Raw genomic sequence first — 71,564 nt, forward strand, 5'->3', positions numbered from 1 at the left:
CATGTGTAAACTAATATTCCGATGCTCTGTTTTAACATTGAGAAACGTCAATAATCATCGCTTTCACAACCGTATGCTAATATGCCCCTTAACTTTCACGTCAGCGAGAACTAATCTTTCAAATAAAGATACACTTACTGTAGCAGTTTAACACAGATCCATACACTGTGTGCCTCCAGTTGACAAACTACACTTCCTCCCCAGTTAGCTTACACACAGGTGTTGGGAGCACGCTAGATAACTAATTAGCACAGGGCCTATGGCTTCCGTCTGTCTTCCGTAAACAAGTGCTGTAACATGGAGATAGGACCATGTGGGAACACTAACCCTAGGAAGGTGTGTAGTAATTTAACCTTTTTGTTTTTTGAAAATTATATTTAGCTGATATGAAAGATAAATATAATAAGAGGGGGGGAAAGGAGAAGATTCCTTATGTTTCCAAAAACGTACCGCAAGCGATGCGTGTTAATGTTGAGGCTCTTAACAAAACTCCCCCAGTCAGAAGATACTATCGTCAAGAGGCACTAAAGCAGTTAGCGTCTATGAATGGGGGAGCAGTGCAGGTGCATGAGAGAGAGACAATTTCACGGTTGCACTACTGTTTTGAAGTTGAATGTAATGATTATCAGTTTTCTACATGTGTACTAATATTCAGAGGCATTCAGTTGTTTCTATCTTTATCTATAGTCGTTACTATGGTGTGAATGGAAAATACAATTGGCAGTGGTGTAAAGTAACTAAGTAGTCCTGTGTGGCTCAGTTAGTAGAGCGTGGTGCTTGCAACGCCAGGGTTGTGTGTTCGATTCCCACTGGGGACCAGTATGAAAAATGTGTGCACTCACTACTGTAAGTCGCTCTGGATAAGAGCTTCTGCTAAATGACTGAAATGTAAAAGTAAAAAGGCTTTGAAGTACTACTGAAGTCGTTTTGGGGGGATTTGTACTTTTATATTTTCTGTCAACTTTTACTCCACTACATTCCTAAAGAAAAGTTGTACTTTTTACTCCCATACATTTTCCCTGACACCCAAAAGTACTCGTTACATTTCGAATGCTGAGGCAGGACAGCAATATGGTCCAATTCACTCACCTATCAATATCACGCATTGTCACCCCTACTGCCCCTGATCTGGCGGACTCACTAAACACAAATACTGCGTTTGTAAATGACGTTTGAGTGTTGGAGTGTGTCCCTGGCCGTCCGTGAATATTATTATTTTTGAGTGAAAAAATACAGTGAAGATAAGGTTATTAAGGAAAATAGCTCATAGTGCTGCCTAAAACAAAACTGAAACATTGTACTAAATGTTTTTTGAGTCATTTATTCATTTCTGTGAATTTAGGAAATCTACTATAGGTTAAATGCACTTGTCTAATGTGAATTAATGTTTTGTTGTCAATGTTTAGCTACCTGATCTGTTGAAATTAGGTAATTGAACAAGAATAAATATAATATCTTTTTTGAGGATAAAGAAAGTTCCAGAAATGTCAAGACTGTTGTCTGTTTCTCTTTATGGTCCTCTGTAGCTCAGCTGGTAGAGCACGGCGCTTGTAACACCAAGGTAGTGGGTTCGATCCCCGGGACCACCCATACACAAAAATGTATGCACGCATGACTGTAAGTCGCTTTGGATAAAAGCGTCTGCTAAATGGCATATTATTTATTTATTATTTTTATTACTACAGGCCGACTAGGATTAAGTCTGAGGCCTGTAACATCAACAGTGAGGACAAACCCAGCCTGCCTCTCTCCTTCCACACTGAGTCCAAACCTACTGTCACTGGGTCCTGATTGACAGTCGAGTCCAGTTTGCACCGCAGGTACCAGAGATGGCATCAGTGAAGCTGGAAGACTGCAGTCAAACACTGGAGCTGAATGTCAACATTAAAGATGAAGAAGAGGAGGAGAAGATTGGGAAATCTGTTTCTCAGGGTAAGAGCAGGTTCGTTCCAACTTCCCACTGTGCATGAAAAGTTGCAGTACAACTGTTTCATGATTAACTGTTTCAATGAGAAGGTAGATGTTATTTCATGCTACTGAGACTTGCATGGATGACACCAGTATAGTCTGTTTTGGAATGGGTGGCCAGTAATAAACTGGCCCTGAACATCTAAAACTAAGAGCACTGTATTTGGTACAAATAATTTCCTAAGTTCTAGACCTCAGCTGAATCTGGTAATGAATGGTGTGGTTGTTGAACAAGTTGAGGAGACTAAATTACTTGGCATTACCTTAGATTGTAAACTGTCATGGTCAAAACATATAGATTCAATGGTTGTAAAGATGGGGAGAGTTCTGTCCGTAACAGATGCTCTTCTTTTTTGACACCACACTCTAAAAAGCAAGTTCTGCAGGGTCTAGATTTGTCTTATCTTGATTATTGTCCAGTCGTGTGGTCGACTGCTGTAGACAATTACATTGATGGAAGTTCAAATCTATCTGCACTATTAAAGCTGATATACCCAATTTGTATGTCGCTCTGGATAAGAGCGTCTGCTAAATGACGTAAATGTAAATGTAAATGAAGGAAGAGGAGAAGAAGATTAGGAAATCTGTTTCTCACGGTAAGAGCAGGTTCTATCTAACTAAGTTTGTTGGACATGATTTGGAAAGGCACACACCTGTCTATATACAGTGCATTCGGAAAGTATTCAGACCCCTTGACTTTTTTGACCTTTTGTTACATTACAACCTTATTGTAAAATTGATTAAATAGTTTTTTCCCCTCATCAATCTACACACAATACCCCATAATGACAAAGCAAAAAACACAACAACTGAACAATCATATTTACATAAGTATTCAGACCCTTTACTCAGTACTTTGTTTAAGCACCTTTGGCAGTGATTGCAGCCAAAGTCTTAATGTGTATGATGCTACAAGCTTGGCACACCTGTATTTTCATATCGAAAATAGCATCAGATATTTCAACACCATCCAATTCCTTTTCCAGATCCAATTTAGTGTCTTCTGAAGTAGAGGGAAAATCAAGACCTGACTAGTTCAGTTCTCAGGAGATTCAGAGTTGTAAAGTGTGTTGTAGTAGGAAGCAAATGTTTGGTTTATTTCTACAGGATCCATTGATAATTGTCCTTGTAAATTATGAATTGCATTAAAGGCTGAATTTTACTTCTTACTGTGCCAGGCCAGCAATTTACCAGGTTTTTCACCTTGACCATAGGACTGTTTCAGCCTAGTTAAGCTGTTTGCAGCCTTTGAGGTGGAAGTTCATCATACTGAGCTTTAAGACCAAATCATTCCTTGTTTACTTCTACTGAGTTATCCAAAAAGCTTCTCTCTCCAATTCTCTGATTTAGCTGTCCATCGCTCTCATTTTCTGATTTATTAGATTTGAAACTGGTAAAACGTATAATTTTCCCTCAAATATGTGCTTTGAAAGCCTCCCATCTGGTACTCGCTGGCGTTTGGTCAGTGTTCAATGTCAAATAAACATCTATATGCACTCCAACGTAATGTAAGAAGTCTGGGTCCTGTAACCATCTGAGATGCAAACGCCATCTAGAGGATCCTTTTACTAGTTTTGTATCCCTATAGAATAATCACACAAGGGAATGGTCATTCAAAACAATAGTATCATATCCATTTCCTGCTACATTGGGAAGCAATGAGCAAGACACTAAAAAGTAGTCTACATGAGAATATGATTTAAATGTTTACGAGTAACATGAAATATATTCTCAAAGAATTTGGGATTATCATCATTAGGACAATAAACATTAACCAGATTAATATGCTCATTCAAAAGAGTTTCCTGTATCAAAATGTATCTACCAGCTGTATCAGTTATCATAGTATCCACTTGAAACAGAACAGATTTGTGAATTAAAACCATAACACCATGAGAATGAGAGGAGAAACAGGATGCTATTACTGGCCCTTGCCATCTCCTGCATACTTTAAGTAGCTCATCCTTCAACAAGTGAGTTTCTTGTAGGAACACAATAGATGAATGAAGTTGTTTTAAGCCTAGTAATAACCTGTTTTAAGCTTGGATAGTTTACAAACTCCACGGACATTCCACTAAGTAAATTTAAGTTTAGCATTTGAAGTCATTTAACCAAAGATGTAAACATGGAATAAGCTATAGCATAAAGGCATATCTAAAATATGTTTAGTAACCTCAAGGACCGCAGGAATATTTTGTAGTGAGGAAAATATGTAAAGATCTGTTGGAAGAAACAAACATAAATCTATCCTAACAACACAGGGTATTTTGCTAGTAGCCTATATAGTAGCCTAAATATCCCAACAAAAGGCCTCTCTAGCAAGATGATATGTGAAATATCACGTAGTATTTGTTTGAAAAGTAGCAAAGAATAGCTCCACCTAAAACAGTAACGCTAGTTAGTGAAGCCTGAGACTAACGTTAACGTTACAGTATGGACCGTCCAAAATAGTGGTAGATGATCCACAACACAGGGTCTGCTGCTAGTAGCTACCAAGTAACAATATGGCCCATACGTATAGCATTAATGTAGTATACCATGATACGTTTATAAACCAAAAAAAGTATCAAAGATCAGAAATGAACAGCCTACGTGAGAAAAAGAGAGATCATTGAATGTGTGCAATTTTACCCAAAGGCCCTTTGCACGTGATGTTAGGCTTGCACCTGAGTGTCAAACATTTTAGTCCAAGGATATGATCGAAAGGCCTCCATCATTCTTAAATGGAAAAAGTGTGGAACCACCAATAATTTTTCTAGAGCTGGCAGCCCAGACAAACTAAGCAATCGGGGGAGAAGGGCCTTGGTCAGGGAGGTCACCAAGAAGCCAGTGGTCACTCTGACAGAGCTCCAGAGTTCTGTGGCGATAGGAGAATCTTCCAGAAGGACAACCATCTCTGCAGCACCACCAATCAGGCCTTTAAGGTAGAGTGGCTAGACAGAAGCCACTCCTCATGAAAAGGCACATGACTGCCCGCTGGGAGTTTGCCAAAAGACACCTAAAGGACTCTCAGACCATGAGAAACAAGATTCTCTGGTGTGATGAAGCCAAGATTGAACTCTTTGGCCTGAATGCCAAGCGTCACTTCTGGAGGAATCCTGGCACCATCCCTACGGTGAATTATGGTGGTGGCAGCATCATGCTGTGGGGATGTTTTTCAGTGGCAGGGACTGGAAGACTAGTCAGGAACGGGGGAAAGATGAACGGAGCAAAGTACAGAGAGACCTGAAAATAGCTGTGTGGCGACACTCCCCATCTAACCTGACAAGCTTGAGAGGATCTGCAGAGAAAGTCCCAAAATACAGGTATGCCAAGCTTGTAGCGTCCTACCCAAGAACACTCAAGGCTGTAATCACTGCCATCGGTGCTTCAGCAAAATACTGAGTAAAGTCTGAGTACAGTTTTTAAATTATGATTATTTTTGCAAAAATTGTCATAAAACGTAGCGGTCAATCAGGGAAATGGTTCCAATCATTTTTCCTTTTTATTCATTTTAGAAACACTTAAAATAAGGGCTGTGTTTCGTGTAGGCTTCACTTGGCGTGACTTTTAGCAATATATTCGGCTCTATTTCCTCTCAGATTATAAAACTCTAATTATCATCAAAGTAGACATCATGCAAAACAACAAATCACTGCAATCTCCTGCACGTCATCTCTAGCTGACACCTTTGCTAACAGGTATTGTGTCAATTTGAAACTTGCACAAGACAGTTCACAGAACTGACCATTTAAATAAATGTAGCCTATTTATTCATTACTAAATTTAGCTAACATTAGATGGTTAACCCAGAGATCCTTACCTTTGACTCGATTCAGCAATTTTGTCCAGATCATCATGGCATTTGTAGTTCTTTATGATAGCCACATTAGCAGCTAATTAAATGTAATTTTTGTAGGGGTAAATACAGGCGAATATATTGATAAATCACCTTGTCCTAGAGAGATTTACATGGTTATCAAAACGCCACGCCAGGGTAAGCCTACACGAAACACAGCCCTTATTATAAGTGTTTCTAAAATCCCCTATGGGAAAAATGAATGGTGGAAAAATGATTGGAACCATTTCCCTGTTTGACTGCAAGGTTTTATGGGTATTATCATTTATACTGTGGTACTCCATTGGTGAGCAGCTACCCGAAGCTAGTGGGGTGTGGATGAGCTGAGACACGTGGTAAGATGGCAGACAAGAAAAAAAGTGGAATGGGGGATTGCAGTGGTGGATGCACAAACCTTCTGGAAGATCTGATGAAGGAGAAGATGATGGACAAAGGAGAAAAGTGGAATATGTTTTGAGTGAATATGGAATGGAAGATCACACAGAACTTTTAGAAGAGCTACAGGAGGAAAGTGAACGTGCCGAGAGTGAGGATGAATTAACTGTGGTGGCAGGTGCAGTGATGACCGCTGAGAAGGAGCTGAGTGTAGAGGGAAGCAGTGTGGTGAGGGAGGTTATCGTCGAGTATATAAAGAGGGATACGTCCTCCAGTAGCTCAGAGATGGAACCTGGTGAGAGTGAGGATGAATTAACTGTGGTGAGGAACTCCGAGTTCGGGCTTTTTCCGAGGATGATAAGGATGATTCTGGCCCAGTGGGAGTGAGATTTGTAGAGAGAATGGATCCATATGTGGTGTCAGGTTAGGTGGAGAAGAGGTTGGGGACTGTTGAGTTGGTGAAGGTAACTGAGTGGACTCGTGATGATTTATTGTTTCTCCTCTGTCCAGAGGGAGCGGGCGCTGCGGATTACGTGATTAGAGACAGGAATTGTGACTTGAATTGCTCTCCGGAACAGTGTGGCATTGAAAGGAGTGATAACGGGGTAGGTTTAAGTGTTGAGGATGTGCAGTTGAAATGGAAGATTCCAGGTGTCTGTGACACCCTCCGTTTGGTGAGACGTAGATCCGGTGTAGAGCGTGGGGAAACAGAGAATACATTATCTGTCATGCTGGGTTTTGATGCATAGTCTCTGCCAGATAAGGTCAAGGTAGGAAGTGTCAGTTATCCCGTGAGCGATTCTGTTCCATAAATACTACAGTGTTTTAGGGGTGAAGTTTATGGGCCTGTTGCAGCAGTGTGTAGGCGTGAGATGCCTAGATGTGACAGTGTGCAGGAGGGCATGAGATGAAGAAATGTGTGGTATCGGTGGAGAAAGTTCTGTGTGTTAGTTGTGGGGGGTGCTAACGGGCTGGAGATCTGAGGTGTCAGGTGAGAGAAAGGCAGATTGTGGTCCTCTATAGCTCAACTGTAGCTCAATTGGTAGAGCATGGCACTTGTAACGGGTAGTGGGTTCGATCCCCGGGACCACCCATACGTAAAAATGTATGCGCACAGACTGTCGCTTTGGATAAAAGCGTCTGCTAAATGGCATACTATTATTATTATATGAGGTTGCCAGGGTTACAGTAGTACAGAAAGTGTTGTAGCAGAAGCAGTGAAGAGAGTGGTAGAGGAAGATGGGTACAGGGTGAGGGATCTTGAGAGGATTCCTGTGAGTAGGCAGAGACCAAGAGAGAGTGATGGGAATAATATGTGCTTCAGTAAGGTGGGCATTTTAGCATTTATAGCAATGGTTTTCAATTGTACTGCAGAAATGGATCAAAAAGTCCCAGAAAATAGAGTCTGTGGTGGCAGCGGCAGAGAAGTACTTGGGATTGCGAGGATTTACTGCAGAACAGCTGCAGGGGGTGTTGAGTGGTAGTGGTCTGGCGTAGGACTAGATGGTGTTAAATAGTGGAATGGGGTGGTGGGTTTTTGTCGTGGAAAATCGCCACGAAGGGACTCAAAGTCAAATGAGTCCCTTGTTGGAGAGGTTCCAACAAACGTAAAAGCACCATAGTACACGTCGGTCGGAAGCTCTGCCGGGGCAGTCCCGTTAGTTGTCCTATATACTGCTTACACAGACAAGTTATATTTGCATAATTTTAGCTTTATTAATAATAAATTAATCGTTAACATTTGGTTCCTGCATGTGACTGACCAATACCTCACAAGGCTTCTTCTCCCCAAGCTGAGACCTTGAAACTGAGATATCCATTTTGGATCCCAGAACAATGTTCTGGGCGTACTGCCAATTGGTCTGAGGAGGTCAGTCATCTGCACGAACCAAGAACATTTACCCTCACATTTTTCAGAGCAGGCTAATACTGCAATTTTGTATTAATTACCGTATCAATTTAATGTATATAGGCTCTGAATGGCCTCACACACCAGTACAGTAGGTGGCGGTGTATGCACCTAAAAGTTGAATGCGCTCCGCCAACCAAATCCCGAAGAAGAAGGATGGAGAATGTGAAAAAGGAGCAGCGTTCATCTTTATTATTGATGTTTGATGAAGAATATCTACCACCCTATGTAAAGCTGGGATATATAATATACCACATAAGAGAGTTTGTGTAAAACCTGATGCAATGCAAGAAATGTAAAAAGTTTGGCCACATGTCAAGTGTTTGCAGACGGAAGGAATATGTTATTGAAGAGCATGTGAATGTAAAATGTTGTAACTGTGGTGGGGGTCATATTCCTGAATTCCCAGAGTGCCCTGTTAGGGTGAAAGAGGTTGAGGTGTCAAGGATCAGGGCTGTACAGCAAATCTCCTATGTGGAGGCGGTGAAGAGAGTTATAGTAGCAAGAGGCCACAGTTCTGAAGAAGATATGGCGGTGGATGCACTGCAACCAGTTGCAAAGGTTGTACGTCAATCAAGTGATCTGGATACACTTATTTTGAAGGTGGATTTTTTAGTATTTATAGCCACAGTTATTAATTTTACTGCACAATAAGTCCAAGAAGCTGGACATCATTATATCTGTAGCTGAGAAGTTTTTGAGCCTCCAAGACTTCACGGCAGAAGCCCTGCAAGGTCTACTGTAGCCAGAAAATGTTCCGCCCTCACAGGATCCTTCTGAGCCTGTGTAGGGACCTGATTAGAACAGAAAAGCAGGCTGATTTAGTTCAATTTTAATATAGTTATTGATAGTTTGTATGATTTTTTAGAAATACTGTATACACTGAACAAACATATAAACGCAACATGTAAAGTGTTGGTCCCATGTTTCATGAGGTGAAATAAAAGATCCCAGAAATGTTCCAGACACAAACTTATTTCTAAAATGTTGTGCACACATTTGTTTACATCCCAGTAGATATACCCACAGGTGTGGTATATTAAGAAGCTGATTAAATAGCATGATCATCATTACACAGGTGCACCTTGTGCTGGGGACAAGAGTAGCTGAGGAGGTGCTTGGCAGCATCTAATGGGGATCCCTAACAAATACAAAAATGCCACTCTAAAATGTGCAGTTTTTTCACACAACACAATGCCACAGATGTCTCAAGTTTTGAGGGAGCATGCAATTGGCATGCTGACTGCAGGAATATCCACCAGAACTGTTGCCAGAGAATGTTAGGTTAATTTCTCTACCATTAGCTGCCTCCAATGTTGTTTTAGAGAATTTTGCCCAACCAGCCTCACAACTGCTGACCACCGTGTAATGGCGTTGTGTGGGCGTGCGGTTTGCTGATGTCAGTGTTGTGAACAGGGTACCCCATGGTGGTATCGGGGCTTTGGTACAGTGGGGGAAAAAAGTATTTAGTCAGCCACCAATTGTGCAAGTTCTCCCACTTAAAAAGATGAGAGGCCTCTAATTTTCATCATAGGTACACGTCAACTATGACAGACAAAAGTAGATTTTTTTTCTCCAGAAAATCATATTGTAGGATTTTTTATGAATTTATTTGCAAATTATGGTGGAAAATAAGTATTTGGTCAATAACAAAAGTTTCTCAATACTTTGTTATATACCCTTTGTTGGCAATGACACAGGTCAAACATTTTCTGTAATTCTTCACAAGGTTTTCACACACTGTTGCTGGTATTTTGGCCCATTCCTCCATGCATATCTCCTCTAGAGCAGTGACGTTTTGGGGCTGTCGCTGGGCAACACGGACTTTCAACTCCCTCCAAAGATTTTCTATGGGGTTGAGATCTGGAGACTGGCTAGGCCACTCCAGGACCTTGATATGTTTCTTACGAAGCCACTCCTTCGTTGCCCGGGCAGTGTGTTTGGGATCATTGTCATGCTGAAAGACCCAGCCACGTTTAATCTTCAATGCCCTTGCTGATGGAAGGAGATTTTCACTCAAAATCTCACGATACATGGCCCCATTCATTCTTTCCTTTACACGGATCAGTCGTCCTGGTCCCTTTGCAGAAAAACAGCCCCAAAGCATGATGTTTCCACCCCCATGCTTCACAGTAGGTATGGTGTTCTTTGGATGCAACTCAACATTCTTTGTCCTCCAAACACGACGAGTTTAGTTTTTACCAAAAAGTTATACTTTGGTTTCATCTGACCATATGACATTCTCCCAATCCTCTTCTGGATCATCCAAATGCACTCTAGCAAACTTCAGACGTGCCTGAACATGTACTGGCTTAAGCAGGGGGACACGTCTGGCACTGCAGGATTTGAGTCCCTGGCGACGTAGTGTGTTACTGATGGTAGGCTTTGTTACTTTGGTCCCAGCTCTCTGCAGGTCATTCACTAGGTCCCCCCGTTTGGTTCTGGGATTTTTGCTCACCGTTCTTGTGATCATTTTGACCCCACGGGGTGAGATCTTGCGTGGAGCCCCAGATCGAGGGAGATTATAAGTGGTCTTGTATGTCTTCCATTTCCTAATAATTGCTCCAACAGTTGATTTCTTCAAACCAAGCTGCTTACCTATTGCAGATTCAGTCTTCCCAGCCTGGTGCAGGTCTACAATTTTGTTTCTAGCGTCCTTTGACAGCTCTTTTGTCTTGGCCATAGTGGAGTTTGGACTGTGACTGTTTGAGGTTGTGGACAGGTGTATTTTATACTGATAACAAGTTCAAACAGGTGTCATTAATACAGGTAACGAGTAGAGGACAGAGGAGCCTCTTAAAGAAGAAGTTACAGGTCTGTGAGAGCCAGAAATCTTGCTTGTTTGTAGGTGACCAAATACTTATTTTCCACCATAATTTGCAAATAAATTCATAAAAATCCTAAAATGTGATTTTCTTGGGAATAAATCTCAATTTGTCTGTCATAATTGACGTGTACCTATGATGAAAATCACAGGCCTCTCATCTTTTTAAGTGGGAGAACTTGCACAATTGGTGGCTGACTAAATACTTTTTCCCCCCGCTGTATGGCATGGCGTAAGCTACAGACAACTAATACAATTGCATTTTATCAATGGCAGTTTGAATGCACAGAGATGCCATGACAAGATCCTGAGGCCCATTAAATATTTATTTCCCTCATTAAAATGCTAATACATTTATAACATTTTTGACATGCGTTTTTCTGGATTTCTTTGTTGTTATTCTGTCTCTCACTGTTCAAATAAACCTACCATTAAAATTATAGACTGATCATGTCTTTGTCAGTGGGCAAACGTACAAAATCAGCAGGGAATCAAATACTTTTTTCCCTCATTGTACATGGTTTGACACCAGTATTGCCAGCATTTGTTTTATTCACTGGTCTATCTAGAGTGATCAGATAGTAGACTAAAGAAGTGAAGTAGACAAACTGCCAATGTTTTAAAGTTCTATTAAATTAGTCTGTGTAGTTACGAACCCTTGTGATAGTGAGTGGAGGATGATATGGCTTCTACATCTGCAAGGCTTGCTCATTGGGTTTTTTGGCTGGGTTTCTATAAAGCACTTTGTGACAACTTCTGATGTAAAAAGGGCTTCATAAAAAATACATTTGATTGACATGTATATCACACCAACTGACTGATTCTTCTGATGTTGTTCACACAGGAGACCATGTTGAGACATTCAATACATCCAGAGAGCAACAGCAGGAAGATCACAGAGCTAAGAGGTCTCACCACTGCCCACATTGTGAGGCGAGTTTCTCAATTCTATCAAATTTAAAAATACACCTACAAATACACACAGGAGAGAATCTGAATTCCTGTACTGACTGTGGGAAGAATTTCACAATATCAAAGGCTCTGACAGTTCATCAGAGAGTGCACATAGGAGAGAAGCCTTACTCCTGCTCTGACTGTGTAAAATGCTTCACAACATCAACTAATCTAAGACTTCACCAGAGAACACACACAGGAGAGAAGTCTTACTCCTGCTCTGACTGTGGGAAGGGTTTCTCTCAGCAGGGAAGCTTGAAATCACACCAAAGGATACACACAGGAGAGAAGCCTTACTCCTGCTCTGACTGTGGGAAGGGTTTCTCTCGACTGGACACCTTAAAACAACATGAACGTATACATACAGGAGAGAAGCCATACTCCTGCTCTGACTGTGGGAAGGGTTTCTCTCGACTGGACACCTTAAAACAACATGAACGTATACATACAGGAGAGAAGCCATACTCCTGCTCTGACTGTGGGAAGGGTTTCTCTCAGCAGGAAAGCTTGAAATCACACCAAAGGATACACACAGGAGAGAAGCCTTACTCCTGCTCTGACTGTGTAAAATGCTTCACAACATCAACTAACCTAAGACTTCATCAGAGAACACACACAGGAGAGAAGTCTTACTCCTGCTCTGACTGTGTGAAGGGTTTCTCTCAGCAGGGAAGCTTGAAATCACACCAAAGGATACACACAGGAGAGAAGCCTTACTCCTGCTCTGACTGTGGGAAGGGTTTCTCTCGACTGGACACCTTAAAACAACATGAACGTATACACACAGGAGAGAAGCCTTACTCCTGCTCTGACTGTGTAAAATGCTTCACAACATCAACTAACCTAAGACTTCATCAGAGAACACACACGGGAGAGAAGTCTTACTCCTGCTCTGACTGTGGGAAGGGTTTCTCTCAGCAGGGAAGCTTGAAATCACACCAAAGGATACACACAGGAGAGAAGCCTTACTCCTGCTCTGACTGTGGGAAGGGTTTCTCTCGACTGGACACCTTAAAACAACATGAACGTATACATACAGGAGAGAAGCCTTATTCCTGCTCTGACTGTGGGAAGGGTTTCTCTCGACTGGACACCTTAAAACAACATGAACGTATACATACAGGAGAGAAGCCATACTCCTGCTCTGACTGTGGGAAGGGTTTCTCTCAGCAGGAAAGCTTGAAATCACACCAAAGGATACACACAGGAGAGAAGCCTTACTCCTGCTCTGACTGTGGGTCAAGTTTCTCTCGACTGGGCACCTTAAAACAACATGAACGTATACATACAGGAGATAAGCCATACTCCTGCTCTGACTGTGGGAAGGGTTTCTCTCGGCAGGAAAGCTTGAAATCACACCAACGGATACACACAGGAGAGAAGCCATACTCCTGCTCTGACTGTGGGAAATACTTCACAACATCAACTGAGCTAAAAGTTCATCAGAGAACACACACAGGAGAGAAGCCTTACTCCTGCTCTGAATGTGGGAAGAGTTTCCCTCAACTGGGCCACTTAAAAAAACATGAACGTATACATACAGGAGAGAAGCCTTACTCCTGCTCTGACTGTGTAAAATGCTTCACGACATCAACTGAGCTAAGACTTCATCAGAGAACACACACAGGAGAGAAGCCTTACTCCTGCTCTGACTGTGGGAAGAGTTTCTCTCGACTGGGCCCTTTTAAAATACATGAACGTATACATACAGGAGAGAAGCCATACTCCTGCTCTCACTGTGGGAAGGGTTTCTCACAACTGGACAACTTAAAACGACATGAACATATACACACAGGAGAGAAGCCTTACTCCTGTTCTGACTGTGGGAAGAGTTTCTCTCGACTGGGTCCCTTAAAAATACATGAACATATACACACAGGAGAGAAGCTTTACTCCTGTTCTCACTGTGTAAAATGCTTCACAACATCAACTAAGCTAAGACTTCATCAGAGAACACACAGGAGAGAAGCCTTACTCCTGCTCTGACTGTGTAAAATGCTTCACAACATCAACTGAGCTAAGACTTCATCAGAGAACACACACAGGAGAGAGCCATACTCCTGCTCTGACTGTGAGATGAGATTCTACATATCTGGCAATTTAAAAAGACACCAACGTATACATAAGAAGTGGTAGTGGATGGGATACACTCTATTGTAATCCTATTGTTTCTCACTGTGAGAGAACTGTGCAGAGGTACGGGAAAGTTGAAGAATTTTAGCATCTCTTAACTGATCAGTGTGCACCTTGTCAGTTTTGCAATGCTTAGCTCCTACTGTAAAGATAATGAGAGGTCTAGGATATTGAGGAAACCACGAGTACATGCATCCATGCCGTGTGTCAGCATTGCAGGCTGATGGTGATGGTTTGGGGTGTGTTTTCATGGCAGACATTGGGCCCCTGAATACAAGTGGAGAAACGTTTGAATGCCACAGGATATCTAAAAATCATTGTCAATCAGGTGCATCCCTTCATGGCAGAAGTTATCCATCTGCAAATATATTTTTTCAGCAGGATTATGCCCCATGCCACAAGGCTTGTCCAGGAATGGTTCCACGAACATGACGGTGAATTCGGGTTACTGCAGTGGCCTTCCGAGGCACCAGTTCTCAATCCAATTGTGCATCTGTTGTAGGAGATGGAACGAGCTATTCAGAGTAGAAATCCACTACCAGTCAACTTGACACAACTGTGGGAAGCGTTACAGTCAACATGGGCCAGCATCCCTTTGGAACGCTTTCGACACCTTGTAGAGTCCATGCCCTGACAAATTGAGGCTGTTCTGATGACAAAGACTATCAGCTGTTCAGAAATGACAGGTCCAGAGAGGGGATGCGAGGAGGGGGTGTGGCTATGTATGTGAATCACAGTATGCAGGCAAAGAGAAGAATAACTGACCTAGAGAAAGAAGAGTTTGAGTGTCTTCAGCTCCGTCCTAAACAACACCCCAGCTCAGTTTCATCTCTGGTAGTGGAGTTCTCTAACATCCACCATGGGCACATGACAAAACAATGCAGCAGAACACTGTGGATTATCTCATAATCACTGTCCATGTGATCAGGATGTCCTCTCCCCAAATGGGTCTCATCCTGTGTAGAGACTTTAATCACCTGCCCATCAAGATGCTGACAAACTCCCATCCAGACATGAAACAAGTGGCCAAAGACAAGACCACAGAGGGGACTCCATCCTAGATCTGATCAACACAACCCACTGTCCTTGCCCCTCTCGGAACCAGTGATCACAAATGTCTGCTGTTCTCTCCAAACACAACATCAGGAGGGAGAAGAGAGGTGCAGCGGGAAAAAGGACAGCTGGTAACCCAGAACAGAAAGGAGACCTTTGCACGATGTATGGCCAGTACTGACTGTTCTGCTATATATGAGGTGGAGAGCATCGATGCAAAGGTGGAGATGTTCAACTCCTGCATTTAAACTGCACTTGATGTATGCATGCCAATAAGAAATAAGAAAACAACAACACTGGACCAGCCCTGGATGACTGAAAGAATAAAGGCTGCCATCAGGAAAATACAGAATATTTTCAACAGATGGGGAGAAACAATGACATGGAGAAAATACAGAAACACAGTGCAAATGATTATCAAGGAAGCAAAGACAAGCTACTACGAAACTGAAATCCAGGACCTAAAGAAGAAAAACCCTAAGGAATGGTGGGACTTCATTAACAATGGACTGGGACCAAAGAAAACATCAGAAGGAAGAATACAGGTCGAGGGAATTGAAGACGACGACGTGGCTGATGTTTTGAATGGCTTCTTTGCTGAGGCATGGACAAGCACCACACCTCTTGCCATCTTCCCCCTGCCCATGCCTACAAAGCAGGTTGAGCTGTGCAGCATTGGCCAGTTAAAGCAAGCTCTGAACAGACTCAGCCCACGTAAAGCATGTGGGCCTGATGGCATTCCAGCCTGGCTACTAAAAGAGCATGCAGAAGATCTAGCCCCTGTCATCAAACACATTGTTAAAACTGTCCCCTGCCAGTAGGAGGTGTTATCTGAGTGCACGATTCAGTATGATTACCTCCCAAAGTCCAGCATTACTACCGCCCTTGTGAAAGCCATATACTCCTGGCTGACAGCTACAGACTCCATTAACCCAACAATGGTGAGGGTGTTTAATTGCTGATGTGTCCAAAGCCTTTGATCGAGTAGATCACCCATAGTTCCTGCAACATCTGTCTGACATTGAACTGTGTTTAAGGTTACTAGCCTGACTCCACAGCTACACCACCGAAAGAGGGCAGAGGGTGATGGCAACTGGTACATTTAGCCGTTGGTCAGAGGACCATCCACAACCTGCACCACTAATCCTAGGAAGACAGGAAGTACCAGTGGTAACAACAACCAAGTATCTTGATTTTAATCTAGACTCTAACCTCAGTGGTGACATGTGGAGCAGACAGTGAGAAAGGTCTCGAAACGCCTTTTTGACTGTTCTGGAATACGGTGGAGTGCTGTTAGTTGGATGCAGTAAAAAGCAGCAGGCCCAACTAGACAGGGTGCAGAGGAGGGCCTTGAGGATCATCTCCAGAGGTGGAGCAGTCCAACCACAGCTCCCGTCACTGCAGAGCAGGCGAGAACAGGCTGCAGTGCACCTGGTGAAGGACATGCACACTCTTGACCATCCACTGAATGATCTGCTCCACCAGGCTCCTGAGAAACAGCCACAAACTGTCCTGTATAACTCAATCAATCATCAATCAATTTTATTTTATATAGCCCTTCTTACATCAGCTAATATCTCGAAGTGCTGTACAGAAACCCAGCCCAAAACCCCAAACAGCTAGTAATGCAGGTGTAGAAGCACGGTGGCTAGGAAAAACTCCCTAGAAAGGCAAAACCTAGGAAGAAACCTAGAGAGGAACCAGGCTATGAGGGGTGGCCAGTCCTCTTCTGGCTGTGCCGGGTGGAGATTATAACAGAACCATGCCAAGATGTTCAAAAATGTTCATAAGTGACAAGCATGGTCAAATAATAATCAGGAATAAATCTCAGTTGGCTTTTCATAGCCGATCATTAGAGTTTAAAACAGCAGGTCTGGGACAGGTAGGGGTTCCATAACCGCAGGCAGAACAGTTTAAACTGGAATAGCAGCAAGGCCAGGCGGACTGGGGACAGCAAGGAGTCCGCCTGCGAAACGCCACTCTACCCACTGCTTTTTTTTAAATCACATTTTAATATTTCAATTTCCATCATGAAAAATGGCCTGTAATGTTTCAAGTGTTCTGTATTCTACTTATGTCACATATTGTGTTATGTATTTAACAGGTAGCCTAGTGGTTTAGTGTTGGGCCAGTAACTGAAAGGTCGCTGGTTTGAATCCCGAGCCAACTAGGTCAAAAATCTGTCATTGTGGCCTTGAGCAAGGCAATTAACCCCAATTGGTCCTATAAGTCGCTCAGGATACGAGCATCTGCTAAATTACAAATATGTAATGAAAAATCATGTTTGTACATTAATTTGTGCTGGGCAGCCTCTTCTCTTGTGCATAAATATAACAGTGTTTCAAGTGAAATAGTTAGTGTCTATACAGTGCATTCTGAAAGTATTCAGACCCCTTGACTTTATCAACAAAAAAATAAGTTACAGCCTTATTGTAAAAATGACTTTTTTTTTTTTACAAACAACAACAACAACAAAAATCCCTCATCAATCTACACACAATACCCCATAATGACAAAGTGGAAACAGGTTTAGACATTTTTGCAAAACCTTATTTACATTTGTATTCCAGACCCTTTGCTATGAATCTCGAAAATTAGCTCAGGTGCATCGTGTTTCCATTGATATTCCTTGAGATGTTTCTACAACTTGATTGGAGTCCACCTGAGATAAATTCAATTGATTGGACATGGTTTGAAAAGGCACACACCTGTCTATATAACATCCCACAGTTGACATTACATGTCAGAGCAAAAACCAAGCCATGAGGTTGAAGGAATTGTCCGTAGAGCTCCGAGACAGGATTGTGATGAGGCACAGATCTGGGGAAGGGTACCAAAAAATGTCTGCAGCATTGAAGGTCCCCAAGAACACCGTGGCCTCCTCCATTCTTAAATGGAAGAAGTTTGGAATCACCAAGATTCTTCCTAGAGCTGTCCGCCCGGCCAACTGCGCAATCGGAGGAGAAGGGCCTTGGTCAGGGAGGTAACCAAGAACCCGATGATCACTTTGACAGAGCTCCAGAGTTCAGCCCGCTTGGAGTTTGCCAAGAGGCACCTAAAGGACTCTGACCATGAGAAACAAGATTCTCTGGTCTGTTGTTACCAAAATTGAACTCTTTGGCCTGAATACCAAGCGTCACTTCTGGAGGAAACCTGGCACCATGCCTACGGTGAAGCATGGTCGTGGCACTGTCATGCTGTGCGGATGTTTTTTCAGAGGCAGGGACTGGGAGACTAGTCAGGATCGAGGGAATAATGAACGGAGCAAAGTACAGAGAGATCCTTGATGTAAACCTGCTCCAGAGCGCTCAGGACTTCAGACTGGGGCGAAGGTTCACCTGGCCCAGCCAGAGCCCAGACTTGAACCCGATTGAACATCTCCGGAGAGACCAGAAAATAGCTGTGCAGCAACGCTCCCCATCCAACCTGATAGAGTTTGAGAGGATCTGCAGAGAAGAATGAATGAAACTCCCCAAATACAGCTGTGCCAAGCTTGTAGCATCATACCCAAGAAGACTCAATGCTGTAATCGCTGCCAAAGGTGCTTCAAGAAAGTACTGAGTAAAGGGTCTGAATACTTATGTAAATTTGATATTTCCATTTTTTTATTAATAAATTAGGAAAAATGTCTAAAAACCTGTGTTTTGCTTTGACATTATGGGGTACTGTGTGTAGATTGATGAGGGGGAAAAATGATTTAACCAACTTTAGAATATGGCTGTAACGTAATAAAATGTGGAAAAAGTCAAGGGGTCTGAATACTTTCAGATTGCACTGTATATAGCCAAGCTATCATTGACTAGGTATTGGCACCCCATGTATATAGCCAAGCTACCATTGACTAGGTATTGGCACCCCATGTATATAGCCAAGCTATCATTGACTAGGTATTGGCACCCCATGTATATAGCCAAGCTATCATTGACTAGGTATTGGCACCCCATGTATATAGCCAAGCTACCATTGACTAGGTATTGGCACCCCATGTATATAGCCAAGCTACCATTGACTAGGTATTGGCACCGCATGTATATATCCAAGCTACCATTGACTAGGTATTGGCACCCTATGTATATAGCCAAGCTACCATTGACTAGGTATTGGCACTGCATGTATATATCCAAGCTATCATTGACTAGGTATTGGCACCCCATGTATATAGCCAAGCTACCATTGACTAGGTATTGGCACCCCATGTATCTAGCCAAGCTACCATTGCTCAGGTATTGGCACCCCATGTATATAGCCAAGCTATCATTGACTAGGTATTGGCACCCCATGTATATAGCCAAGCTATCATTGACTAGGTATTGGCACCCCATGTATCTAGCCAAGCTACCATTGACTAGGTATTGGCACCCCATGTATATAGCCAAGCTATCATTGACTAGGTATTGGCACCCCATGTATATAGCCAAGCTACCATTGCTCATCGTGTATTAATTCCTTGTGCTACAATTCCTTGTGCTATTATTATAATTGTTGTATTGTGTTCTCTATTGTTGTTCAACATTTCACTGTTAGTCTACACCTGTTGTTTACCAAACATGTGACAAAATGAAAGGACTACGTATTTAGTTAATTGTCTTCTAAAACTATACTGAAAAAATATATAAACTTGACATGTAAAGTGTTGGTCCCATGTTTCATGAGCTGAAATAAAAGATCCCGGATATTTTCCATACGCACAAAAAGCTTATTTCTCTCAAATTTGGTGCACAAATTTGTTTCCATTTCTGTTAGTGAGCATTTCTCCTTTGCCAAGATAATCAATCCACCTGCGAGTTGTGGCATATCAAGAAGCTGATTAAACAGCATGATCATTACACAGGTGCACCTTGTGCTGGGTACAATAAAAGGCCACTCTGAAATGTGCAGTTTTGTCACACAACACAATGCCACATATGTCTACATTTTGAGGGAGTGCGCAATTGGCATGCTGACTGCAGGAATGTTCACGAGCTGTTGCCAGAGAATTGAATGTACATTTCTCTACCGAGAATTTGGCAGAACGTCCAACTGGCTTCACAGCCGCACCGTGTAACCGTGCAAGCCCAGGACCTCTACATCTGGCTTCTTCACCTGCAGGATTATCTGAGACCAGCCACCCGGACAGCTGATGAAACTGAGGAGTATTTATATCTGTAATAAAGCCCTTTTAGTGGGGAAAAATTATTCTTATTGACTGATGGGTGGGCCCCTGTCATGTGAAATCCATAGATTAGGGCCTAATGAATGTATTTCAATTGTCTGATTTCCTTATATGAACTGTACCCCAGTAAAATTGTTGAATGTTGTGTTTATATTTTTGTTCAGTTAGTTAAAATCTTACAAAACAACTGATGATGATTATGTTTGGAAAACTGCATTGATCTGCCAATGAAAAACAACATTAGTACATTAATTTGTACTGGTCAACCTCTCCTCCTCTTTTGTATTCAGTTCTTCCATATTAGATCTGACAGTATGAATGGTTCTTATGGTTGTATTCAGTTCTTCTATATTAGTTCTGACTGTATGAATGGTTCTTATGGTTGTATTCAGTTCTTCCATATTAGATCTGACAGTATGAATGGTTCTTATGGTTGTATTCAGTTCTTCCATATTAGATCTAGTGTATAAACCTCTAGTTAGTTACTTACAAGCCACAACACACATGTAAAGTTGCTGTAGAACTGTTTCATGGGGTGTGAAAATATATGTAATCAAAACTACTGGATATCTTTAGATCGTGACATTTTAAAGGTTAAAAAGGTGGACTTTGTGGCCTTTATCGCAATGGTGATTAACGGCACTGCCAAGGTGGAGAAAATATCTAGGAAGATAGAAATCATTGTGGTTGCGGCAGAACGGTTCCTGGGGCTGAAAGATTTCGCGGCAAAAGAGTTACATGGAATATTGTCAAAAGCCGTACCACCATCTCAGGTCCTAGAGACTGAGAAGGGAGATATGGAGATTGAAAGGAAGGAAGAAATGGGAGTTTTGTTTGTTTTGGCAATGTACTATTTTTATTAGGGTGGAGTAAGTAAGTATCACTATTAAGTATGGATGTATTTTTTATTTAATTTATTTTGTGGTTTCAAACCGTCCAGTTGGTGGCGGCAATGCAACTTTTGGAAGTAGTCTGCCATAAAACCCACAGAAGAAGAGAAGATGTCGCCGTTGCTCTGTGGTAGTTGGAAACAGGAACTTCCGGGGAGGCGCGCAACATTCTTCAGAACAAAGCAAACCACATGACAGTGCTTTCTGTTTCTCTTTATTACTACAGGTATGTAATAGTAACATGTTAGATAACAAATCAGTCAATGTATTATCACATTAAGGGAAAGGTTTTGTGTAATGTTTGTGTCAATCTGAGTGATTGAAGAACGTGATAAAATATATTTTACAAGCACACGGCGCGGCGTCCATTACACGTTTTCATTTGTGAGGCTTTCCAGGTTCGTATATAGGTCAGTGCGTTTCGCCTGGGCATGTTCAGTACAAAAACGTTTTGGAAAGTTGCAGATAGAAATACCCTGAATAGAAGTGACATGATTCATTAGAATCAGAGGCATGTTTGCTCTACATAATACATTTGTATCTGATCGTGGCCAACGTCTCCGTCCTCCTGCTGGACGCAGCCCTGGTACCCGCTTGTCCCTACGGATGTGAAGCTAGCCACAATAACGATTAACCACAATAGTGGAATTTGCGGTTCGCCCTCAAAATAAAAGGCCCTCATTGAAAGTGATGCAAACTGATACAAAATATTGGAATCATGTCAAAAGTTGTTACTTAATTTAAAACGAATTATAAAAACGAATTATTTTGAAAATAAACGGGAGAAAACTGTTGAAATCACACTGTGGCGGTATTAGACCACATAATTGCATTGGGGGCATTCTTATATGCACTTATGAAACGGGTTGGATTGTGCACCCATGGAACGGGTGACACCCACAGAAAACAATTCTCAAGAGTTTATACAAATATTAGCGTCTTCGCTCTTATTGCAGGACTTTGACTGTGAAAAATCACCTTCCCAGTCAGTCTATTGCTGGGGAACTCCAGTACTATTTGAGAAGGTCCGGTCAAACAAATTTCCTAGGTGGCAAAGGTCCGGATGGATATTGTCATTTATTGGCGTAGTAACAAACCCCCAACTTGCGACCCCAAACTGTTCACAACCCGCTTGTTGGCGGAGAGAACATTTAGCAGTTTTAAAGCGAATATCCTGTAATTCTACACATTTTACGACAGGGCTGAGATTTTTCGTTGTTGCTGTTTTTAAGCAATTCTACATGTTTCCATGTCTTATGTGTGTTTATATGATACCAGGGGTTGAAGCCCAACCAAAACAGTATAATTATATAATTATTTTGTGACCTGTGGTCCATATTGACCCCGTTCTTGGTCCTTACCGCGTTACGCCAGTTGAGTATGCTGTTTCTTTTGTTTGTATTGGACATTCATATTGCACTGTACAGCCCTACCTATGTATTGTTCAGCCTACTCAGTGACACCCACAGAACACAACTATGTAGACTTTACACAAATATTAGCGTCTTCACTCTATTGCAGGACTCTGAAACCACTGTTGTCCGGGAGTTTAACCCTGTCAGCTAAATTGTCGTGATAATCAGTGGTTTCAAGTTTGTCTCTGTACATTTTTGACGAGATGATCATAGCAAAAAAATTAAATACTTCTACATTTCCCGCTGTGCAAATGCATTGTTTCTCATTGCAAAGAGGCTCAGGATAACTCCTGATAAAGTTGGGTAGCTGATAGGCCTTTTCAGAGCTTAAATAGCCAAAATGATTAGTCACAGGGCTCCCGAGTGGCGCAGCGGTCTAAGGCACTGCATCTGTCACTACAGACCCTGGTTTGATTCCAGGCTGTATCATTATCCGGCTGTGATTGGAGTCCCAATCAATTGGCCCAGCGTCGTCCGGGGTAGGCCGTCATTGTAAATAATAATTTGTTCTTAACTGACTTGGTCCAAACATTGGGTCAAACATTAGACCGGATCAAATCTGAACCAATCACTCAGACATTAGGCAGGTTTCCATTGACCCAGCTGCATTCGACAAAAGCAATGTTGCTAAAATAATCTTTGCGACGTGTGTAATGGAGACGGCCGATATAGGAGAAATGTTCTAAAGCTCAACAACATTTTTAATCGTTTAACTTTTGTCAAAGTTTCTTTATTCTGAGACACAAGATAGTTACATGAAAACACACCCTAGAGGGCAATTGTCGTGTCTATTTTCTATGCAAACTTTTTCTAAATGTCCAGAAAAAGATCACTGGACAAGTTATTGGAAACATAGCTACTGTTTCACAAGATTGGAAAGTACAGTACAGCAGAGTACAGGAAAGAAACGTTTAGTACAGTACAGTACAGAGTATAGTACAGTATAACGTACTGTATTGTATTCTACTCTAATGTAGTCTGTTATGGCTGGGCTATATGGACTAAATCATACAGCTGTATCTTGAGTTTTTTTTAAATTCAATATACAGTGAGGGAAAAAAGTATTTGATCCCCTGCTGATTTTGTATGTTTGCCCACTGACAAAAACATGATCAGTCTATAATTTTAATGGTAGGTTTATTTGAACAGGGAGAGACAGAATAACAACAAAAAAATCCAGAAAAACGCATGTCAAAAATGTTAGAAATTGATTTGCATTTTAATGAGGGAAATAAGTATTTGACCCCTCTGCAAAACATGACTTAGTACTTGGTGGCAAAACCCCTGTTGGCAATCACAGAGGTCAGATGTTTCTTGTAGTTGGCCACCAGGTTTGCACACATCTCAGGAGGGCTTTTGTCCCACTCCTCTTTGCAGATTTTCTCCAAGTCATTAAGGTTTTGAGGCTGACGTTTGGCAACTCGAACCTTCAGCTCCCTCCACAGATTTTCTATGGAATTAAGGTCTGGAGACTGGCTAGGCCACTCCAGGACCTTAATGTGCTTCTTCTTGAGCCACTCATTTGTTGCCTTGGCTGTGTGTTTTGGGTCATTGTCATGCTAGAATACCCATCCACGACCCATTTTCAATGCCCTGGCTGAGGGAAGGAGGTTCTCACCCAAGATTTGACGGTACATGGCCCCGTCCATCGTCCCTTTGATGCGGTGAAGTTGTCCTGTCCCCTTAGCAGAAAAACACCCCCAAAGCATAATGTTTCCACCTCCATGTTTGACGGTGGGGATGGTGTTCTTGGGGTCATAGGTAGCATTCCACCTCCTCCAAACACGGCGAGTTGAGTTGATGCCAAAGAGCTCAATTTTGGTCTCATCTGACCACAACACTTTCACCCAGTTCTCCTCTGAATCATTCAGATGTTCATTGGCAAACTTCAGATGGGCCTGTATATGTGCTTTCTTGAGCAGGGGGACCTTGCGGACGCAGCAGGATTTCAGTCCTTCACGGCGTAGTGTGTTACCAATTGTTTTCTTGGTGACTATGGTCCCAACTTTTGTGTTTCTTCCATATGCGAATAATCGCACCAACTGTTGTCACCTTCTCACCAAGCTGCTTGGCGATGGTCTTGTAGCCCATTCCAGCCTTGTGTAGGTCTACAATCTTGTCCCTGACATCCTTGGAGAGCTCTTTGGTCTTGGCCATGGTGGAGAGTTTGGAATCTGATTGATTGCTTCTGTGGACAGGTGTCTTTTATACATGTAACAAACTGAGATTAGGAGCACTCCCTTTAAGAGTGTGCTCCTAATCTCAGCTCGTTACCTGTATAAAAGACACCTGGGAGCCAGAAATCTTTCTGATTGAGAGTGGGTCAAATACTTATTTCCCTCATTAAAATGCAAATCAATTTATAACATTTTTGACATGTGTTTTTCTGGATTTTGTTGTTGTTATTCTGTCTCACTGTTCAAATAAACCTACCATTCAAATTATAGACTCATCATTTCTTTGTCAGTGGGCAAACGTAAAAAATCAGCAGGGGATCAAATACTTTTCCCCCTCACTGTATCTCAATTTTGTTTTTCTCTAAGTAAGCATTGTACAATTAAAGGTCAAATACACTGCATTTCAAACAGTCAGCTATAATCTAATGAATTCAGGGCTTGTGAAGTTATACCTAGGCTAAATATAAGCCATCCACAACCAATAAGACACACTAATTATTTAATAAAAAATAGTTTAACCTGCTTTTTTGGGGGGCATTAATCACTGATCTGGCTTTCAAGTTGGTCTCTGAAAATGCATTTTTTTGTTACAAATTGACTAACTTATTGTAGCAGGCATTAGGCCAGGGTTTTTCAATTCCGGTCCTGGAGGGCCGAAACACCTCTGTTTTTCATCCTCTCCTTCTAATCAGGGGCTAATTCAGACCTGGGACACCAGGTGAGTCCAATTAACTACCAGGTAGAAATAAAAAACAGAAGGGTTTCGGCCCTCCAGGACTGGAATTGAAGAACTCTGCATTAGGCTATAGAAAAATGAACACAGGTCTCATCAACAATCTCTCAAGCTCACGTGCTAGTGATTAACCAGCTAATCTTTATAATTTAAGTTTAGCCAACTTGGATCAATTTGCTAACAAGGATGAACAGTTGAGTTGTTATGAACACACCATTCTGTCTGTCTCCAACTGTTTGAAAAGCATGTTAGCCTGTCCACTTTGTTCAGATGTTGAAATCAAGTGGCCTCCCTTATTTCTCAGAATGAGAACGAGTTGCCAATTCCTTACAGTGGATTCAGAAAGTATTCAGACCCCTCCCCTTTTTCCAGATATTCAGACACATTCAGTTGTTTCTATCTTTATCTATAATTGTTATTATGGTGTGAACGGGAAATACAATTGGTTTTTGTTTTTTTACAGTGAAGATAAGGTTATTAAGGAAAATAGCTCTAAATAGTTTTTGAGTCATTTGTTCATTTCTGCAGTTGCTTTGTGTAATTTTTGTGCACTTGTCTAATGTGAATGAATGTTGTTTTGTCATTGATTAGCTACCTGATCTGTTGAAATTAGGTAATTGAACAAGAAGAAATATAATATATTTTTTGAGGATAAAGAAAGTTCCAGACCTGTCAAGACTGTTGTCTGTTTCTCTTTATTACTACAGGCCGACTAGGATTAAGTCTGAGGCCTGTAACATCAACAGTGAGGACAAACCCAGCCTGCCTCTCTCCTTCCACACTGAGTCCAAACCTACAGTCACTGGGTCCTGATTGACAGTCGAGTCCAGTTTGCACCGCAGGTACCAGAGATGGCATCAGTGAAGCTGGAAGACTGCAGTCAAACACTGGAGCTGAATGTCAACATTAAAGATGAAGAAGAGGAAGAGAAGATTGGGAAATCTGTTTCTCATGGTAAGAGCAGGTTCATTCCAACTTCTCACTGTGCATGAAAAGTTGCAGTACAACTGTTTCATGATTAACTGTTTCAATGAGAAGGTAGATGTTATTTCATGCTACTGAGACTTGCATGGATGACACCAGTACAGTCTGTTTTGGAATGGGTGGCCAGTAATAAACTGGCCCTGAACATCTAAAACTAAGAGCATTGTATTTGGTACAAATCATTTCCTAAGTTCTAGACCTCAGCTGAATCTGGTAATGAATGGTGTGGTTGTTGAACAAGTTGAGGAGACTAAATTACTTGGCATTACCTTTGATTGTAAACTGTCATGGTCAAAACATATACAGTGGGGAAACAAAGTATTTAGTCAGCTACCAATTGTGCAAGTTCTCCCACTTAAAAAGATGAGAGAGGCCTGTAATTTTCATCATAGGTACACGTCAACTATGACAGACAAATTGAGATTTTTTTTCTCCAGAAAATCACATTGTAGGATTTTTTATGAATTTATTTGCAAATTATGGTGGAAAATAAGTATTTGATCACCTACAAACAAGCAATATTTCTGGCTCTCACAGACCTGTAACTTCTTCTTTAAGAGGCTCCTCTGTCCTCCACTCGTTACCTGTATTAATGGCACCTGTTTGAACTTGTTATCAGCATAAAATACACCTGTCCACAACCTCAAACAGTCACACTCCAAACTCCACTATGGCCAAGACCAAAGAGCTGTCAATGGACACCAGAAACAAAATTGTAGACCTGCACCAGGCTGGGAAGACTGAATCTGCAATAGGTAAGCAGCTTGGTTTGAAGAAATCAACTGTGGGAGCAATTATTAGGAAATGGAAGACATACAAGACCACTGATAATCTCCCTCGATCTGGGGCTCCACGCAAGATCTCACCCCGTGGGGTCAAAATGATCACAAGAACGGTGAGCAAAAATCCCAGAACCACACGGGGGGACCTAGTGAATGACCTCCAGAGAGCTGGGACCAAAGTAATAAAGCCTACCATCAGTAACATACTACGCCGCCAGGGACTCAAATCCTGCAGTGCCAGACATGGCCCCCCTGCTTAAGCTAGTACATGTCCAGGCCCGTCTGAAGTTTGCTAGAGTGCATTTGGATGATCCAGAAGAGGATTGGGAGAATGTCATATGGTCAGATGAAACCAAAATATAACATTTTGGTAAAAACTCAACTCGTCGTGTTTGGAGGACAAAGAATGCTGTGTTGCATCCAAAGAACACCATACCTACTGTGAAGCATGGGGGTGGAAACATCATGCTTTGGGGCTGTTTTTCTGCAAAGGGACCAGGACGACTGATCTGTGTAAAGGAAAGAATGAATGGGGCCATGTATCATGAGATTTTGAGTGAAAACCTCCTTCCATCAGCAAGGTCATTGAAGATGAAACCTGGCTGGGTCTTTCAGCATGACAATGATCCCAAACACACCGCCCGGGCAACGAAGGAGTGGCTTCGTAAGAAGCATTTCAAGGTCCTGGAGTGGCCTAGCCAGTCTCCAGATCTCTACCCCATAGAAAATCTTTGGAGGGGAGTTGAAAGTCCGTGTTGCCCAGCGACAGCCCCAAAACATCACTGCTCTAGAGGAGATCTGCATGGAGGAATGGGCCAAAATACCAGCAACAGTGTGTGAAAACCTTGTGAAGACTTACAGAAAACGTTTGACCTGTGTCATTGCCAACAAAGGGTATATAACAAAGTATTGAGAAACTTTTGTTATTGACCAAATACTTATTTTCCACCATAATTTGCAAATAAATTCATAAAAAATCCTACAATGTGATTTTCTGGATTTTTTCTCCTCATTTTATCTAGTTGACGTGTACCTATGATGAAAATTACAGGCCTCTCTCATATTTTTAAGTGGGAGAACTTGCACAATTGGTGGCTGACTAAATACTTTTTTCCCCCATTGTATATATATGTATGTGAAAAAAATGGGGGATTGGAAGTGATACAGGCAATTAGATTGATGGAAGTTACAATCTATCTGCAATATTAAAGCTGATCTACCCCCCCATAAAAATAAATAAATAAAAATACCTATTTAAGCTGCAGCTGGCCCAGAACAGAGCGGCACGTCTTGCTCTTCATTGTCATCAGATGGCCAATGCATGCCAAATTGTTTGCATAATCAACTTACACACAGCTCTAACACACACACTTACCCCACCAGACATGCCACCAGGGGTCTTTTCACAGTCCCCAAATCCAGAACAAATTCAAGAAAGTGTACAGTATTATATAGAGCTGCTATTACATGGAACTCCGTTCCATCTCATATTGCTCAAATAAACAGCAAACCTGCTTTCAAAAACAGATAAAGCAACACCTCACGGCACAACGCCTCTCCCCTATTTGACCTAGATAGTTTTTGTATGTATTGACAAGTAGACAATGTGTGCCTTTTAAAATGTTTTTATGTAGTTCTGTCCTTGAGCTGTTCTTGTCTATTATTTTGATGTATTATGTCATGTTTCATGTTTTCATGAGTCTGTGTAGTTACTAGGCTTGGGTGGTATACTGGATACCAGGATATTTGGAAAAAGACACTGGATGGGTTTTCAGTACAGTTGAAACTATTTATTTTGAAGTTTTTATTTATTCATTTGAATATTTGTAGCTACTTTTTAAGTAAATACCTGCAGTCAACTTGTGCAATACGTTATGAGTTAAAGAACATTACGTCACATTATTATGTAGCTTACGGTAGTCACCAGTCAACGAGAAGAGACCGGAGCCTTGTGAGTAACTCTCTGTCGTGCAGCATGTGCCAGGTGATCTAATTACAGTATGGAATTCACAACTAAATGTTTGCCAGCTAGATATCTTATAACTATTAAGTAAACTTTCTACAATGTGTTAAATGCTCTGCAGTTGCCCATTTGGTTTGCTAATTTAGTAGTTAGTTAGCTATCTAGCTAAGTGGATAGCTTCTTCCGAAATCAAGCATTCGCTTGGTAACAGCAGAGAAATCCCCTCCTGGATCAAGAGCCTTGCTAACAGCAGAGAATCCCTTCCTGGATCAAGAGCCTTGCTAACAGCAGAGAATCCCCTCCTGGATCAAGAGCCTTGCTAACAGCAGAGAATCCCCTCCTGGATCAAGAGCCTTGCTAACAGCAGAGAATCCCCTCCTGGATCAAGAGCCTTGCTAACAGCAGAGAATCCCCTCCTGGATCAAGAGCCTTGCTGGATAATATTAGGTTTGTGCGTGCAGCAAACTGTGAGAAGCGTTTGAGTTACTTGTATAGTTGAGGTCAGAAACTGTACAAAATGTTAGCAATGCACTCGTTAGCATTTAGTTAGCGTTCTCTATGATGATTCCTTAGTACTAGTTAGCATTTTGTTAGCATTCTGCTCAGCGACGTGTTTTGGCCTTTGAATATGAGTACTTTTTAAATAAATACCTGTAGTCAAGTTGTTCGCTAGGTAATAGATAAAGCACATCGCGATCATAATTTCGCCCGTTAGATAATTTTTCATTATGAAGCTTTCTGTTAGGTTCTGAACAAACAGAGTAAAAACTCAAACGGACATCTAGGAAAACCTCAAACCAAGTTCATTCATCCAACGGGTTTCAAACAGCTCCAAAGACAAAGCATGATTACACAAGCACATATATTTATAACCTCCTACTAGATGGGGTCAACTCCTTACACATCGAGACAGCCAATACATCTCTGTTGCTAGTCAGGTTCCTCTCACTGGTGTAGTCATGTCCCTGCCTGATGCTAGAACCTTTGTGGGCGTGAAAGTGTATGCGTGTGAGATAGGACTGTAGTAGGAGAGTCGTTGTGGTGGGCCCCTCTGGCCCCCTCCCAGAGGTTTCTACTCACTTTATCTGTTGACATGACCTCGAGACGGATTCCTTGCTCCTCCCTAGTTCTGCAACTGGCCTGCCTTATCAGGAACTGAAACTATACTGTTGCCCTTTGCCTCCCTCCTCAGGTACAGAATATGAATTCTCCACTTCCCCTTGTCTCACTCAGTAACTTTCCATACACCAAGTTCCTAAACACCCTTCATTGACCCCAACATATACAGTGCCTTCGGAAAGTATTCAGACCCCTTGACTTTTTCCATATTTTTTTGTGTTACAGCCTTATACTAAAATTGATTGAATTGTTTTTTCCCCCTCATCAATCTACAAACAATACCCCATAATGACAAAGAAAAAACAGGTTTTTAGAAATAAAATACAATAATAATAATAATATGCCATTTAGAAGACGCTTTTATCCAAACGGCTTACAGTCATGCGCGCATACATTTTTACGTATGGGTGGTCCCGGGGATCGAACCCACTACCCTGGCGTTACAAGCGCCGTGCTCTACCAATTGAGCTACAGAGGACCACAAAAATTCAGACCCTTTACTCAGTACTTTGTTGAAGAACCTTTGGCAGCAATTACAGCATTGAGTCTTCTTGGGTATGACGCTACAAGCTTGGCACATCTTTATTTGTAGAGTTTCTCCCGTTCTTCTCTGCATATCCTCTCAAGCTCTGTCAGGTTGGATGGGGAGCGTTGCTGCACAGCTATTTTCAGGTCTCTCCAGAGATGTTTGATCGGGTTCAAGTCCGGGCTCTGGCTGGAACACTCAAGGACATTCAGGGACTTTTCCCAAAGCCACTTCTGCGTTGTCTTGGCTGTGTGCTCAGGGTCATTGTCCTGTTGGAAGGTGAACCTTCGCCCCATTCTGCGGTCCTGAGCGCTCAGGAGCAGGTTTTCATCAAGGATCTCTCTCTGTACTTTGCTCAGTTAATCTTTGCCTTGATCCTGACTAGTCTCCCAGTCCCTGACGCTGAAAAACATCCCCACAGCATGATGCTGCCACCACCATGCTTCACCATAGGGATGGTGCCAGGTTTCGTTCAGATGGGGCGCTTGGCATTCAGATCAAAGAGTTCAATCTTGGTTTCATCAGACCAGAGTATCTTGTTTCTCATGGTCTGAGAGTCTTTAGGTGCCTTTTGGCAAACTCCAAGATGGCTGTCATGTGCCTTTTACTGAAGAGTGGCTTCCGTCTGGCCGCTCTACCATGAAGGCCTGATTGCTGGAGTGCTGCAGAGATGCTTGTCCTTCTGGAAGGTTTTCCCATCTACAGAGGAACTCTAGAGCTCTGTCAGTGACCATCGTGTTCTTGGTCACCTCCCTGACCAAGGCCCTTCTCCCCCGATTGCTCAGTTTGGCCAGCTCTAGGAAGAGACTTGGTGGTTCCAAACTTCTTCCATTTGAGAATGATGGAGGCCACTGTGTTCTTGGGGACCTTCAATGCTGCAGACATTTTTTGGGACCCTTTCCCAGATCTGTGCCGCGACACAATCCTGTCTCGGGGCTCTACGGACAATTCCTTCGACCTCATGGCTTGGTTTTTACTCTGTCATGCGCTGTGAACTGTGGGACCTTATATAAACAGTTGTGTGCCTTTCCTAATCATGTCCAACAAACACAGATTGACTACAATCAAGTTGTAGAAACATCTCAAGGATGATGAATGCTCAATTTCGAGTCTCATAGCAAAGGGTCTGAATACTTATGTAAGTAGGGTAGCTCTATTTGTAATGTATTTGCACAATTTTCTAAAAACCTGTTTTCGCTTTGTCATTATGGGGTATTGTGTGTAGATTGTTGAGGATTATATAAAAATAAAAAAACACTTTTAGAATAAGGCTGCAACATAACAAAATGTGGAAAAGGTCAATGGGTTAGCAGTTGTTCTTCTTCAATAACACAGACCCCAAAACAAATCAGGGGGAGAAAAATATATTTATTCAAAGAGAACCAGTCATTGTTATGCTGGAAAGTAGATTGTAGATGTTTATTCTTCCCTGTCCTCAGTGTTTTCTCTACTGAACAAAGAGACAGGATGTAGTTTATACCCAAGCCTTGCCTGTGGTTGACCAATTAGAATTCCTTGCAATAACATTGGGCCAATGGCCAAATACCAAGTATCCCATTTCAGGCTCAATGTATAGACCATTTGGACCAATGCGAACTTGCCACATGTAGCTATGAGTCCCAGACTGGAACCCCTACATAGATACTAAACAGATGTTGAACTGAAAAACAACTGTTTCCATTGATCGTTAATTCCCTGTGTTGTATATTTATCTTGGAATACTCTTGCACACTGTATATAGGCTACTGTATCAATCATTCATTTGTTCATGTCATCACACAGCATGCAAGCCATTGAAATGCAATCAAGCATTTTTGGTTTCAAAATAACAAAGCAACTCTTGATTCATTAGCGTAAACAATAAATAAACAGTTCCATTTCGTAAATTGCATTCAGGAATCAATGCAACTGTTTTTAGTCGTTGCTGTAATAAAGGCTTAACAATAAAACGTTACAACAGACTCTCTGGTACGCTTATCATTTATTTAGTATTTAGTTCGCTTCAACCTGTCAGACAAGCTCAGTGCATATGGTGGATTTGATTACCTGGATGTGCGTATATTCTTCAGCTTTTGTATTTGATTTGATTAAAACACACCATTCACCCTCTGAATGGCACACATACACAATCCATGTCTCAATTGTCTCAAGGCTTAAAAGTCCTTCATTAATCTGTCTCCTCCTCTTCATCGACACTGATCTGAAGTGGATTTAACAAGTGGCATCAATGAGGGATCATAGCTCTCACCTGGTCAGTCTGTCTTGGAAAGAGTTCATAATGTTTTGTACACTCAGTGCATATCACACCAATTGACTTTTTTAAAATGTTGTTCACACAGGAGACCATGTTGAGACATTCTCTACATCCAGAGAGCAACAGCTGGAAGATCACAGAGCTAAGAGTTCTCACCATTGCCCACATTGTGAGGAGACTTTTCCAATTCTATCAAAGCTAAAAATACACACAGGAGAGAATCTGTATTCCTGTACTGACTGTGAGAAGAGCTTTACAACATCACAGGCTCTGACAGTTCATCAGAGAGTGCACACAGGGGATAAGCCTTACTCCTGCTCTGACTGTGGGGCGAGTTTCTCTCGACAGTACAGTTTAAAATTACACCAACGGATACACACAGGAGAGAAGCCTTACTCCTGCTCTGACTGTGGGAAGAGCTTCACAACATCAGGGGCTCTGACAATTCATCAGAGAATACACACAGGAGAGAAGCCTTACTCCTGCTCTGACTGTGGGAAGAGCTTCAGAACATCAGGGGCTCTGACAAGTCATCAGAGAATACACACTGGAGAGAAGTCTTACTTCTGCTCTGTCTGTGGGATGGGTTTCTCCAAACTGGGCAACTTAAAATCCCACCAACTGATACACACAGGAGAGAAGCCTTACTCCTGCTCTGACTGTGGGAAGTGCTTCAAAACATCAGGGGCTCTGACTATTCATCAGAGAGTGCACACTGGAGAGAAGCCTTACTTCTGTTCTGACTGTGTAAAATGCTTCATAACATCAACTGAGCTAAAAGTTCATCAGAGAAGACACACAGGACAGAATACTTACTCCTGCTTTGACTGTGGGAAGAGTTTCTCTCAACAGTACAGCTTAAAATTACACCAACGGATACACACAGGAGAGAAGCCTTACTCCTGCTCTGACTGTGTGAAGAGCTTCACAACATCAGGGGCTCTGACAATTCATCAGAGAGTGCACACTGGAGAGAAGCCTTACTTCTGCCCTGACTGTGTAAAATGCTTCACAACATCAGCTGAGCTAAAAGTTCATCAGAGAATACACACAGGAGAGAAGCCTTACTCCTGCTCTGACTGTGGGGCGAGTTTCTCTCGACAGTACAGCTTAAAATTACACCAACGGCTACACACAGGAGAGAAGCCTTACTCCTGCTCTGACTGTGGGAAGTGCTTCAAAACATCAGGGGCTCTGACTATTCATCAGAGAGTGCACACTGGAGAGAAGCCTTACTTCTGTTCTGACTGTGTAAAATGCTTCATAACATCAACTGAGCTAAAAGTTCATCAGAGAAGACACACAGGACAGAAGACTTCCTCCTGCTTTGACTGTGGGAAGAGTTTCTCTCGACAGTACAGCTTAAAATTACACCAACGGATACACACAGGAGAGAAGCCTTACTCCTGCTCTGACTGTGGGAAGAGCTTCACAACATCAGGGGCTCTGACAATTCATCAGAGAGTGCACACTGGAGAGAAGCCTTACTTCTGCCCTGACTGTGTAAAATGCTTCACAACATCAGCTGAGCTAAAAGTTCATCAGAGAATACACACAGGAGAGAAGCCTTACTCCTGCTCTGACTGTGGGAAGAGCTTCAGAACATCAGGGGCTCTGACAATTCATCAGAGTGTGCACACTGGAGAGAAGCCTTACTTCTGCTCTGTCTGTGGGACGGGTTTCTCCAAACTTGGCAACTTAAAATCCCACGAACAGATACACACAGGAGAGAAGCCTTACTCCTGCTCTGACTGTGGCAAGAGGTTCTCCCGATTGGGCCATTTAAAACGACACCAATGTATACATAAAGGAGAAAAGCCTCATCAGTTCTCTCAGACCAGCAAAGATTAGTCACTCCATCTCTTAATTCTCATCTCATAAAAGAAGTGGTAACAGTTAATTGGATCAAATGAAGAAAGCGTAGAACACTCCATTGTAATCCTATTGTTTCTCACTGTGAGAGAACTGTGCAGAGGAAAGGGAGTGTTGTAGAATGTTAGCATCTCTTTACGTTACTGATCAGTGTTCAACTTGTCAGTTTTGGAGTGTTTTGTTATCTTCTACTGTAAATATATTGAGATGACGTATTTGTCCTTAGGGTTGAATACCCTGCGTGATGGTTGACTGGGTGGTCCTGCTTCCATCTGCACTAAACCTATTATTCTATATGTACATCCGTGCCACTCCATTTAGTATCATAATAACCTAACCTTATGTTACATTTAGGCTAAAAAAGGAATAGTGGTCATACAATATGCATATATGTACACTGAACAAAAATATAAACGCAACATGTAAAGTGTTGTTCCCATGTTTCATGAGCTGAAGTAAAAGATCCCAGAAATTCTTCATACGAACAAAAAGCTTATTTCTCTCATATTTTGTGGTCCTCTGTAGCTCAGCTGGTAGAGCACGGCGCTTGTAACGCCAAGGTAGTGGGTTCGATCCCCGGGACCACCCATACACAAAACAAAACAAAAAATGTATGCACGCATGACTGTAAGTCGCTTTGGATAAAAGCGTCTGCTAAATGGCATATTATATATTATATATTGTGCACAAATTTGTTTACATCCATGTTAGTGAGCATTTTTCCTTTGCCAAGATAATCCATCCACCTGACAGGTGTGGCCTATCAAGAAGCTGATTAAACAGCATGATCATTACACAGGTGCACCTTGTTTTGGGGACAATAAAAGGCCACTCTAAAATGTGCAGTTTTGTCACACAACACAATGCCACAGATGTCTCAAGTTTTGAGGGAGCGTGCAATTGGCATGCTGAATGCAGGAATGTCCACCAGAGCTGTTGCCAGAGAATTTGTTAATTTCTTTACCATAAACCGCCTCCAACATTGTTTTAGAGAATTTGGCAGAACATCCAACCAGCCTCACAACCGCAGGCAGACCACGTGTATGGTGTTGTGTGGGCGAGCGGTTTTCTGATGTGGTTGTTGTGAACAGAGTGCCCCATGGTGTCAGTTGGGTTATGGGATGGGCAGGCATAAGCTACAGTCAACGAACACAACTTGTCGTGCCATTCATCCGCTGCATCACCTCATGTTTCTGCATGATAATGCAGCGTTGTGAGGCTCATTTGAACTTGTAGAATTTCTGGGATCTTTTATTTCAGCTCATGAAACATGGGACCAACACTTTACATGTTGTGTTTATTTTCGGCATTGATAATTAATGTATTTGGATAACTGCAATTAACTTAATTGATCTGCTAATTAAAAAGAAATGTTCCACATGAATTTGTGCTGGACAAACTTTGTTTTTGGGGTATCTATACAGTAAATATGCTTTTGTTTAATTCACGGCGTTAAAAATATACCTTGGATTTGTCCTTAGTGTTGAATACCCTGTGTAGTGGTTGACTGGGTGGTGCTGCTTCCATCTGCAGTTTTCTCTGGTAATGAACTATTAGACACAACTTGTATCAGATAGAGATGGTGTGATGATCAGTTTTCACCATTAGTTTGGGTGTATTATTTTTGCTATTAAACAACTTTGTTTAATGATAAACAGACTTTGAAACAACTACATGTGTTTATTAAATGTTATTTTAAAACAAGAATTGTTATTGTAGTCATTGATATTGAATGGTTGGATATTTGCACTCAAGCCAATTTAGTTCATCTGCCATTAATTTATGGCATTCAAAATGTATATTTCTCAATTATAATAATATATTACTCAAAACATGTCACTACACCTCTACACACACCAAATTGAAACACTTAGATACCTTTTTTTAAACAAGGTTGATTTTGTCCAGCTAATTAAACTCACTGTTTTATTCTCCATGCAGGAGTTAGTCCGTAGCAGGTGTGGGGTTGTGGGTAGGAAAATATGGAGGAAGTGCTGTTCGATTCTGATGGCGCGCGGTGGAGTGAAGTTGGTAAGAATGAATGGAACACAGTGACAACGGAAAATGGAGCAAAGAGCGAAAGTCATCAACACCTGCTTTGCTTTATCTTGGCCAGGTCGCAGTTGGAAATGAGAACTTGTTCTCAACTGGCTTACCTGGTTAAATAAAGGTTAAATAAAATAAATAAAAACACCAAAGTCATTTATACCAAGGTGGTATAAAAGGTGTTAAATCTGGAGTTTCCTCAGACATTGAGGTCCATCATCTTAAGCGGAAGATTCCTGGAGTGGTTGGAGCACTAAACCGTGTAATAGATGGAAAGAAGGAGGAATGTCAATCCGTTTTACTGATGTTTGAAGAAGAGTATCTGTCTACTCATGTGAAGCTTGGATACATAAGATATGCAGTAAGAGCTGTTGTGAATAAGCCGCTGCACTGACAAACTCGATAAGATAATGGCCATGTATCAAGTGTGTGCCGACGGAATCTTTTTGGTATTTATTAGCATCCTCATTAGCCGCTGAAAAAGCATCAGAATCGTTCACTTCTCTCATTGACTTCTCAAACCCCAATCCCCGCCTTGGTCGAACAATATGGGTGTCAGTTCTGATGGTATGGAGCGGTAGGATGAGGGTCAAGGGCCGGAATGGTTGGTAGTTGAAAGACATAGGAAGAAGAGAGATCATGATACAGGAAGAAGAGAGATCATGATACAGAAATACACAGGAAGAAGAGAGATCATAATACTGAAAGACATAGGAAGAAGAGAGATCATGATACAGAAAGACACAGGAAGAAGAGAGATCATGATACAGGAAGAAGAGAGATCATGATACAGAAAGACACAGGAAGAAGAGAGATCATGATACAGAAAGAAACAGGAAGAAGAGGGATCATGATACAGAAAGACACAGGAAGAAGAGAGATCATGATACAGAAAGAAACAGGAAGAAGAGAGATAATGATACAGAAAGACACAGGAAGAAGAGAGATAATGATACAGAAAGACATAGGAAGAAGAGAGATCATGATACAGAAAGCAGTGGATTGTCTAGTAAACAGTGGCGGCTCCTGAAAAAAATCTCAGGAGGGGCAATTTTTCTGATGATTTAGGTGACCTACACACATTTAAAAAAAGATATGTCCAGCAACAACATGAAGACAGGGGCAGCATATAAGTCAATACCAGAAGCATTTATTGACTGATTTGGGGAGATGGATTCCAGTTTCTGTGACAGATTATAAATAATCTCTGATGCCTTTGTTATATTAGCTTTTGGTTGAATGTACTGTCGTAGTAAATATATAATGTTATAGCTTGGTCTGACTAAAATCTTGTGCATGACCCATTTTGTGTTGGGCGTTTGTTTTCAATCAATGCTGTTCCTATCCTATAACAATGGACAAAAGAGTCCTATCTTGTCAGCCTTGTCAGCAGGTGGCCAAGGACAACACCCACGCCATAGGTCTCTCAGTTCTTCCAACTCACGAGTTCTTGCTCTGAGGACACACACACACACACACACACACACACACACACACATCATCACTGATAACACACACACACACACACATCATCACTGTTAAACACACACACACACACACACACAAAAATCCCCTCTCTTTAGGCTGAACATTTGAAGACAGAGAACCCGACTCAGAGCCAATGCAACAGTGGAGGGGACCTCGCCCAACTCATCAGGACCAATCAGAAGATCAGAACTACTAGATTCAACCTACATCATTTATTGTATAAAATGTCTGCACACAATGTTTTCGGGGCTCTCTTCTCCCTAAGAGTTTGACGAACGAGTCCGTGCACGCGATTCCAGATATCTTTACCTCTGAATAAACTGCCTTTATTATACCATATCCACCCTGTCCAAAGTCTCTACTTGGTCTCAGTTCTCCAGTAAACTTGTGATTATCAACAGTACACAACGGTAACAAACAATTGGGGGAACTCACGGGGCAGATAGTAAGGTCGCAATGACACAGAAAGCAGTTCAATGTCGGGGTACAGAGTCGCTCTCTTACCAGGATCGCGGTCCGCTCTGACCAGGGTGAAGCCGGCCGGCTCCACTTCTCTGTCCGGTACTCTGTCATCCAGCCAAGTTGTATTGGATTCCGCTGCCAGCAGCGTTTTCATTATTTAGTCCGTTCGTAGCGGGTATGTACACGATCAACAAGATCAGTCCAAAACCCACCACTGGAAGTCCATGGTTGGCAGAATGTTTGTAAACTAAGTCTACAAATTAAAAACATAAAATAACGCCACACTGCAGGTCGCAACAGAGACGCTGCTAGCCGCTATTGTCTTAGTTACGTTCATGGTTACGTCACGTATGACGAAAGCGCGTAAGTGCAAGCCCACAGACACCCATAGAGAATGTATTGAAAGCTTTGAAATTTGAAAAAATAGATTTTACATGACAGGCTATGAGAGACTTCTGGGCGATTTTCAACCTGACTGAAATCGCCCCAAAAACGGGCGGGGGCCATTTGAAGCACGACTTTAGCCTGATTTGACATTTAGTGGCTGGCAGATCAGACGTGAACACTGATAACTACTTTTGCCGTGATATAATTGATTAGAAAAAAAATCCCTTCCTTTTCCCGTTTGGCAGTGCGTCGCCCATATCGCCCTATTGAACAGGCCGTCCCTGCTAGTAAAGAAAGCATAGGGCCAAGGTAGGGAGCAAGAGTAGTGATGTGTTGGAGTGGAAAGTGGTGATAGTGTTTGATGAGACCACAGGGCCTCACTTACACCCTCTCCGACTAACTAATGCCGTAGAGAAAGAGGTAGGTGAAGTGAAATTAGCTTGGTTCATTGGAAATGGTAGATGGTTAATATTGTGTGGTAGCCAGGCTCAGCAAGGGAAGATTTTGAAAATGGAAAAACTTAATGGGATGAAGATTAAAAGCCATGTCCCTGGTGCTGATGCAGGTTACAGATGATATTAAAGACAATGTGAAGGGAGGCAGAGTGATTGAGGCCAAAAGGTTGATCAGTAGGAAAGAGGGTCAAAGAAGTGAAAGCTTATCAGTGATGCTGAGGTTTGAGAAAGTCTTGCCGGGAAAAGTACAGATAGGATTCCTTAGTTTCAATGTTAGAGAATTTGTCCATATATGCACTGCAGTGTTTTAAATGCCAAAGAATGGGACGTGTAGCTGCTTTAGTGTAAAGGAAATAAAAGTTGTGCCAAGTGTGGAGGAGCACAAGGTTATGGTGAATGTGGAAGCAATGTGAAGGTTAAGTGCTGTAATTGTGGGGGAGAACACAGTGCAGCGTTTGGTGGATTCCAGGTACAGAGAGAGGCTCAGAGATATAGGATCAGTCATGCTGTATCGTATGCAGAGGCCATAAAACAGATTAGTAGAACTACAGTGTGGACTGATGGAGCTTACATGGATGTACCTGTAGTAAGTGGACCTACTGTCGGGCTGGTGCTTCTGATGGTCCTAGCATGGTTTCAAGGCCTGTTCAGAAATCTTGTGCTCATGAATGTGAATAAAGTTGACTCCATAGCTTTCATTGGTAAGGTTGTCAACACAACTCGGGTTATGGAAAGCAGAAATGCAAGGTTGAAGGTTACTGTGGAGACGGCAAAAGAGATATTGGGGCTAACAGATGTTACTGTTGAAATGGTTGTTGAAATGCTGAACAATCCTAAGGGTGGAGTGTTTCCGCATGATATACAGTGGGGAAAAAAAGTATTTAGTCAGCCACCAATTGTGCAAGTTCTCCCACTTAAAAAGATGAGAGAGGCCTGTCATTTTCATCATAGGTACACGTCAACTATGACAGACAAAATTAGAAAAATAAATCCAGAAAATCACATTGTAGGATTTTTAATGAATATGTTTGCAAATTATGGTGGAAAATAAGTATTTGGTCAATAACAAAAGTTTTGTCAATGCTTTGTTATATACCCTTTGTTGGCAATGACACAGGTCAAACGTTTTCTGTAAGTCTTCACAAGGTTTTCACACACTGTTGCTGGTATTTTGGCCCATTCCTCCATGCAGATCTCCTCTAGAGCAGTGATGTTTTGGGGCTGTCGCTGGGCAACACGGACTTTCAACTCCCTCCAAAGATTTTCTATGGGGTTGAGATCTGGAGACTGGCTAGGCCACTCCAGGACCTTGAAATGCTTCTTACGAAGCCACTCCTTCGTTGCCCGGGCGGTGTGTTTGGGATCATTGTCATGCTGAAAGACCCAGCCACGTTTCATCTTCAATGCCCTTGCTGATGGAAGGAGGTTTTCACTCAAAATCTCACGATACATGGCCCCATTCATTCTTTCCTTTACACGGATCAGTCGTCCTGGTCCCTTTGCAGAAAAAACAGCCCCAAAGCATGATGTTTCCACCCCCATGCTTCACAGTAGATATGGTGTTCTTTGGATGCAACTCAGCATTCTTTGTCCTCCAAACAAGACGAGTTGAGTTTTTACTAAAAAGTTATATTTTGGTTTCATCTGACCATATGACATTCTCCCAATCCTCTTCTGGATCATCCAAATGCACTCTAGCAAACTTCAGACGGGCCTGGACATGTACTGGCTTAAGCAGGGGGACACGTCTTGCACTGCAGGATTTGAGTCCCTGGCGGCGTAGTGTGTTACTGATGGTAGGCTTTGTTACTTTGGTCCCAGCTCTCTGCAGGTCATTCACTAGGTCCCCCTGTGTGGTTCTGGGATTTTTGCTCACCGTTCTTGTGATCATTTTGACCCCACGGGGTGAGATCTTGCGTGGATCCCCAGATCGAGGGAGATTATCAGTGGTCTTGTATGTCTTCCATTTCCTAATAATTGCTCCCACAGTTGATTTCTTCAAACCAAGCTGCTTACCTATTGCAGATTCAGTCTTCCCAGCCTGGTGCAGGTCTACAATTTTGTTTCTGGTGTCCTTTGACAGCTCTTTGGTCTTGGCCATAGTGGAGTTTGGAGTGTGACTGTTTGAGGTTGTGGACAGGTGTCTTTTATATTGATAACAAGTTCAAACAGGTGCCATTAATACAGGTAACGAGTGGAGGACAGAGGAGCCTCTTAAAGAAGAAGTTACAGGTCTGTGAGAGCCAGAAATCTTGCTTGTTTCTAGGTGACCAAATACTTATTTTCCACCATAATTTGCAAATAAATTCATTACAAATCCTACAATGTGATTTTCTGGATTTTTTTTCCTCAATTTGTCTGTCATAGTTGACGTGTACCTATGATGAAAATTACAGGCCTCTCTCATCTTTTTAAGTGGGAGAACTTGCACAATTGGTGGCTGACTAAATACTTTTTTTCCCCACTGTAGATAAAGTTTAATGGGGTTGGGGAGGGTGTGGTTGAATTTAGGGATTTATTTGGTTTAGAATTGTATTTTCATGGTAGGACAGAATTGGCCAGATCATGATTCAACGTACATTCCAGCACAGTAGGTGCACTTAAACGGTTGTTTGCGGACCGCCATGATATCAACGAAGAAGAAGAAGAAGAAGAAGACGAAGAAGAAGAAGAAGTCTTGCGTTGTTGCGTCTATGGATTTAGGAACTGTGGCGGTGTGGAACAGGAAGTTCCTGGCAGGTGCGCATCGTTCTTCAGAATAAAGAAAGCGCCATAATTGTGCAGTCGACACGATAACTTTTGTTATATTACTACAGGTATGTAATAGCGCGTTTAAACTTTCTAATATCGAAATAACATGTCATAACACAGAGCTGCCAACTCTAATGCTTTCGCCATGTGACACACGTTTTTGCCTGTTTTCACACGCACTCACGCCACACATCCAATTTCTCATGCAAAAAAAATTGCCCGAGACTCGTTCGTTCCTTTTTTCAAACTCCCCGATGGTAGATGGCGCTGATGAGCGCCACTGAACCATATGCGCTGCACCCCGAAGTTAGCGACAGAAAAAGAGATACCATTGCCGCGAAAGACAACAGGAGAAGAAACGGTCACTACCTCAAGAAGTCTGATAAGAAGCTGAGCTGAGACTAGGTATGTAACAATGAAATGTCGTCCAATTGAGTACTCACTCTCTTAAACTTTAAATCTTGAAATAAATTATTTGTTTGTGCGTGTGAACATGATTTAGTGTGGTGAATGTAAACTCAGCTGATTTCGAACAGGTAAGATGTATTCCAAAGAATTGAACATAAATACAGGAAATGTGTGCAATAGAAGTAGGTATGTTTTTGTAACTGAGAGTAGAGTTATTAAACCAACATGACCATTTGAATTGTTTAAGGTTTCAAAGATGTCCCGTAAGAGACCTTTGCCAGGACAAAAGCGAAACCTTTTATTTTAGTAAAAGAACCAGCCAAGTGAGAAAAGACAGACAAACTCACTGACAGAACAGCCAGAACGATTGATAGAAACGACAGGACAACAGACAGAGGAGCAACACAAAGGACAGAGAGAGCAGGAGACAGGACAGACTGACAAACAAGCAGAGGAGCAACAGACAGGACAGATTGACGCACATGCAGAGGAGCAACAGACAGGACAAATAGAACAACCAACAGGGCAGATGGAAGGAGACACAGAGGGACAGACAGAAGAGATCCCCCCAATCCAACAGCAGGGCCAGAAGAGTCGTGCTCTGGCTGGAGCAGCAACATATAGATAAATAATATAACATATAATCCATTTTCAAAAATGAGTGGACCTCTTCATGGCCATGTATTACCAGAGGGAGCCTCAACACGCACTACTGGTGTGCAGTCTGCCGTATTGAAAACTCATGTTGCCACCAGGGTGTGACAGATGTAGTGCGCCATATAAAAAGCAAAAGGCCACCAAGATAAGCAACGAGCTCTCCAGTCCACAGCCACAATATCCCAATATGCAATGGCCGTTCCATCTGTAGGGGGTATGTCTGCACAAGAGGTTAAGGTATGATATGTGTAATGATTCTGTCAAGGTTCAGTCATGAGTTTTGTGTTCTAGTTGATCACGGTAAAGTCATGGTTGATAGTTTTGACTAATTTGTGGTTTGTATTTCAGTGTAGTACAGTCCAGTTTTCTTTAATTTGAGATCTTAGTTGCTGAATGTGTTTTTTACCTGTGCCCTATTATCGCAGGCGTCTATTTTAAATAAACTATGGTCTTTTGGGAGGATTAATAATTGTTTATTTCTTACAGACAAGAAGGGCTGAGGTCAAAATGACAGCTGGGTTGGTAGTTCACAACGTCCCCCTAGCCTTTGCGGACCACCTGGGGCCTCTCCTAAAAGAATGTTTTGGAGATTGGAAGACAGCGCAGGAGTACAGGTGTGCCAGGACTAAGTCATCCTGCATTACCAATGAAGCACTCGCACCATATTTCACACAGGAGCTTGTGAAGGAGATGAAAAAAGCCCCGTATACCCTTGTTACGGATGGGTCGAATGACACTGGTATTTCACAAACTATTTGAGATTTTTCTCCTCTGCAAAGCATCTGCTTTGTGTATTTTTAAACATCTAATAACATGAACATCTGTATGATTCTAACTTGTCATTATAGGAGTGGAAAAGATGAACCCGCTTACTGTCCGGGTCTTCATGGGCAGCAAAGTTGTCCACCAGTTCTTAAATATGTGCACAACAAGTGGGACGAGCTGTGGGCCAGCAAGTGAGATCTTCACCAAAATTAACTCCACCATAGAGGAGCATGGCATCCCTTGGGAGAACTGCATTGGTCTCTCAGTTTACAATGCAGCTGTGAACATTGGACCACGTAATTCCATTGCCTCTAGGGTGCTCCAGAAGCATCCCAACACCTATATTCATGGTTGTCCTTGTCATGTGGCACATAACACCACCAAAGCTGCAGGAGTGGGATTTTTAAAAGATTTTTTAAAGTGAGTTAAGGCCTGATTTATCTTTACATGTAACTTTTTATTTGTATCCTAATTACGTGCATTGACTGAATGTGTTATGATTGATTTATGCATTGCAGGTGTCCGGTTTTGATTTGGAGGATATGGTAGTGGACATCGGTTACTGGTTCAAGGGTAGCACAAATCGGAAAGGATACCTGTCAGGTATGCATGTTTGATACTATTAAGTGTAATACTGAAATGCTGAGCTGTAGAAAATATATGATATGGATTTAATGTCTAAAACAGAGTTTTGTGAGCTCCATGAAGCGGAGTACATGGAGGTCCTCCTGCGTATCTCGGTCCGTTGGCTAAGCCTTGAACGTTGTGTGACCAGGATCCTGAGGCTGTATGAACCTCTGGCCAGCTACTACAAATCTGCTAGTATGGTCATCCATTTTCAATTTCATTATGCAGCAACTACATGGATTGTTAGTCACATACTTGTATTAATGACAACCTCTTGTTTTGTGTTATTTATTGATTGATTCAAGATGAAAATCAGGCCAGGTTCAAGAGACTTGTGCAGACATTCACTGACCCCATGACATAAGTGTACCTGCTGTTCTTCCAAGCCACCGTACCAACTTTCACTTCTTTCAACTTGCTGCTTCAGAGAGAGCAGTCATCAATATCTTTGTTACATGATGAGGTGGGATTGGATTTTGCTGTTTTTTTCCTTTCTGTGTTTCTTGCTGATATCTGCAGGGGTCCTCTAAAACAGGTTTCACCTACTATTTTTGTAAATGTCTGTTATAGATGGTGAAATTCGTACGCAAGCTATGTTCCAAGTTTATGGTTCCAGCAGCTCTGCAGTGCCATGAGGAGCCTTGTGAAATTGCATTTGAAGAAAAGGCAAACCATTTACCAGGTTAGTATTTGACTATTATTATGATCAAACACTGTGATATGTGATATTTAGCCTTGTACCTTATACCGATATGCTGTATTGGGTTCACAACCAGGGCTAAACTTAACAGATTACTCCACGAGGGTGACATCACACCACAGCAGGTGGATTCATTCCATGAAGCTGTGTTGTGTTTCCTGACAAGTGCTGTGGACTATGCACTTAAGAAGCTGCCACTGGAAGAGCCACTGATCAAGCACGCACAATTTGTAGATGTACGGCAGAGGGCTGAAAGTGACATCGAAGATGTCCTGTACTTTGTTGAAAGGTTAGTTTTTTTTCTCTAATTATTGTCTATCATCTTAGCTAAAATACCCTGTGTTTTATGATGAGGTGTGTTCACTCCTGAACTGCACATGAGATATTCTTATGTGGCTTCTCCTCAAAGATATGTATGAACTGCTGCTGGTTGATGACTATATACCTAAAACGTAACAACTTGTAACTCTACTTTCATAAATAGGTTTCCCCATCTCCTCCCATACCATTGGCCAGAGGAGCATGACCTTCTGGGTGAGGAGTTTCTAAATTATCAGACCATGCCAATGATATCCCTGCAGGACTAAACTGAAATGGAAAGCTTCTGGGCTGAAATGGCAACCCGGAAGCATAAGGTAAAATGTTTTTTCCTTTTTTGTCTTTCCTTTTGGCAGGTGTGGCTTGGCTACATCTGTTGCTTAAAATTGTTGCATGCATATATGTGTCATGCATGTTGCAAATTATGCATGTTTTTATCTGAACTTTGTTAACGGATCAACCTACAGTATACTCACAGTATTAATCAATCAAAAATCAAGGTATGTTTTTCCATTGTGTTTTGGTGCATTTTCATTTTCCATAGGTGACAGGAGCCAAAGAATTCGAGAGGCTTGCTGCCGTCGCCAAGCTTGTCCTGGTGTTGCCCCATGCAAACGCAGATGCTGAGAGGGTGTTTTCAGTTGTGGGACTGAACAAAACCAAGAGAAGAAACAGCCTAGCATTGGATGGCACCCTGTCCTCAATAATGACCATAAAGATGGCCAATCTGGAGCCCTGTTTCAAATGGGAGCCCCCCTCCGATATCATCAAGGCCTCCAAGAAGGCCACAGGCCAGTATAACCATGCCGACAGATCATAGACAAGAGGCCCATTTGAGATGAGCCAGGTCTGCGCAGAATCGATCACCGGCGATCACCGCCCAATGCATGCTGGTTAGATTTGTGTCCGACTTGATCCCGACTTTCTCTGACGTCATGCACACGCGGGCAACGATAACCTCATGAGATCAAGGCGGCCGCAGTTCTGAGATGCAGGCAGTGCAATTGCTTTTCACCGACTGCAGGACCCAGGCGGACCCAGGACAAAAACTCACTATGTTAACATATGCTATTCCACATAAACATCTAAATGTTTTTCTACAACAATATTAATAGTTAGCTATACCAGTGCAATGACCTTTGGCACACTTTCACAACTCGTAGTGCTACATTCTCACTGCCAAGGACATGATCAGCGACTAATATATTCTTAGCAACACGGTTACACAGTATAACACTGTTTTATATATATTGCACACACTTCACCTGAGCTTTTAGTGCCTCTGCAATGAGCTGAGCCCCAGTCACATCTTCCATTATTATTGTCGAGAAATCTGTTCAAAGTGCAAACGCGGTTAGCAATGATTTCTTGGACTTGTTGTTCAGTAGCTTATAAATCGTGTTTAGATCTCTTGCAAATCATTAGTTTTTGTCTGCTTTCCAGCATGCATTACATGAGTAGCTTTTTCTTCTTCAGTGGGGTTTATAGGCAGTTGGCATCCAACGTTATGGTGCATTACTGCCCCCTATTGTACAGAAGTGTGGACATGAGCCGTGCAATAGCAGTCATGAATATTTAATAAACTAGTAGCATTTTTCTTTTTTATTGCAAGAAATACATAATAAGCCCTCATTATGTGTTTATAACTGCACTTAACTTAACACTTAACTCAATTAAGTCATTATGAGTGTATGACAGTATGAAAAAAATTAAAAATTATGCACTCACTAACTGTAAGTCGCTCTGGATAAGAGCTTCTGCTAAATGACTAAAATTTAAAATGTAAATGACTTGAGTGTATGCATTATAGATATAGGCTTCATAGAAAGTGTTACAAATGTTCTCCTGTCATCTTATAGGAGATCCATTCATGGATTTAGTTATGGCTTGAGAATGTGACTGGTCTACGGAGTTCTCCTTTATGTCTGTCTTTATATGTGACAACAACTTTTCTGTATTATGTGTATTTCCACAATCAATAATCATAAACGGTACTTCACTATGAATACTTTTGACTATGTGGTTTGAAGTACTTTACCGTTATCTTGCACATACATGAAGACTACTATAGACAGAAATCAATGCAGTAATGTTTTATTAAATAAAGGCTCTGATTAAAATATCATATTAATAAAATCAGGCATTTGGCTAATTCTTCTTCCCAGAAGCTCCTCTGAATGGTTTGGAGATGGCTCTGGAGAGAGCGTGTAACACCCTGACTATGAGTGGGCGTTTACGGGACTGGGACTCCTGGGGAGCAGGGGCCGGTGTGGTTGTCAGGTCCTCCTTGGGAGGGGGAGTGGATGGAACCTCTGGAACCTCACACTCAGCATCTGTCATAAGAACATTTCATAATCAGAAAATGAATGTGTGTGTTTGTGTCTGTCCGTCTGTCCGTTTGCCTGTCCGTCTGCCTGTCTGCCTGTCTGCCTGTCTGTCCGTCTGCCTGCCTGTCTGTCTGCCTGTCCGTCTGCCTGTCTGTCCGTCTGTCTGTCTGTCTGTCTGTCTGTCTGTCTGTCTGTCTGTCTGTCTGCCTGTCCGTCAGTCTGTCTGTCTGTCTGTCTGCCTGCCTGCCTGTCCGTCTGCCTGTTTGCCTGTCTTTCTGTCTGCCTGTCTGTCTGTCTGCCCGTCCGTCTGCCTGTCAGTCTGCCTGTCTGCATGTCTGTCCGTCCGTCTGTCTGTCTATCTGCCTGCCTGCCTGTCCGTCTGCCTGTCCGTCTGCCTGTCTGCCTGTCTTTCTGTCTGCCTGCCTGCCTGTCCGTCTGCCTGTCCGTCTGCCTGTCTGCCTGTCTGCCTGTCTTTCTGTCTGCCTGCCTGCCTGTCCGTCTGCCTGTCCGTCTGCCTGTCTGCCTGTCTTTCTGTCTGTCTGTCTGTCTGCCTGCCTGCCTGTCCGTCTGCCTGTCTGCCTGTCTGTCCGTCTGCCTGCCTGCCTGTCTGTCTGCCTGTCCGTCTGCCTGTCCATCTGCCTGTCCATCTGCCTGTCCATCTGCCTGTCTGTCTGCCTGTCTGTCCGTCTGTCTGTCTGTCTGTCTGTCTGTCTGTCTGTCTGTCTGTCTGTCTGTCTGTCTGTCTGTCTGTCTGTCTGTCTGTCTGTCTGTCTGTCTGTCTGTCTGCCTGCCTGTCCGTCTGCCTGTCCGTCTGTCTGTCTGCCTGTCTGCCTGTCTTTCTGTCTGCCTGTCTGTCTGTCTGCCCGTCCGTCTGCCTGTCAGTCTGCCTGTCTGTCTGCCTGTCTGTCCGTCGGTCTGCCTGTATCTGTTGTCACTGTTTTAACAAGCTTGTCATAGGGTGATACATCAATATGACATTATCGATGCTTATCACTTACCCTGTGAAATATGAGTCTCTCTGAGACGTTTGGTAGGCAGTGCATCCTGTTTAGGGTGGCTCTTCGGTTCCCCTTTTGTCTTGAACAGCTGTTGACAAAACACATCAGGACAACTGAGCCTGTGTAAAATACAGAGTGTGCATCCCAAAAGGCACCCTATTCGCTACGTAAGGCACTACATTTGACAAGGGCCCATAGAGCGCTGGTAAAAAGAAGTGCACTATATAGGGAATAGGGTGCCATTTGGGACATAGCCATTGACTCTCTCCCATGTGTATTAGGATTGCATTACAGCGTCCTCACTCAACCTCCTAAAGACAATGACAACAGTTTTGTTCTAATGCTGAGAGACAATAGGGGTGTAGTGAATCTGTAGGGTAAATGTCAGCCCTGCCTTACAGAGGTAATCTCAAAACACAGAGCACCCTACCTTAATCATGATCTTTGGAAACTTATGCATTTTCGGTAGGAAACGCCACTTCCTGTTCTTCTTAGTCTCTTCCCCTCTGGCAGAGGGAAGGCGGGCCATGCCGTCAGCCTTTACATCAGCCGGGCTAAGGCTCCTGGCAGGGAATTCCTCAGTAGCATTAAGGTCAGCTACAACACCATGAGTGATGTCACTTGTGGCATTGCTGGTGTCTGAGTGAGAAGAGCACGCTAGTGTGACCGACCTGTGTACAATAACTGGGAGAAGAGGACGCAGCCATTGAAGTCAGTCACTGCATCCCAAATGGCATTCTCTTCACTTTATAGTGCACTACTTTTGACCAGGGCCCATAGGGTCTGGTCAAAAGTAGTGCACTAAATATGGAAGAAGGTGCCATTTTGGACACAACCAGTGAATTTCACATCATAAAACGCAATGTATTGAGCATCAGTTACAATTAAGTCCTATGCAGATGAAAATAGGTACTTTCACTTACCATCCTCCATTGTAGACTTGGACACATAAGTCAGGCTGTCCATCACCACGTCTGTCATCAACTTGATGACCTGATCCAAAACCATTTCAGCCGATGGTGGCATAGGCCTTCCCATACACTGCCCCAGGAGTCTCCTAACAGAAGTCTGGGCAAAGTTGTAAATGAGCTCTGAGGCATCGTCCTTTGACAGCTTCCTCAGGGCTGGTTTAGGCAGCGCTGGTTGAGAGAGGCTTCTGTGGCCAACCATGGATTGAAGCTGGCGGTTTATGGTTATCTCCTGAATGAGACCATGGACCTTTGCGATCAGGTTGCCAGACGCACCTTGAAGGGCTTCAACTGACAGGAGCCTATCCAGATTTTCTTCTGCTGAAGTCATCTCTGGGTCGTCCGTCTTCAATGTGTCCATTATAGTTTTCACTATGATATTGGTGTCAGATATGTTTATTTCTTGTTGGCTCACAAGCGTTGACCGTGAACCTGTCTCGTCCATTGCGATAGAGGTATGGGATTCTGTCCTTGTGATCTCATCGGCAGCGCTCATGTCAGGCAACTGGTCAAGGCTCTCCAGTACAGAGTCTAACATGTTAGTGGCTATCAGACACTCCTCACTTGCAATCTGCCCAACAGATGAACTCTCAGAGTTGGCCACTCTACACTTGATCACATTTAGGATCAAGCTGAGCGTCTTCTTTGCAGTTTTGCTAAAGCCTTCTTGGCTGACTGCCACTGTTACGTCTTTTAGAGCCACAAGAGGTTTGCAACTTTCACTCAATCCACTGCCGTGGAGAGGAGAGGCTCTCTTCAAACTGTTGTTGCTCACAACTGACATACTCCTGGTGGGCAGAGTGACATCCTCACTGCATGTGTCAATTACATGGTGGTCTGTTGAAGAGCCACTCGAAGACACAAGGGCTTTAGACCTTTTAGCCAAACAGACTTTTGACAAAGGCTTCTCACTTCTCACAGACGGAGGGCGGCTCCTGTCCTCAACAAGAGCAGTGTCAGCGGACTTAGAACGTCTGAGTGTCTCCACAGGGGTGGAGTCCAGCACATATTTGGCTGTGGTGACTGACACTGGTGGAAAAGAGAAAAAGATGTTCAGTCTATCCTTTACTCTGTGGTACATGGTTTGAGCAGCATCCAATAAGTTGTCAAAGACAACTCTGGGTTTGAGCTGGGACTCCAGCTTTTTCTCTCCTTGTGGGAAGGAGTCTGCGTCATCCACAGTGTACTGGGATACACTTTCAAGGTCTTGCATGATAATATTTACTATATCTTCGGCTGTAGAAACCGCATGGTGTGAGAAGGTGGTGCTAGGCATGCTCTGTAGCAAAGAATGGCTGGCTTTGCTAGCAGCTCTGAGAATGGTCTCACTCACAATGTGTTTGGCCTTAGCTCGGAACTCAGCACTGTGAAATCTCTGGATGGAAATGTTAGAGGTTCTGCTGGCTGCACTAAGAGATCGCGTGAGTGTGGCAATCTCGGCTGACGTCACATCAGTCGAAATGGTGAGGTCCTCCAATTTCGAAATTATCGAGTCCAACTTCTGGTTGAAGTCGAAGGATGAATTTGACGTGCTCTCCCCAACGGAAGCGGAGCAGTCTTCCTTTGAAGTGTCCACCCTCAGCACCGAGATCACCTGTTTGATTACCCCTTTAGTGCAGGTGTCGAGGGTGAGCTGGTGGGCTGAGGCTGAGTACTTAGAAGGGGTCTTACTGTCTGTCTTCTGTACAGGAGATTCCTCCACAGTGGCCTCAGTTACAAGTAGTCCAGTTGCAGAGAGCTCGATTTGCACAGGAGTATTTTTTTCCCTCAGTGAGATGGTGGGAGGTGAACAGCTTCCTTAGTTTGTCCAGGGTTTTGGTATAAATCTTCTGGGAACCTGAACTCACTTCCACCCAGAACATTTTGCGACCTGATTTCGTACGCATGGAGGCCTTATTGACCTCAGATACCTCATGCAGGTCGGAAATAATTCCACCAAAGAGATCAGAGGATGCCTCCTCAATATTCTCTGAGGAAACATGGACAGATAGGATTTCCGACAGTTTCCCACAAGTGTCGGTTCTATCCAGCGCAGCAGTATATGTCACAGCTGCATCCTGAATGACCTGAGTGATGCATTGCTCAGCTTTGACAATATACTCCTCCACTGGTTGACCATGGAGGATGTCAACTTTATCAGCAGGGAGCTCCTTCTGAATACTCACATTCTCCTCTGATGGGCATGGGTTGTTGAAGATAATGCTCTCAGTGACCATCTTAGAGGAGGCGAGAGATGAGTCGAGAAGCAGAGATCTGTATATTGTCGAGGTGGACATCTCTGGGTGCTTTATCACAGCAGCCTCCTCCAAAATGCCCGACGGGCCCTGGAGGATGTCAGAGATATCCATGTCCTCAATGGTCTCTACCAGAGACGATAGTAGGTCTCTGGCTGCCAGGTTGGTAGGCCTCTGGTTCTCGAGCTCTGTTTTGATTGCTTGACAGGCAGTTGCCAGAGCAACAGCAGAGCGAGAACACAACTGCTTCAAGGTGGAGTCAGAAAAAGATGATGACAGATCTGTCATGGACATGGTGGAGAGTTGACTCTCAGAGACAAACGGGCTGAGTTTGACAGACACCTGTCTGACCAAGTCCCCAGCAAGAGCTCTCATATCTATTGCTCCACTAGCTGAGTTGTGGGAGCAGGCACTCTGTGGCCTTGACGGGTTCCTGTTATCCAAAAATCCTGTTATCCAAAAAACCTCAAGTACAAGATCCACAACATCGGATGACACTTCTGTCACTCTGTTGTCGGACAGAAATGTACTTGGATGAATGGTGCCTGCATTCACAGTCCAGTCGGAAATGGAGTTGTTGGACTGACTCTGGACTAGTGGAACTAGACAGGTTTCACTTGGACCTTGGCCAAAGAGCTCTGCCATTTTGAGCAGAACTGATCTTAAGACCTTCGACTTGGAAATGTTCAGCAGTGGGTCGTTGTTGGACAGTCTGGTGGATGGTCTGCTAGCCGATCTGTGAACCACTAGGCTTTGTATTTCTGCCGAAATGGCAGTTAGAAAATAGGTCAAGGGGCTGGTCGCTCTCCCCTCATTTCCTCCGTTGGTTTTAGCCTTGATGATGCTATCTATGATGATGACTATGACCTGTCCAGCCAGAGGACCCAAGATGGCCTCAAGCTCCCTCTCTAACTCAAGGGGAGACTTGTGGCCGAGCGCAATATGCTCTATGGCATGGGAATACATCTTAGAAGTCGCCATGCTTAGCATCTCTTGGGCAAACTGTTGACTTGCTGAGATACTTCCAGTCAGCAGAACTAGAGTTCCCTGACTGACACTTCGCATTAGCTCAGCCAATCTGGAGTTGAGAAGGTTTATAACCAACTCGACAATACCCATCATAAACTTGCCATCCGTTGACATTTTGCTAGGTCTGTATTTCTCCTGTCTACTCCGTTTGGGCGGCGGTACGATGTCACCCTGCGACTGGCCGCTCTGGACCGTGTCGAAGACAGAGTCCTCAGAGATGCCAAACACAGATCTCAGTGGTGCTGAGTGTGGTCTGTGTCTCATCTCTCTATCGCCACCCTCAGGTGAGGAGACATATCGCTCTTTGTCCTCACTCAGCAAAGAGGTCAAACACCTGCAGAATGCACAACATAAATTATTAGTACATGGTAACAAAATAAAAAAATATGATCCAAGAATTTGGGACACAAACTCAACCTTGTTATTGTTATTCAAAGGAAGCATTGTGAACCATCTCAAACCACACTCAGTCCAAACATTAACATTCAGAGTAAACTTTTTAGAGTGGTTGTGTAGTATCTAAGTAGTATTTCTCACTAAGTGGATCTGGAATGGATATTTGTACCTATAACAGGAAAGACCTGCAAAAAGAGGAGGGGATAGAGCTAGGTATCTGTGAGAGGAGGGGATAGGGCTAGGTACCTGTGAGAGGAGGGGATAGGGGTAGGTACCTGTGAGAGGAATGGATAGGGCTAGGTACCTGTGAGAGGAGGGGATAGGGGTAGGTACCTGTGAGAGGAAGGGATTGGGCTAGGTACCTGTGAGAGGAGAGGATAGGGGTAGGTACCTGTGAGAGGAGAGGATAGGGCTAGGTACCTGTGAGAGGCGTGGATAGGGGTAGGTACCTGTGAGAGGAGGGGATAGGGCTAGGTACCTGTGAGAGGAGGGGATTGGGCTAGTTACCTGTGAGAGGAGGGGATAGGGCTAGGTACCTGTGAGTAGAGGGGATAGGGCTAGGTACCTGTGAGAGGAGGGGATAGGGCTAGGTACCTGTGAGAGGCATGGATAGGGCTAGGTACCTGTGAGAGGAGGGGATAGGGGTAGGTACCTGTGAGAGGCATGGATAGGGCTAGGTACCTGTGAGAGGAGGGGATAGGGGTAGGTACCTGTGAGAGGCATGGATAGGGCTAGGTACCTGTGAGAGACATGGATAGGGCTAGGTACCTGTGAGAGGAGGGGATAGGGGTAGGTACCTGTGAGAGGCATGGATAGGGCTAGGTACCTGTGAGAGGAGGGGATAGGGGTAGGTACCTGTGAGAGGCATGGATAGGGCTAGGTACCTGTGAGAGGAGGGGATAGGGCTAGGTACCTGTGAGAGGAGGGGATTGGGCTAGGCACCTGTGAGAGGAGGGGATAGGGCTAGGTACCTGTGAGAGGAGGGGATAGGGCTAGGTACCTGTGAGAGGAGGGGATAGAGCTAGGTACCTGTGAGAGGAGGGGATAGGGCTAGGTACCTGTGAGAGGAGGGGAAAGGCGTGGGAGTGCGTGTGCTGCAGGCGGTTCTGGCGCTGGTGCACCTGCTGGGTCCTCCACTACAGCTGAATCTGATGCTGCGGCCAAGAGAGGTCACCTCTCCTGCCTCATTACTTCCTGATCCAGAAGAGCTTGGCGAATCAGAGAGCTCTACCTGCATGGTGAGGTCAAGGGCGGGAACAACCACAGTGGATGTAGACTCCATCACCCATGCTACAATACCGATGCACTTGGCACTAAACTCATGTCTGCTCATCTGCAATGTTAAAAGACCATACAGAGTTAGTTTGTTAAAGGGGCTGCACTGATATAAAACGTAGAACCATTTACTCAAGCTAGTCAATTAAAGCAGTGGTTCAGGATTAAAGGTCCTGCAGGATTTCCACAAATGAATGCTTGGTCCATTTTACCAACATTAACTACTTTAGAGGTGACTATAACTCACCCCGGCACGCATATTCTCACTCAGCAGATTCCAATGGCTGAAAAGTAAATAAATGCAAGTACACAATGAACCACATGACATTACCTCTATTATCTTAGACTACGTTATGGATGGACATTACCTCTATTATTTTAGATTACGTTATGGATGGACATTACCTCTATTATTTTAGATTACGTTATGGATGGACCTCTATGGAACTAGGCCACACCCAGACATCCCTGATTGGTTATTTGGTCCGTTGAGTCCTTTGTATTGGCCCGAGACTATGGGAGACTCTCAATCTCCTCGCCTCCTTCTCAAAACCCATTGGATGAGAAGGTCAGAAGGGCAGGACCTTTCTCATCCAATGGGTTTTGAGAAGAGAGGACACGAGGAGTATGCAATTGAGATAGGGAACATATCTAGGGGATGCATGGGGAAGCCAAAGAGCAACTTACTCGTCCTTCATGTCCTGCACAAAGGTGTGTAGGTCTGGGTAGCTTCTCTTTCCCCTGCTGAGGGTGAGGCTGGTCTGGGAAGTTTCATCCTTGTGGGTCACGGTAGTGAATGTCACCACTGCATCCTGATGGCGACAACAGAAAGCAGAGTTAGGCTGGAATTCAATTTTGCGTCATTAAAACACAAAATATCTCAATGAAATGTCATACATGTAATAGAAAAATACATCATACCTCCTGTGACTGAGATGGGATGGCAACAGCCTCGTCCAACTCACTCATTCCTTCAACCTCCTGCGAATGAGATGGGATGGCCACAGCCTCGTCCAACTCACTCTCTCCTTCAACCTCCTGCAACTGAGATGGGATGGCAACAGCCTCGTCCAACTCACTCTCTCCTTCAACCTCCTGCGACTGAGATGGGATGGCAACAGCCTCGTCCAACTCACTCTCACCTTCAACCTCCTGCAACTGAGATGGGATGGCAACAGCCTCGTCCAACTCACTCTCTCCTTCAACCTCCTGCGACTGAGATGGGATGGCAACAGCCTCGTCCAACTCACTCTCTCCTTCAACCTCCTGCGACTGAGATGGGATGGCAACAGCCTCGTCCATCTCACTCTCTCCTTCATCCTCCTGCGACTCAGATGGGATGGCAACAGCCTCGTCCAACTCACTCCCTCCTTCAACCTCCTGCGACTGAGATGGGATGGCAACAGCCTCGTCCAACTTACTCTCTCCTTCAACCTCCTGCGACTGAGATGGGATGGCAACAGCCTCGTCCAACTCACTCTCTCCTTCAACCTCCTGCGACTGAGTTGGGTATCTGTCTCTAGAACAGCCTCGTCCAACTCACTCTCTCCTTCAACCTCCTGCGACTGAGATGGGATGGCAACAGCCTCCTCCAACTCACTCTCTCCTTCATCCTCCTGCGACTGAGATGGGATGGCAACAGCCTCGTCCAACTCACTCTCTCCTTCATCCTCCTGCGACTGAGATGGGATGGCAACAGCCTCGTCCAACTCACTATCTCCTTCAACCTCCTGCGACTGAGATGGGATGGCAACAGCCTCGTCCAACTCACTCTCTCCTTCATCCTCCTGCGACTCAGATGGGATGGCAACAGCCTCGTCCAACTCACTCCCTCCTTCAACCTCCTGCGACTGAGATGGGATGGCAACAGCCTTGTCCAACTTACTCTCTCCTTCAACCTCCTGTGACTGAGATGGGATGGCAACAGCTTCGTCCAACTCACTCTCTCCTTCAACCTCCTGTGACTGAGTTGGGGTATCTGTCTCTAGAACAGCCTCGTCCAACTTGGTTAGTCTCTCAGCCTCTCTGTGATCTTTATGGGATCTAGATAGAGAAAAGGGAATCTCTCTTAGGTCACTGCTATAATGTGAGTGTGAGGATGTGTTCCAATTATAGAATTAGTATCATAGAATTAGAATCATTCTAGAATTAGAATAGAATCACTCAAATTCTATGGCTCCAATACTCTTGAGATGACTCGGCCTATCCAGAGCCAAATATTTAGAGAATTCTGCCAACTTTTAAAAGGACTCAATGTTAGCGCCTTAGAGCCTTTCATTTATCCTTTCATTATAAGTAAATTCTAATTATAGATGTTCAGTTACATAGCATTGTTTAAAATGTCAACATTGCCCATGGGGAGCCAGCTGTCATATGGATATCTACTGTGTCATGTAATGTATACATAAACTCAGCAAAAAAAGAAAACGTCCCTTTTTCAGGATCTTTCAAAGATAATTTGTAAAAATTCAAATAACTTCACAGATCTTCATTGTAAAGGGTTTAAACACTGTTTCCCATGCTAGTCCCCTGTAGCTCAGTTGGTAGAGCATGGCGCTTGCAACGCCAGGGTTGTGGGTTTGTTTCCCACGGGGGGCCAGTATGAAAATGTATGCACTCACTAACTGTAAGTCGCTCTGGATAAGAGTGTCTGCTAAATGACTAAAATGTAAAATGTTGTTCAATGCATTGAACCATAAACAATTAATGAACATGCACCTGTGGAACGGTCATTAAGACACTAACAGCTTACAGACGGTAGTTATGAAAACTTAGGACCCTAAAGAGGCCTTTCTACTGACTCTGAAAAACACCAAAAGAAAAATGCCCAGGGTCCCTGCTCATCTGCGTGAACGTGCCTTAGGCATGCTGCAAGGAGGCATGAGGACTGCAGATGTGGCCAGGGCAATAAATTGCAATGTCCGTACTGTGAGACGCCTAAGACAGCGCTATAGGGAGACAGGACGGACAGCTGATCGTCCTCGCAGTGGCAGACCACGTGTAACAACACCTGCACAGGATCGGAACATCCGAACATCACACCTGCGGGACAGGTACAGGATGGCAACAACAACTGCCCGAGTTACACCAGGAACGCACAATCCCTCCATCAGTGCTCAGACTGTCCGTAATAGGCTGAGAGAGGCTGGACTGAGGGCTTGTAGGCCTGTTGTAAGGCAAGTCCTCACCAGACATCACCGGCAACAACGTCGCCTATGGGCACAAACACACCGTCGCTGGACCAGACAGGACTGGCTAAAAAAGTGCTCTTCACTGACGAGTCGCGGTTTTGTCTCACCAGGGGTGATGGTCGGATTCGTGTTTATCGTCGAAGGAATGAGCGATACACCGAGGCCTGTACTCTGGAGCGGGATCGATTTGGAGGTGGATGGTCCGTCATGGTCTTGGGCGGTGTGTCACAGCATCATCGGACTGAGCTTGTTGTCATTGCAGGAAATCTCAACGCTGTGCGTTACAGGGAAGACATCCTCCTCCCTCATGTGGTACCCTTCCTGCAGGCTCATCCTGACATGACCCTCCAGCATGACAATGCCACCAGCCATACTGCTCGTTCTGTGCGTGATTTCCTGCAAGACAGGAATGTCAGTGTTCTGCCATGAAGAGCCTGGATCTGTTGGATCGGAGGGTGAGGGCTAGGATTTAGCCATTCCCCCCAGAAATGTCTGGGAACTTGCAGGTGCCTTGGTGGAAGAGTGGGGTAACATCTCACAGCAAGAACTGTCAAATCTGGTGCAGTCCATGAGGAGGAGATGCACTGCAGTACTTAATGCAGCTGGTGGCCACACCAGATACTGTTACTTTTAATTTTGACCCCCCCCCTTTGTTCTGTTGGTCACACGTCTGTGGAACTTGTTCAGTTTATGTCTCAGTTGTTGAATCTTGTTACGTTCATACAAATATTTACACGTTAAGTTTGCTGAAAATAAACGCAGTTGACAGTGAGAGGACATTTCTTTTTTTGCTGAGTTTATATCTCAATGTCCCAACTCTCTAAATACATGGCTCTGGGCCTACCTCTCCATAGGCGGTGACCTTTGACCTACTACTGAATCTGTAGGCCTATGTGATCCCGTAACCAGTCACAAATTTGTCATTAGTGTAAATCACTTACCTGACTTCCTTCATAACATCAGCTTCATTGATGGGGTCATCCAGGTCTATGAGGGTGAGGTCATTCCCACTGACCTCTGACCTCTGAAAGACAGCACAAAGTCATGTTTAGATGTCACCTACTGTGTCGCCTTTTGCCGTGTTCAAAACAACTGGGAAATCTCTGACTTCCGACTTCAGTGCGTTCAAGACAACTGGGAAATAGGAAAAAAAAACAAGCTCCGACTGGGAAAAATCGTTTTGAACAGTCATCCAACTTGGAATTCCAAGTCGGAAGCAGCGCGGCTTGGCGGGTCATGTTTTGGAGGACGCCTGACTCGACCTTCACCTCTCCCGAGCCTGCTGGGGAGTTGCAGCGATGAGACAAGATCATAACAAGATCGTAACTACCAATTGGATATCACGAAAAATTGGGGAGAAAAAGGGGGTAAAATTACCACCACAAAATGTAAAAAGGAATTCCAAGTCGGAAACTCTGGCATCTTTCTAGAGCTCCGACTTTCCGACCTGAAGATCACGGACATGATTTGACCTAGTTATTTTTTTCGAGTTCCCAGTTGCCTTGAGAGCACCATTAACCCAACTCTCATTGTCACATCATAATGCATCATATTCAGAGAAATAGAATCACCAGAACATCATATCAGGTGTACAGTTCAGTTTACCAGTCAAATTGCCAAGGTCAGAGGCTCTATCCTTTCTAGTGATTCTATTTCTATGGTCACATAATAATGCATCAAATCTATGCTTGTGTCCGAAATAGCACCCTAGTTCCAATATAGTGCACTTCTTTTGGCTGGAGCCCTATAGAGTCCCACAGTATGAGTCATAATACCCATAAAACCTAGTGGTCAAACAGGGAAATGGTTCCAATCGTTTTTCCACCATTCATTTTTCCCATTGAGGATTTTAGAAACACTTAAAATAAGGTCTGTGTTTCGTGTAGGCTTACCCTGGTGTGACATTTTGATAACCGTGTAAATCTCTCTAGGACAAGGTGACTTATCAGTATTTACCTCCCAAAAATGTAATGCTTATTAGCTGCTAATGTTGCTATCATAAAGAACTACAAATGCCATGATGATCATGCTGATCGAGGCAAAGGTAAGAATCTCTGGATTAACTATCTAATGTTAGCTAAATGTAGTAATGAATAAATTGGCTGCATTTCTTTAAATGGACAATTCTGTGAACTGTCTAGTGCAAGTTTTAAATTGACACAATACCCGTTAGCAAAGGTGTCAGCTAGAGATGACATGCAGGAGCTTGCAGGGATTTGTAGTTTTGCATGATGTCTACTTTGATGCTAATTAGCATTTTCGAATCTGAGAGTAAATAGAGCCGAATATACTGATAAAAGTCAACTTGTCCGAGAGAGATTTACATGGTTACAAAAACGTCACGCCAGGGTAAGCCTACACGAAATACAGCCCTTATTTTATGTGTTTCTAAAATCGCCTATGGGAAAAATGAATGGTGGAAAAACGATTGGAACCATTTCCCTGTTTGACCGCTAGGTTTTATGGGTATTATCACACCTCCACTGTAACACTCTATAGAGGGGTTGGTTGTTTAGCAACAAAACTGGCATGCAACTATGGGGCAAAATAGACAGGGTTTGACTTAGACAACATGTAAACTATATTTAGTCTCTAAATGTTTAATGCAAACATAAATACATTTGAACAATAAACTCGTATCAAATACATTGTTACAGTTGTTGTTGGTTAGCTAGGTAGCGAATTTTAGCCATTGCATAGACATGATATCAGTCAAAACACCTCAAAACAAGACTTGGTATCAATAACACCATACAACGAGCTGAAACATGCCACAGAGCTACGATTCCCCACATGGCAGCTTGTTGTTAGCTGAGGTTCAGAATCATAACAAGATACACGACTTCCGGCCATCGATGCGCGAGCATCATTTTCGTGACATCAGCCAACCCTTCTATGGCTCCTAGTCAAAAGTAGTGCACTAGCTCCTGGTCAAAAGTAGTGCACTAGCCTACATAGGGAATAGGGTGCCATTTAGGACGTATTTATGAAGGCGCTGTCATAACCTTTGACCCCCATTTTACCCCCATTTTACCCACATTCTACTTACTGTACCTTTAGCCAACTCTAATGACTCCCCGGCCATAGACTTTCTAGTTTGATATTACAGCATGAATAGCACACTATTTCATTTGTTAAACAATATTTAATCCACAGTAATTAATATAATTGAAGATTTAAAAATAAATAACATGCCTACCTTGAACTCTTTATTCTCCATCTCCTTGCAAAATCAGCACATTTCCTTGCCAAAATGAACGCGCATCCAGAGCGAAAACAAACGCAATCCTCCAGCACTAGGGCGGATTAGACTGAACTGCTCCATCGGTTTATGATCAGTTTCAACGTTTATCAGTGATGACGTAACAATGCTGTACAGATTTGACGCACTTTCGAACTCGTGCTGATGCAACACTCTGTGTTGTTGAAAGCTCACGTATGGAAATCCTGCGAGTTGTAAACAAATGTAGGCTATTGTTGCCCTTAAAACTGTAATGTTGAGGACGCCATGAAAAATAAAATACATAACCCACACCGTTAGGCCAAGGTACATGCAATTGTCATCATTTTGCCAATAGACTTCTTGTTCCTTTTTGCATGTAGCCTTTCTTTTGGGATTAGCACCACTGTCACCTAGAAATTGATACTGCGGTTGTCACATAAAACAGATAACCCATGGTTCATTATTAAATAACATAACTAATTTCTTTATTTTATTACTCATAAAATATACAGCAATCTTCAGATACTGAAAGAATTCATGGGAGTTTCGAATTCAGTCACTATTTCATATGTACATGCTAGTTTCATCCTTTTAAATAAATAAAAAGGACACGAAAAAAAATGTGAACCTCCTGTTCCTGATTTGACGAACATAGCATATGTATTGTACATATTTACCAGTTAAAATGATTTTCAAAAAGAGACAAAAACGGGGGTTTGAACAAGCAATCACATAAAAGGATTGAGTGGTTTCATTTTTTTGAAGAAGTTAAAGCAAGCAAAACCTGTCAAAATACATTGCTTATAAGACCAAGACAAATAATATAGATTTTTTTTTTTTCAACAGAAGAAAATCTAAATGCTGCTGTCCTACGATTGGTTTACAGTGTTTCTCCTCTCCAAGGGAGGCATGTTTTCTGCCTCGGAATAGTATCAGTGCTTTTCACAAACGTTGTAGTACTTAGTGTGCATCATTGTTTTCGCTCATACAGCTGCCCCTACTCTCCTAACCTCCCCTCAGTAACTAAAGAAGGCACAAAATGATGACATAAATATCACAAGAAAGAATACTAATTAATAATTCTGATACTTTCTAAAAATATTTTCTAGAGGGCAAAGGACAGGTAGGTTTAATAACGCAAATGTAAATAGTCCTGTCGCCCATACAAATGCAAAATTTTTCTAAATGGCACCCTATTCTTTATAGAGTACACTACTTTTGACCAGAACCCTATGGGCCCTGGTCTTAAGTAGTGTACTATAAAGGGAATAGGGTGCCATTGGGGATGGAAATTCTTTGAAATTACTCATGAGAGCAAATACTACGATTCTTTGGTTCCCACAGAGGGTCAGGAGCTTAAGACATGAATGATTTTATTAAAATGTTTGTTCATAAAAAATAAATGATTTCCCCTCCTCCCACATGGATTACAGACAAGAGGCTAGGTGCGTTCTGACTGTCTTAGTGTGCGGATAAACATGACCATCACTCTCATAAAACTTAAATGAAACATCACTCCTTATGTTTTTTCTCAGCCCAAAACGCTCAATCCCATTTCTACTGTCAAAGCAGGTTTTGAAAAGGCTTCTTCCACATCTTTTGGTCCATGTCTGTTTTTCACTCAGTGAAGTGCTACTATCCCCTTGGACTACAGGTTATTGCCGTCATAAGGTGTCCGTCTGTCTGTTGGCTGGACAGTTTCTACCGTTTAGGACCTTTGTGGGTAAAGGTAAAGGTGGGGTATAGCAGCAGCAGTTCCTCTGAAGTCCAGTATCTGCTGGAAGGACACCTGGTGGTACGAGAGGATGAGTGTGGCCAGCCAGCCTGTTGTGCCTCCCCCCTCCCTCCCTCCCTCCATTTCTCTCTCTCCATCTGCGGGACTCTTAAGGCTCCTGTGCGGACTGTCTCGGCTCGTGCCCTCCCAAAGCTGGCTGTGGTGATTTAAGACACGGTGTGTATGTGTGGATTTGTTTGTGGCCTCTGCCCCACTTCACTGTCCATCCGCCTGCCCTTGGCTCCCCTCCTGGGCAGCGACCACCACCCCCCTCAGTACGTCTCTGAGTCTGAGTCGTTGAGTTCCTCATCCTTGTAGAAGCCTCCATCGTGTTCGCGGTGGCCGATGTTGTTGAAGCTGCAGTAGGAGCTGTGCTCGCTGCGCAGCACGGGCAGGCTGTCGAAGGTCACACTCTTGGAGGGGCTGGTGGTGTAGTGGTTAATGGCACTGAAGGACAGGCTGGGCGCCGGGTTGCAGGGGGACACGGGCATCATGGTGGCCAGGATCAGCGCCAGGCAGTCCGCCACATCTTTGTTGGGGGCGCAGGCCAAGGCAGGCGTGTAACCTGAGGGGTTCAAACAGAACAGCAGAGGGTCACAATTTTTTTTGTGTATGGGTGGTCCCGGGGATCGAACCCACTACCTTGGCGTTACAAGCGCCGTGCTCTACCAGCTGAGCTACAGAGGACCAATTCTTCTGGCCCAATTAATACAGCTGAACCATACGTACGTCTGTAAGGCTGCGTTAGTCGAGTTGATGAGGTTCCTGTCTGTAATCTTCTCCAATATCAACAAAGCACTGGTTTCATGCCCCTTTAAAAACCAGAGTCAAACATGTCAGACCAAAATTTAAACCAGAGAGAGCCAACTGTTCAGATGAACGTCATCTTCATGTGGGGATGCTCACCTTACTGCAGGCCAGATGAAGAGCAGTGTTCTTGACTGCATCCTGCAGGGTGAGCTCTGCTTTGGCACTGCTCACCAACAGCTCTGACACAGACAGAGAAACATAAAGAAACTCAATTAGGAAATGAAGCGACTTATTAAAATGTAAAACAGACATGTTGAACTTAAGCCGGCTGGGCGAGGCAAAGCGGAGGAGAGGGGGCTGCGTACCGACAGCGTTGGTTTGTCCGTTCTCAGCAGCCATCATGAGGGAGGTCTTCCCGGAGGCATCGGGGGAGTTGACCTGGGCGTTGTGGCCTAGCAGCAGCTGAAGACACTCCACGTGGTCCGTGAAAGCCGCCGCATGCAGGGGGGTCCTGGAGAGAGAGGAAACTTATTTCACCGACATCATGTAGGACTGTTATAAACAAGTTTGTTCAATTAACCCTGTTTATACCATAGAAATATAAAATCACTAATAGATGTATTAGAAGTAATCTACAATCCCTCATCCAACCCCAGAGGTCATTTTATTCCCAAGACAACATTATTCTCCAGAAGAAAAGGACTTTGTCATGTGCTGTAGTTACCGGTTCTTGGTGTAAGTGGCGTTGACAATGGCCGGCCCCAGAGTGTCAATCAGCATCTCTGCAGCCCCCTCGTTGTCATTGATCACAGCACAGTTGAGGGGGCTGAACAAGTTGCCCTCGGTCTTGTGGAAAACCTCCTGTTCCAGCAGCACCTCTACATACGTGTCATGGCCTAGTGGAAGATTGATTCATACAGGAAAAAGATGACGTCGCTGCAGACCACAACAATACTCTCAGAGAAAGCTACACATCTGACAATGGTGAAGTCACAAAAGATGTTTTAGCTACAACATATGCTATGTCAATCCCTGACAAAGTCCTGTTTCAGTGTAAGGTCCTCCACTGAGAGTCATAACCCCTAATTCTGTTGTAGTCTTGTTCATTCCCCCACATGGCTCCGTCCACACCAATCGAATGCTTTTCAAGCCACAAGAGGGAGTGAATGAGTGTACACTTCATGGAGGAGAGAACAGAGCTACAGTCCAGTTAGTCAGTACGTACCGTTGTATGGCCTGCCTAATTCAGGGACATGTTTACGGTGCTGAAGAGAGAAAATCAGAAAAGATCTAGTGTTCCGTTAGTCCAGTACGTACCGTTGTAGCAGGCCCAGTGTAGTGGCGTGTAGCCCTGGTTGTCTGTGATGACGGGGAGGGTCTCCACTGACTGGGCGGCGTGTAGGAGCCCCCCCAGCACCCCGATGTGTCCGGATGCCGCCGCCAGGTGGACAGGGGTCCGCCCCTTACAGTCCCGAACCAGGAAGCTGGCGCTGTGCTGCAGCAGGGCCTCCACACACTCCTCATGACCCGTCACCGCCTGGGAGGAAGGGCGGGGAGACAAGAATGGATTTGAAATAACTAATAATCAATGATATAATAATGAATCATCAATTATTACAAATGATGTCTGGAGGCAGGTCCCCCTACAGGGATGAATACACCACTACCCATGGACAACTACTTTTCTGAAGATAATATGTATATTTGAGCCTCCCCGTCTCTTTCTGTGTGTGAGCGTATACAGCCAGCTCTCCTCCTCACCCCTCTGTGTAGCGCTGTTCTGCCCCACTTGTCTTTGGCTTCTACGCTGGCTCCCTTGTTGAGCAGTGAGTACAAACAGTCTGTGTGTCCGCTCAGCACCGACAGCATCAGAGGGGTTCTGATACACAAGACAACAAGGTCATATTACAAACTGGTAATAACCAGGCTGAGTCCCAAATGGCAACCTATTCCCTATATGGTACACTACTTTTGACCTGAGCCCATAGGGTTCTGGTTTAAAGTAGTGCACCAAGTAGGGCATAGGGTGCCATTTGGGACGTAGACCTAGTGTCAAAATCTCTTTATTTCAGGAATTGTATCCAAAACCCAATTGACTTACTGTCCATTCCCGTCTTGAACGTCCACTGCACTCTGGAGGTCAGCATTTCCAATCAGCAAACGCAAACACTCCGAATGACCGTTGGTAGCTAGAGGAGGATAAACAGAGAGGATATAAGAATGTGAGATGATTGACCGTTGGTAGCTAGAGGAGGATAAACAGAGAGGATATAAGAATGTGAGATGATTGACCGTTGGTAGCTAGAGGAGGCTAAACAGAGAGGATATGAGCTGATTGCTGGACGACTATTAACTTCACATGAACAGACAGATTTCTAGAACATTGGTATTGGTAGATGACATCCTCATGATGTTAACACAGCAGATAATAAAACATTTTGAGGCTGAGGCCCTCGAAGCCTGTCACCTGCTAGCTGTGTACCTGGCTCTGGATAGAAGTCCCCCTGTGCACTGATCTAGGATCAGCTTACCCTCCCCAGTATCCTCAGCAATAATACACTCCTAATATAATCAATGTCCTTTAGACCAGTGTGTACGCCTGAACAGAAATCACACTCTATATAATCAATATCCCTATAGTAGACCAGTGGTATGCCTGAACAGAAATAGTCCTAGACCCCTAAAGTAGACCAGTGTCTCTCAAATCGGGTGCCCATTTTTCTCCCGCCCAGCATCAACATCGAAGGTCCCTGTCAAGCGTGAGATTTAGAAACAAACACTCTACTATTGGTCAGAGAAGGATTGTTGTTTGGTCCTCCAAAAATAGCAATTTCTGCACTAGGCTGCAACTTTATATCAAATGCTTCAAAAAGGGTTTTAAATAGTGGACAACTAATCTGCCAGATGGGGACAGGACCAGAACATGTGGGTCAAGTCCGCCAAGGAGCTTTTACACCTGTCACATGTACCATCAATATTTGGGTAGAATTTGGACAATCTAGCCTTACTGAAATGGATACGGTAAAGTACCTTAAACTGTATAAGGCTGAGCCGGGCACAAGAGGAGCTTCCATTTACCTTCAGTAAGGCATTTCACACTCAGATCGGATTTTATTCAAAGCCTCCTCTGAACAAACTCAAGCATACAACTAGGGCTGTGATGGTCATGGAACTTCAGGTGTCGGTGATTGGCGTGTCTTATGTACGTGGTCATCGACAAAACTGACAGCTGACAGGGGGCGGGACGGACATTAGCAAAGGAAAACCTTAGCGCGTTTAGGCCAGTCTTGCTCTCAAGTTTGGGGAAGCTCATTTTCACCATGAAAAAATATCAAGCATTCCATGCATCATCACATTTGCAAACTTATGTAAAATAGCTGACTATTCCTAATGTGATTAGTAAATTGGATAGTCATAATTTAGGCTAATAATATAACTCAATCACTGTTCGCAAAAAAAAGGCTGTTCAATGCAGCGCGCGTGGTGGAGTAGGTTTCTTTTCACTGGATAAATGTGGCCTTTTATTATCTTAAAATCACGCAATTCTACTACACTTTATATGACTAGAGAGATTAGCAGAATCTTTTTCAACACGACTTTCAAGTGGCACTGACCCAGTGATAAAGACAGTGAATATGCACACTCACCGGGGATATAGCCGATGCCAATAATACTGTTCCCTCAATTAAGTTGAGGATTTTGATCATTAAAAAGACATTAGTATTTTCATCTTCTTCTCTTTGAAGCAATAAGCCAATTGCTTTCCAAACTGTTTTCCCTCCATTGTATTTTGAAAAATTGCGATATGCCTGGTTGAGCCTCTCTTTCACTGACATTCACAACTCAACAGTCATCTATTTGGAAGCCTATTCGCCGCACCCGCTGCCTTCCGACAGGCTACGCGATTTAAAACAATCCAGAAGAAGCTAATGATCATGCTTTCTGGTATAGTATACACACGTAACATGTAGGATTCCCAGAATATGTTCTATATTCTCATTATAATCAGTGGTTTAATTAGAGTATGATTGGCTAAATAAAACAATGGGCCTATGGTAATGCAACATTAAGTGATTCAAGGAAACTAGCCTATTTTGTTTGTTTATTTGCTAGGGCATCTGAATTACAATTATTCATGAACAATAATTTTGCATATCTTATTCTTCTAACATTGAATAGCCTATAAATGGTTATTACAGCTGTTGGTGCTGTCATCTTCAGGACAGGAATACCGGCTTACTTAACGGAGGAATAAACACACATGTTCATCTTTGGTGTTTCAACCAGAACGCGGGAAAATGCCCTTTCTTTATTTTCGCACATGCGCAGTTGTACATCTCTCATAGGGCATAACTGTACCAGTGTAAGAACACAATTTATAACATATTAGTCTATATGTTAACACCCCCACTTGCCCTTATACTGTACAAGTCGTATTCAACCTAACTATCAACACATTTAGCTTACAGTTATACATCTCACAAATGTCAGTTTACATTCCAAACATATAACCCAAGAATTTTTCATTTTTGAACTTCGTTACAGGTTTAGTCAAAACATCTGCAACCATGTCTGCCGTTGGACAATATTCAATACTTATTTTGCCATCACTGAGAGCAGATCGAATGAAATGATATCTGATGTCAACATGTTTACATCTCTGACGACATACTGGGTTCTTTGACAGAGCAATTGCACCTTGGTTATCTTCAAAGATTGTTACTGGTGCATATTGGCACTCACTATCCATCTGGCCCAATAACTGTACAAGGTACAAACTTTCTTGTGTAGTAGCAGCCAGTGCCATGTACTCTGCTTCACATGTAGATAAAGCTACTGTTGGCTGCTTCTTAGAACTCCGTGAAATAACAGGTCCACATTTAGTTAAACTAAAACAATACCCTGTTATGCGTCATCTGTCACTTTGATCTGCTGCCCAATCAGCATCACTATATGCTACGAGGTTGTGTTTTTCCACCCCCTTTTTGTAACACAACTCCTAATTCATTGTCCCCTTCAAGTACCTCAACACATGTTTAGCTGTTATCCAGTGTTGCTCTTTTGGTTCTGATAGGTATTGTGACAGCTTGCTGACAATCCAGCTGATATCCGGTCTTGTACATGTCATAACATATATCAAGCTGCCTATCACTTCACGATACCTTTTTGAATCAATAGGTTCACCATCACCATCAAAGTTTGTTTTTTTGTTCACATGGTGTTGACCTTGTTTTACAGTCTGACATACCAAACCTTTCCAGTATCTTGGTTATGTACCTTGTTTGGCTCATCTTTATTTTCCCTTCACTTTGTGTAAAATCGATGCCTAGGAAATGTCTAAGCCTCCCAAGATCTTTCATCTTAAATTTTTCACTTAACATTTCTTTTACACTTGTGAGTGAGTCACTATCACTAGCAGCGATAATTAGATCATCGACCCAAATTATCAAAATGATCCTTTCTGTTGCAGTTTGTTTGTTGTAAACACAGTGATCAGCTGGGTTCTGTGTAAAACCATTTTCACTAAGGTGATCCTGCAACATTTTGTTCCAGTTCCTTCCTGACTGTTTCAGGCCGTACAGTGACTTGTTCAGTTTGCAGACTAGTTGCTCACCTGTATCTGACCTGACTTCAAAACCCTCTGGTTGCTCCATGTACACTTCACAGTCAATAGGAGCATGTAGATATGCTGTTTTGACATCCATCTGATGTAACTAAGTCATACTGAGCTGCTAGCTGCATCAAACAACGTACTGATGTCATATTTGCAGTTGGAGAAAAAGTCTCCTTATAGTCTATTCCTGCCACTTGACTATATCCCTTTGCAACATATCTTGCCTTGTATGTCTCAGTCTCATCTGAATTGTTTTTGACCGCATAGAACCACCTGCCCCCCACTGCATTTTTACCCTCTGGCAGTGTGGTCAATGTGAATGTATCATTTTCCCTAAGGGAATCCATCTCCTCCTTCATAGCAGTAGCCCAAATCTCTGATTTTGGTGAAATCATTGCTTCTTTGAAGGTTTGTGGTGCATTGCACATTACTCTGTAGCAGTAGTCAACACTAGGTGGTATCTGGTCATCACACTTCACTTTACACTCATAGTCTTTTTAAGTACTGGGGCTTCTTCCTCTCTCTGTCTGGATAGCGTGGACTCTGACTATCTGAAGTCTCGATTTGCACATCTTGTGTCTCTTCGAATTTTGATCTGCCATCTTGGCTTTTGGCATGGGGGATTGAAATCTCTCCCCATGAAGATCATCACTCATTTCCAAATCTGTCTGAGTTTGGCGTTCGACTACACCTTTTGTACCGAACTTGACTAATCTGTTTTTAAGAACTTTTCCAGTGTCTGGGTAGTAGACTAGGTATGCTGGACTATTTTTATCATACCCGACAAAAATACCCTTTTCACATCTTGAGTCCAACTTTTTCTTGTTCTGTCTGTATGCATAGCAAACAGATCCAAATTCTTTCATCTTTGAAAGATCACGCTTTCTCCCAGTAAACATGTGGTGTGGAGTCTGTCCTACACGCTTATTGTAACACCTATTGCGAATTACTGCAGCAGTCATTACAGCATATGTCCACAATTTATTTGGTAGGTTGCTCTCAAGTAGCATGCATCTTGCCATTTCAAACAGTGTTCTCCAATTTCTCTCAGCGGTCCCATTTTGATGGGGTGAGTAAGGGGCTGAAGTTTCATGTCTTATGGCATTCTTACTGAGCAGTGACTGGAACTCTTTGGCTGTGTACTCTGTGCCATTATCTGACCTGACACACTTTATTTTTCCATAAGGGGCCACATCAGCAATAAACTTCTCAGTAGCTTTTACAGTATCACTTTTTGCTTTTAGGAAATACACAAAAACTGCCCCTGAATAATCATCCGTAAATGCTAGAGTATATCTGAACCCATCTTTCGCCTCTGGCTCAATAGGGCCAGCCAAATCAGTGTGCACAAGCTCAAGAGCTGCTTTTGCCTTTTCATCAGGCTCTCTGTTTCTGCTCTGAACAAATTTTCCCTGTGTGCAGATTTCACAGTTGAGGGTAGATTTGTCAATCTTACCTGTGATTTTCATTCTCTCTGTCACATTTTCTAACTTTGACACATCCTCAAAATTACAGTGGCCAAGAATTTTGTGCCATGTGTGAATATCATAGCACCCATGACATCCATCATCATTTTCTTTACTTAAAGTGTTAAGATAGTAAAGTCTATCGTACTCCTCGATGTCAAAAGTGGTACCGTTCTTGTGGATGAGCTTGTTACACCCCTGTCGAAAGTTGACTGAAGCTCCGTTGGCTGTCGCTGCTTTAACAGAGAAAATGTCCTGTGGAAACGACGACCCGTGTTGTGTCAGCGTTGTTTTCACCCGACGACCCGTGTTGTCTCTCAGGTAAACCTCCGCT

At 43.2% G+C, this 71,564-nt stretch overlaps 5 protein-coding genes and 1 pseudogene across 6 annotated transcripts in view; 2 read left to right on the forward strand and 4 right to left on the reverse strand.

Moving 5' to 3' along the window:
* Positions 1–11,141: 11,141 nt before the first annotated feature.
* Positions 11,142–13,903, forward strand: LOC123491449 (oocyte zinc finger protein XlCOF7.1-like; the record flags this gene model as incomplete). Its single annotated transcript, XM_045222238.1, is given in 4 exon segments — positions 11,142–11,146; positions 12,045–12,494; positions 12,561–13,817; positions 13,819–13,903. Coding segments are annotated over 4 exon segments (1,797 nt in total), but the record flags the coding sequence as incomplete, so codon positions are not given.
* A 526-nt stretch (positions 13,904–14,429) lies between these two features.
* Positions 14,430–34,900, forward strand: LOC123491450 (zinc finger protein 271-like). The gene is made up of 3 exons (XM_045222239.1): positions 14,430–14,435; positions 33,317–33,581; positions 33,918–34,900. Exons 1-3 carry the CDS (start codon positions 14,430–14,432, stop codon positions 34,898–34,900), a joined length of 1,254 nt encoding a protein of 417 aa, XP_045078174.1.
* Positions 34,901–48,063: 13,163 nt separating this feature from the next.
* LOC121559035 lies at positions 48,064–51,986 on the reverse strand. Its single transcript, XM_045221931.1, has 4 exons — positions 50,234–51,986; positions 49,741–49,949; positions 49,311–49,398; positions 48,064–48,318 (listed from the first exon to the last, which is right to left on the reverse strand). The coding sequence occupies exons 1-4, from the start codon at positions 51,552–51,554 to the stop codon at positions 48,134–48,136; spliced, it is 1,803 nt and encodes a 600-aa protein (XP_045077866.1). The 5' UTR covers positions 51,555–51,986; the 3' UTR covers positions 48,064–48,133.
* Positions 51,940–61,699, reverse strand: LOC121565596. Of its 2 annotated transcripts, XM_045221928.1 has the most exons (7): positions 61,603–61,699; positions 59,345–59,427; positions 57,111–57,255; positions 55,900–56,024; positions 55,460–55,496; positions 54,996–55,270; positions 51,940–53,875 (listed from the first exon to the last, which is right to left on the reverse strand). In XM_045221928.1, the coding sequence occupies exons 1-7, from the start codon at positions 61,621–61,623 to the stop codon at positions 51,988–51,990; spliced, it is 2,574 nt and encodes an 857-aa protein (XP_045077863.1). In that variant the 5' UTR covers positions 61,624–61,699; the 3' UTR covers positions 51,940–51,987. The 2 variants fall into 2 exon arrangements, with proteins under 2 accessions (XP_045077863.1, XP_045077864.1); XM_045221929.1 differs by lacking the exons at positions 55,460–55,496; positions 57,111–57,255; positions 59,345–59,427; positions 61,603–61,699 and adding an exon at positions 56,134–56,173.
* A 1,762-nt stretch (positions 61,700–63,461) lies between these two features.
* LOC121563907 lies at positions 63,462–66,361 on the reverse strand (annotated as a pseudogene).
* LOC121564741 (serine/threonine-protein phosphatase 6 regulatory ankyrin repeat subunit A-like) overlaps positions 66,248–71,564 on the reverse strand; it is a 9,113-nt gene continuing 3,796 nt past the window's right edge. Inside the window, exon 5 of the mRNA XM_045222240.1 lies at positions 66,248–66,339. Coding sequence (XP_045078175.1) covers positions 66,248–66,339 — 92 coding nt within the window. The remainder of the gene's footprint in view (positions 66,340–71,564) is intronic.

Source organism: Coregonus clupeaformis, chromosome 8 (assembly GCF_020615455.1).
Source record: "Coregonus clupeaformis isolate EN_2021a chromosome 8, ASM2061545v1, whole genome shotgun sequence".
Classification (NCBI taxonomy): Eukaryota; Metazoa; Chordata; class Actinopteri; order Salmoniformes; family Salmonidae; genus Coregonus; species Coregonus clupeaformis.

Excerpts from the sequence above, each read along its gene's own strand:
- LOC121559035 (XM_045221931.1), bottom strand. The coding sequence starts at position 51,554 with ATGCCTAGCACCACCTTCTCACACCATGCGGTTTCTACAGCCGAAGAT. Across the intron at positions 49,950-50,233 it reads CAAGTCTACAATGGAGGATG|ACACCAGCAATGCCACAAGT; the intron begins GTAAGTGAAAGT and ends CTTCTCACTCAG. Across the intron at positions 48,319-49,310 it reads AGAGACTCATATTTCACAGG|ATGCTGAGTGTGAGGTTCCA; the intron begins GTAAGTGATAAG and ends TTCTTATGACAG.
- LOC123491450 (XM_045222239.1), top strand. Across the intron at positions 33,582-33,917 it reads ATCAGGGGCTCTGACAAGTC|ACCAACGGATACACACAGGA; the intron begins ATCAGAGAATAC and ends GCTTAAAATTAC.
- LOC121565596 (XM_045221928.1), bottom strand. The coding sequence starts at position 61,623 with ATGGAGAATAAAGAGTTCAAG. Across the intron at positions 56,025-57,110 it reads TCCCATCTCAGTCACAGGAG|GATGCAGTGGTGACATTCAC; the intron begins GTTGAAGGAGAG and ends TGTCGCCATCAG. Across the intron at positions 55,271-55,459 it reads GTGAGAATATGCGTGCCGGG|ATGAGCAGACATGAGTTTAG; the intron begins GTGAGTTATAGT and ends TTAACATTGCAG.